Source organism: Pinus tabuliformis, chromosome 3_1 (genome assembly GCF_031772625.1).
Source record: "Pinus tabuliformis cultivar Carrire ecotype Pingquan chromosome 3_1, CPIR1, whole genome shotgun sequence".
Classification (NCBI taxonomy): Eukaryota; Viridiplantae; Streptophyta; class Pinopsida; order Pinales; family Pinaceae; genus Pinus; species Pinus tabuliformis.
Window position 1 is genome coordinate 225386787 of NC_142301.1, and position 72089 is coordinate 225458875.

The 72089-nt window shown below is 38.6% G+C and overlaps 1 protein-coding gene across 1 annotated transcript; it reads right to left on the reverse strand.

Annotated features, from left to right (window-relative positions):
• Positions 1 to 20834: 20834 nt before the first annotated feature.
• On the reverse strand, positions 20835 to 26598 carry LOC149186611 (uncharacterized). Its single transcript, XM_089411071.1, has 4 exons — positions 25985 to 26598; positions 24752 to 25856; positions 24288 to 24632; positions 20835 to 24210 (listed from the first exon to the last, which is right to left on the reverse strand). The coding sequence occupies exons 1-4, from the start codon at positions 26548 to 26550 to the stop codon at positions 21628 to 21630; spliced, it is 4599 nt and encodes a 1532-aa protein (XP_089267197.1). The 5' UTR covers positions 26551 to 26598; the 3' UTR covers positions 20835 to 21627.
• Between the last annotated feature and the right edge of the window lie 45491 nt (positions 26599 to 72089).

Sequence of the window (72089 nt, forward strand, 5' to 3'; positions counted from 1 at the left end):
AGGCGAGTAGGTAATCACAATGTGGTGAAGTTCTTTAAAAAGGCAGGCTCTGTACTAAAGGTCACGAGTTCAAATCCCCCGGACTAGCCCAGAGCTATGGAGAGGGCCGGGCGCAGTTCCCAAGGGTTATAGTATTACACAAGTTGCGAGGTTGCTCCAGTTAGTATTACGCAAGTTGCGAGGTTGCTCCAATTGCCAATTACTCGAATTGCTTTAGACTTATAAATTATGAATGATTTATTTTTATTAAGACAAGGTTTTTAATGTCATATAGATAAACCATAGTTTGAAAATAATGCATGATAGCTTTTGAAAACTTAAAGTGCATCTTTGACTGTAAGGTGCTTCTTTTCTGTAATTAATTAAAGCACGTGTTTATTTTATTGAGTTGGAGACCCTAGGCTTATCATTGTTTTTGGAATGTTGGTTGAGTGCATGTTTGTGTTTATCGACCAATATAGATTCATCTTAAGTACTAATCTAATATGAGTCTCATTTGAAGTACTAATCTAATATGAGTCTAGAGAGATTACCACCCAGGATAGATTCATCTTAAGTACTAGATTTATTTTTCATTATTTACATTGTATTTTTGAATGCTAAATAGAGTATATATAAGAGCAGATAAAAAATTTAACCATAAAAACTTAATTTTTTTTTCTATATATAAATATATATGAAGTTGATATCGACATAAATTAGTTAACATAGATTTTCAAATAGTTTATTTAAATCTCTTGTTGAAATGTTTTTGAAAAATATAAGATTTAATTCACACACTTTTTTATTTCTAATTACTTTAGATTATATATATATTTTTAATTATAGCCCACATTATTTTTCGATTTAGAACATAATTTTTATTTTTTATTTTTATTTTAAAGGGGTACAACAGACAGACAAACTTACACATCCCCTCATATTGGGTTGTAGAATGATCCTCTCGACTCAATGATTAACCTCTCATCTTTCATAAGCTTTATAATAAATCCTATGCACACTTAGATCCTAGGCCCTCAGCCTCATGTTTCTTTGTATTTCAAACGCCTGGCAAAGAGCAAATGTATGTTCAACATTGTGAAGCGAAGTTGATAAGTGAAGAGTGTGAGTAAGTGGATCTTACTGGTAGGGGTGGTGATACGACATATAAGGGAGATAAAACGAAGTGATAGGTCAGTATGGGTCGGTATCAGTGGATGCATGGTACTAGAAATATTCGACATGTTATGAAGTTATTATGAAATCAGGGAGAACATTAAGCACTTACCACAATATTAAAAGGTAATACGTCAACAAAAAGATATTTGGTACATAAATTACAACAAAAGAAGGGGGCATGCATTCTCTCTTATACAACATTTGCCTTTGTTGAATAGTCTTCTTCTCCACTGCCTTTCCTTTTTCAAATTTGTTGGCTTTGTTGACTGCAAGGGAGTTGAGTCTCTAGTCCAAGGGCAAAGTCGAGCTTTAATTTGTGCATGGATTTCATGAAACTAGTTAACTTAGTAGTATTGACAAGTGAATTTTTACCTCCATAATTGGGTTATCATGGTAAATATAATTGGTATTAACAAGCCAACTTTTAACTCCATAACTGGCTTATCAAGGTAAATATCTTATTCTCTGTTTGATTGATGGTTGGGTTATATTTGTAATGTGTTGTAGACAATGGCCTTTCTTAAAGAATCAAGAAAGAGGGCTTCATTATTTTAATTGAATGCCTACAAAAACCAAATTCTCATAGCTCTATTCCTTTCCTGCAAAAGGATAAATTCTTTGTTAGGCCAATAGGTGATTTTGTTCCCTCTGATTCTTCTCCAGACCTTTATGGCACCCTTGAGTAATGTTGGATTTCTTCTTGGTTACATGTTTGTGAAGGGATATTCATTGCCTCAACATGCTCATCAAAGTTTCTGGTTTTACTACTCAACCATGTTTCCAAGATTCCTCAATGCATGGAGTTTGGGAGCTATAACCAACAGGATGAATCCCATTGAAATTGTATCTAGGATCTTGAACTAACCTAAGGTTGTGCTAAAAGTATTCTTTTGTTTTGTCTTGAAATCTACCACCTAGGATCTTTGGGAATCTTACCACACTCATCATTCTCATCATCACTCCTACAAAAGGCGGATGTCATAAATACATCTAGGGAGTCTCCAAAATGTTCCTAACAATCATCATTCAAAAATTTATGGTTGCCATCCATTTCTGCAATAATCAAGATTCCAAACATTTGTTTTTTAAAAGTCAGTGGAAAAATAATAACATGTGCAATTTTAGACAATTAATTCTATTTAGGGAGATGACCTAAAGAGATTGTGGAGCATGAGAGAAAAACACTAGAGTATATTTAGCTATAATAGCAATAGTTCATGGACAATATTTATTTTTATTGCTCTTAAACAAAGTATGTGCTTATTTTTCATGAAAAAATTAAGTCTAATAATTTCCTTTTCGTTGTTGGAGTGAGTAGGAATTGATTTATATTTTTAGTATAAGGTTGGGCAACGTACATGTAAGACCGATGTGAAATATGTTAAATGTTTATTTCTGGAAATTTAGTATCAACTACTATATTGCAATGTCCCACACCACATTTGTTAGTTTGATTTCATTATTGTTGAAGTCAACAAGCTTATCAAATATGGATGTGCATGCAAGGTAAGTGTGAGAGCAGGTGTGGCAAATTTCCTTAAGTTTACCAAGGATTCCTTTATACACATAGTTTTGAACATATACAAGTAAATATCTAGAGGTAAAAGCAGATAACTCAGCGGGGGGGATTCTCACCCTATGGGATCCTCAAAAACTTGGAATTCTGGATGTTGAAGCTTCTAGGAATTATATATCGATGGTGATTCAACCTTTGGGGGATAAGTAGATTTACATGATCACTAATGTCTTCCTCAAAAACTAGAAGACAAACTAAAGCTGAATCTCACATCCCTAGAGGAACTGAGGGAGAGACATCCCGATATGCCCTGGATTTTGGCAGCGGATTTCAATATGATCAGATCTCTTACAGAGAAAAAAAGGAGGTACAAGAATACTAGGCCAGGACTCCATTGCCTTCCAGAACTTCATGAATAACATGGGGCTAGTGGACACCGAAACAAAAAATGGAATTTTTACTTGGAATAATAAGAGGGGAGGAGCTTCTCAAGTTGCCTCTAAATTACATAGATTCATAATCTCAGAGGAACTCCTTCTCACGTGCCTTGATATGTCAACTTTAATCCTTCCCTTCGGAGGCTCGGACCACTGGCATGTCCAAATGGAAGCTACTTTTATGGGTACACCAAGGAACAAACCCTTTAGGTTTGAAAATATCTCGCTCTCTCACCTTGACTTCACCAGCAATATTGATAAATGGTGGACGGAAGATATGCCCTTTCAAGGCACTAAAATGTTCATACTGCAGCAGAGACTCAAGAACATCAAATCTAGGCTTAAAGATTGGAATAAACAAGAGTTTGGAAATATTTTTAAAGCTAAAAAAGAAGTTGAGAAGAAAATCTAGGAGATTAATCAAATCAACATCTTAGAGGGTCTTACCGAGGAAAGGAAAATTCAGGCTAACTCTCTTCAGAAATATTGGGAAGAGTGGTGCATACAAGAAGAGATTTTATGGAGACAGAAATCGAGGGTGCAGTGGATTAGATGAGGATAAATAAACACAAAGCTTTTTCATAGATCAACCTTGGATCACAGATCTCATAACAAAATTTCCACACTAAAAGATTCTCAAGGGAAAGAGCTTGTCTCACACATAGAAAGAAAATCTGTCCTAGTTCAACACTTCCTTAGCATAGCGGAGGAGCATCTCGTTGACAGATCTCGGTTCATTAACAAATTCACAAAGTTCATTCCTAAGCTTGTAACCAGGGAAGACAACCAAAATCTTAACAGGTCAGTGTTTGAAGAGGATGCTAGTGAATTTATCAATGATATGCAAAATGGGAAAGCTCCTGGCCCTGATGGTTTCAATGTGGATTTCTTCAAAGCTTGTTGGAAAAAAATCAAACAAGATATCCTTTAGGTTGTGGAAGACTCTAGAAGATTCAAAGTTGTTTTGAAAGCTCTTAATGCCTCTTTCACAGCTTTGATTCCAAAGCATGAAAAATGTATGACACTAGACAGATTCATACCCATAGCCTTATGTAATGTGGTGTTCAAAATTATCTCCAAAGTGATTGCTAATAGACTAAAGCCTCTTCTTCCTGCTCTCGTTTCAGAGTAGCAAACTGGTTTTGTGGAAGAAAGACAGATTCTCAACAACATCATACAAGCTCACGAGGTGGTATAATCTCTTAAGAGAAAGAAGCAAGCTAGTATTATCATGCCATTGGACCTAGCGAAATATTATGATAAGCTAAGTTGGGCGTACATCAAGGAAGTGCTAAGAGCTTATGGATTTGACCACAACTAGATAAGATGGGTTATGGCCCTTGTATCCTTGGTCAATTTCTAAATTCTGCTTAATGGATCTCCCTCTAGAACCTTTATACCTTCTAGGGGTCTCAGACAAGGGGATCCGCTCTCCCCTTTCCTCTTTGTTCTAATGATGGAAGGACTAGGTAGAGCGATCAAAATGGAAAATGGTGAAGGAAGAATCCAGGGTCTGAAACTTACCTCGGATGGGGATGCCTCTACTCATCAACAATTTGTGGATGATACAATGTTGCAGGGAATTACTACAGTCAAGGAAGCTAGAGCTTTCAAACAACTCTTGAACGACTTTGCTTTGGCGGCTGGTACAGAGGTAAGCCTTGACAAATCAAAGGTTTTTCTTTTCAATACTGACATTGCCATTCAGACGAACCTCACCAGAATTATTGGGTTTCAAAGGGCTCAGTTACCTTCCAAGTAACTTGGAATGCCTCTTACTGACAAACCTCTGAGTAAGGGAGTGTGGGAACCGGTCACCAATCAAATTCAGGATTAGGTCAGGAAATGGACTTGTAGTTCTTTGAACTTGGCGGGGCGTCTTGTGCTTACAAAGGTTGTCCTGCAGGCTATACCCATTTTCATGTTTTCAACACTCCCTTCTCCCAAAGGTGTTATACAACAAATCAGGAGTATTCAACGAGCTTTTATTTGGGGAAAAGGGGAAGAGAAAAAGAAGTGGGTGTTGGTAGCTTGGGACAAGCTCTGCAAACCTAAGGCCCATTGAGGTTTGGGGCTTCATGACCCTGAAATCCTCAGCAGAGTTTTGGGAGCAAAATTTTGGTGGAGGTGGCTCAAGGAATCAACAACCCCTTGGGCAAAGCTTTGGAAGAAAAAATATGGAAATAATTGGCAGTTGACGGATCATATCAGAATGTCAAGGCTCATCAAGGGCTCCCAAATTTGGAACCTTGCTTGGGAGAATAGAGGCATTGTCCAGCAACACAGTTTCTGGGAGATCAGAGTTGGGAACCTTGCACGGTTTTGGGAGGATAACTAGCAGCAAGAACCAAATTTGTTTAGAGAAGAACTAACCGCTCTAAAAAATGGCACTGATAACAAATCTCTACTCATGGTAAGTGACTTCTGGGATCTGGTAAGGGACAATGGCAAATGGCGAATGTGGAAGAATCTTGGTTACAATGAAGAGAGTCCTTTGAAAGCATAGGTGAATTCCCTAGCTCTAGACTTGGAAAAGAGGAAGATTTTAGTGTCTTCCTCGTCTGAACAACTGAGATGGGGTCGAAACACCAAATGCACCTTTAATCTCAAATTAGCTAAACGCATGGACCTAGGTTTTGATTATCCAAACCCTAACCCGGTTTGGAATAACCTTAGGAGGAACCCGCAATGGATGAAAGTCAAGTTATTTATGTGGTTAGTTCACCAAAAGAAGATTCTCACTTGGGAGAATCCTTTGAAAAGGGGATTTGTTGGCCCATCCAAATGCCATCTATGTGGATTAAAGGAAGAAATGATGGAGCATTTACTAAACCACTGCCCCTTCACCTCTACCTTATGGGATTGGGCGGCGTCAATCTTCAGGCAAATTGACAGAGACAGACTCAGCATCACCAACACATTGAAGAATTGGAGGAAAGACCTCAGGTAGCGAAATCATTAAAAAAGATTGGACTCTAATTACAGGCTTTATTATCTGGGATGTCTGGAAAGAATGGAATAACAGGATTTTCAAGAACAAAACAAGCTTGACCCAGTATATCATTGGCCAAATTCTACGACAGATCAAAGATACAATAGGAGCCCTTATGTGGAAAATTCCTGAAGACCCCCCTTCGGCCAAGAGGCTTTCATTCTGAGGCAGTTGGGTCTCTATTCTCTGGTTCCCCTTGGTGCTGTTAAGGGTGTGAGCAAAACAACTGCTGGTAAATATATATGGCAGCCTCCTCCTCATGGTTTTTTGAAAATCAATATAGATGGGGCCTCTAAGGGCAACCTAGGGATGGCTAGATTTGGAGGTGTCATAAGAGATGAGTAGGGGAGCATAAAGGATATCTTCCACAGTCACTTGGGGACTGCCACTAATAACATGGCAGGGCTCATGGCCTTAGAACAGTGTCTGGAAATCCTGATTGAGTTAAATTTATACAACGCTATCATTGAAGCTGACTCAAAATTGGTCATTAATGTAGCCAAGAAAATGTGCAATGGAACGACACCTGGAAAAGTGTCGAAACATTGGAGGCTCTTGCATGTATTTTAGCACATTCACTCTCACTTGCGAACCCTGAGAACAATACATTTTGTTCATGTGAGAAGAAAAGCCAATATGTTAGCTGATCGTCTGGCGAATGAAGGCGTGATATGCAAGGAGAGTTATATCTGGTATGACTGGGATTCTATACCCTCTAGTAAATTGAGGGAAGATTGTCATAGACAGGCGGCCAAAGATATAGAGTAATTTTAGATCATGAATAATGAGCAGGAGGAAGATTAGCGTGAGTGGGAAAGAGAAGGAGTCCTAGATCCTGGTTGAAGTGTCGGAGCAAATCCTAACCGTAGATCCCACAGTCAATGCTTACGCCATATCATAAACAGTGTGCTTGGAGGATGGGATAAACAACGTGCTTATTGAAGGGCCGCACACCATAAAAACTGTTGGCCTTAGATATCGAATGGATATCAGGTTTCAAATTGATCGGAAGTTAAGGGGTTGAGTGGACCCAATATCTTTTTAGACCAAGGTTATAATATATATCGGGTTAGAGTGATTATCTACCGTCCGATTTAAGGTAAGATAGACAGTGGATCTCAGTAGATTGGAGAATTTTTCAGCCGTCCGATGGAAAGTTATATTGACGGTGGGGTTTGAGGGTTAAGTTTTGGGGAGATTGAGAGGTAAGATTTGAAGGAGAAGAATTGCGGAGAGATCGATAGTCTGTTCATTTAGGTTTCTCCCAGGGAGCTTTGGTGGGTTTTAATGTAAGGTTTTGGGTTCGAATGTCCCGGTTGTTTGTTGATCTTATACCGGTTTGTCTTTTGTTGGTCTTTACACTTGTAAAGACGTGTACCATATGTAATCTTTGTTCGGTTAATTGAAGGATCCACTCTTACTTGACCAAAAAAAACATATACAAGTAAACAAAATAAAATGAAATATATAAAAATAAAATGAAAAGTGTAATATTTTTAGTGTAATCATTAAATGAGGAACACAACTAGATTCCTGAAAAATGCAAAGTAGGCATTCAAAAGATTCTTTTTTATTTTATTTTTTTTAGCTGAAAGAACGTTACAATTATCTTTTTTGGCTTGTTGAATATACAAAGAGAAAATTTATCACTTCAACAACAATTTTACTTTTATCTGATACAAGAGTGGAGGCAGTCTTAGATTTTACTTGTTTCTTAGTAGTTGTTGCATACCTATATTACCTTCCTAGTTGTAAATTGTGTTTTATGAGGGCTTTACAGTTCAGAAAAAATGTTGGGCATGTTATGAGCACAATGGTGTGCAATCCTCTCAGCCTTGAGGTGAAAGCAACAAAGTTGTAAAGAAATTTGTGTTGAGATTGGGGTATGTAGAGTGCTCTATTGCTTCATTGATGGAATGTACATATTAGATCACCTTTGTATTGAATAATTCATTGTTGAACAAATTGTCCTTATAATTGCCCAAGATGCAATCATTGTGTTGTGAACTCTAGTCTTCTTATATTCAATTTGTCATCTTTTCAAATACCTAACATAAGATTGTTGTGACATTAAGGCTTAAGTGTCCATGTGCACCTTTGATATCATAAATTGGTGTTCATCTTTTTTTATTTTAGTTTTATATTTTAAATGTTTGTAGGAAATTATTTATAGCTAAATTAGAACTAGAAATAATAAATTATGAGAACTCCAAAATTGCAAAGCAATTGTTTGTTTAATGCATTTATCAAATGTACTTAATTTAAAAAAAAAAAATTATTATAATTGTAATGATAATTTTGAACAATTTTTATATTCATAAAAATATATTTTAATGTATAAATAATTAATTTATAAGTACAATTTTTTTCAATTTAAAAAACATATAAGAGTCTCTTGCACCTTTTGAGGCAATTGCTAGTATATCTTTATTTAATTTGAATTTTCATGTATTAGTCGATGTCACTATAGAGAGAGTCGTGTTGATTTGAATCGTTTCATATTGACCCAATTTTAATTTGATGGTAGGCTTCTAAATACATGGAAAATTATGACCAAATAATTGTGAAAAACACATGGAGAGGTATGCCCCGATCATTGTGGAAGCAATGGGAAAGGTTATATGTTAAAAAAAAAAACTCAATTATCACCATTCTGATTTAATTATAACCTATAAAAATATCATTGATTTCATCCTAATTTTAACAGTCACAAATATACCAGGTTTCCATTGGAAATATTGTCTATGATCGCTAAGTTGAAAAGCTACCATGAGATTTCAAGTCATGATTATTAAATCTTTATTGGATATTTTTTTTTAATATACAACGACTAATTTTGAGATATTTCAATGAAAAAGGTTTGCGTCTTATTTGTTTTTCCTAAAGGCATGTATAATTTAACATCACAATTCCGAGCACGTATTTATAAATTGGGTTTTAAAATTTATTTACTACCTTTGTTGTATTAAATGTTCCCTATTATACTTAAATTTCAGCGATACATTCCTTCAAAAGAATAATATTTCAGTTATATATTCCTTCAAAACTCTAGATACAAACACGTCATAAATCACGACAAAAGTTTGAAAATTTAGGAGTGTAACTTATTTAGTGAAGTTTAAGGGTGTCAACCAAGGACAAAAGAAATTCTACATGGAGGTGAGTACATTTGACCCATTCAAGCAGGAAAATCGATTTTTCTTGGCACAACTCATCCACTGGTATATACTTAGATCTCCATACGGTCTCAACATAACTCGTAACTAAATTCAATACAAAATTCATTAAGAATTTAACTGTAAATTTTTCATCAGCAGTTTGACCAATGATTCTTCATCTCCACCATTTAACACATGCATTAAATGTAATTTCACTAAATCTTCAATAAGATTTCTTTGCCCAATTCACACACATAGGAACTTAATTCTACCAATTCTAGATTTTAAGAATTCTTCAATGATCGTGCATATAGACACTTCATGCACAGAAGATATGAAACTTCATTTCATTAACAAAACCTATAAATACAAAAATACTCAAAAACACTTGTTTCTCTCTATGAGCCTCATGTCACATTCATTTGGCCATTAGCCTTGCCCATAGGTTTACAATGATTAAATACAAAATTAGAAGAAATGCATATTTTCCTACTCCATAAATCACTCCTTCATTTATTCCATAAAGTTCTCATGATTTATTCCCTAAGTTTTCATGATTTATTCCCTAAATCTCTCATGGGTTTCAAGGTAAATTACCTTTTGCCTTATGGAAAAAATCTTGCCTATCTACAACTTTTCTAAAACTATGACATTAATTATAAAACTCATAAAATATACCAACTAGGAAAAAAATGATTTACATAGAAGAATATAAATTCTTCTTAAAAATCAAGACCTCATTTTGAAGTCTTTTCACATCAAATACTTAATGGGTTGGAAGCTCTAATGCTCGTGCATCAGACTCCCAAGGTAGAAAAAAGTTCATGATCTCCTGATCATGTTTCATTAATTTCTGAATCCTCTAGGATCCCAAATTTTGACTGTTGTCGTTCATATGCTTCTTCTTTTGTCACCTTCAATATTCCTAGTTTCCAAACCTTGTGTTGTTGGTGTCCACTTGCTTTTCTAATGAAAATTCTTATAGTTAGCTTTTCTTTCTGTTGGTTGTCATTGTCCTCTTGTTATACCTTCTCTCAGTCATCTTGTTCATCACCATCCACAGCATGTCTATTTCCTCATCTAACATTGGCTTTGATTGTTGTAACTTGCTTGCATCACTCAATTGTTGTTTCATTTCCATTTGTATAAGAATCACATAATTCTTATTACCTCTAATTCAAAATATTTATGCTAACCATACCTTATAGTATCATTCACCTTAGTACCCTTCAAGGCAAATTCCTCCTCCACTTCGAGTTGTGCATGTTGGATATGCACCTTTGGATCTAATAGTTTCTCTTCCAAATAAGCTAATTCTTCTAAATCAGCAAACCAAACTTGAATTGTTTTATAAAATCTTTGCAACATTCATTACCTTTGTCCTTCACCAACCAATCTTCCAAGATCTTTACATGTTCTTCGAAGTCCAAATCTACTTCCTTTGGTAGAAGACTTCCATGGTCAATTCCATTGCTTGGAATCTCCTTGAGTATTCCTTCATGTTCATCATTTCTCTTTGTACCTCCTTCACAAGTATTGCATTTAAGTGTTTCTATTCATCATGGCTTAGAACAAGTAAGAGTTATGTCCTCCTTCACCTTCATCACTTGTAACATAATTTGCATTCCACTCTTCCTCTAACTTTGTAGCAGTTGTATGTAATTTCCCACCATCTTCCATACATGTATCCAGAGAAAATTCATTAGTTTTAAAAATGTGAGAATCTTGGATCTCATCCACTGCTCCATCCTCGTTCTCTTCAAGCAATGGCCCTTTCTCTAGTTCACAAAAGTGCACTCTTTTGCATAGAAAATTTTTGGGGGCGAATGTTCGCCCTTTGGCGAAATTAAGGGGTTTTAAATTTTTAGTGGGCAAATATTTTGTATCGTAGTACATTTTTACAAATCACCTCAAATTGCCCACCTTATTTTAAGGGACAACCTTCTATTCGCCCATTTTCAAGAATATGTTTTATTTAAGTGAATCCTATGGGCCAAAGGCCCAAATACCATATTTATAAAAGAGGTATGGTAAATTAATAAAAATATAAATAAATGAGAGGTATGGTAAATAAATAAATCATTTTTTATATTTACTCCATAAGTCACCTTATATACATGAAAGGGTGTAAACAAATAAAAATATAAGTAAAGTGGAGGTATGGTAAATAAATAAAACGTCTTTTTATACTTAAAAGGTATGGCAAATAAATAAAAATATAAATAGACTAGACGGATGGTAAATAAATAAAACCTCTTTTTATATTTAGTCCATAACTCTCGTTCTATTTATGAAGGCTCAAAAAAGAGGTTTTATTTAAGTGAATCCAATGGGCCAAATACCATATTTGTAAAAGAGGTATGGTAAATTAATAAAAATATAAATAAATGAGAGGTATGGTAAACAAATAAAACATTTTTTTATATTTACTCCATAAGTCACCTTATATTTACGAACACTCAAAAAATGTGTTATATTTAGGTGAAACCTATTGGCAAAATACTATGGGACAAATACATTGTTATTAATACCATGAAAAAAACATTATTAACCCTAATATTAGTATTAATAAAAATAAAAATGGCATATGGTATTGATCCATGGTATTCACCAAAATGGCACATGGTATTGACCCGTGGTATTCACCTGGAATGTAGCCTATTTAAATGGGGGAATTAAACCAGCATAGATCCATCTTTTCTCTGGATCTACTAACCCCCGAGAGGTATCAAATATCCTGATATGCAAACTAGCATAGAGTGAAAAAATATTTGACCCGACCAAGAGTAAAAATGGATGTTGTAATTTAATGTATGCTAAACATTTTAGCTTGGTTAAAATAAAAAATAAAATAAAAATCAACTATTAATTTTTATAAATTACTAATAGTAATTTTTAAGCTCCAAGTTTATGATAACCCATGGTATTGACCCATGGTAATACCATGGTATTCATGTGAGCATAAGACTATTTAAAGGGGAAATTCTATCATCTTAGATCCATCTTAATTCTGGGTCTACCAAGTGCTCAGAGGGACAAATAGATTTCATCCCCCTAAGAGTGGTAGATGTGTAGTTAAGATGGATATAGGTTGGTTTTTATGATAATGAAGATACTAAATAGACTTAGGAAATTATATTGTAAAAACATCTTAAGGTGAATGGTTAAAGCATAGACATTGGAGAAGTATATTTGTATACTTCTGTTTTAAACTGAAACAAATCCAGGGCTAAAAGGAATGGATTGATTGCATTAGTCATCCTTCTATAACTTTCCAAAATATGTTGGAGTCAACAGATTATAATTTGGGTATTTGGGTAATTTTTCTAATTGCAAACATGAACATACTTGTATATTGGCAGGGTGGTTATGAGGTCCCTAGAAGTGATGAATTTGATTTTTTCTTGGTTTTATATATAGTATTAGGTTTTTTCTCATGCTTTCTGTGAATGGAACGGGTGAATTTTATCATACACCCATTAGGTTATCGATATGTAATTTCGGTAATTTTGATTTCGAAAGATATTTTAAAGAAATGCAATGATTTCATTTGTGTATTCAATAAACACAAGATTTTATAATTGAGTAAAATATTCGCCATGCCTGGTGAGAGATTCGCCAAAAAATTATATATACATATCATATTATTGATAAAATCGCCTTCCATTTTTCCTATATACCATGGAGATTCGCCCATTTATTATACATGTAAATTTAGGGGGGGTTCTTAAAATTCTCCCTGCCTTTTTGTCCTGGTACTCAACTGCTTTGAGTTCCCTTTCTTTCAACCAAGTTCTTATCATGTGCCTCATCTTCTTGCGCAAATTTCTTGCAAACAATTCCTTAACCGACTATTTAACTTTCTTAGAATTGAAAATCCATCCGCATTTTTGGTCTTCCTCATGTTTTTGTAGCTACTCCATAAGTACATTCAGTTGTTCTTTAATCTCAGAGAGTTCCCTCTCAAACTCGTCATCACTTAGCTTTATCTTTATGTCATTTGCGTTGACGTATTTTTTCATTCTCTTATGGATTTCACTTGAACTTTTGTAATGACCCTCTGTGGTTATTCTTCTCTTTATCTTTGTGAGCTTCTCCATGCTCAACAGTGAACTGCAACCAAGCCTCTCCTCTGTAGAAAGTTTCCTCTTCTTGCTACTCAATACCTCATCAATATTTTTCACTAGCTTGACCTTTCGATATTTTCTCTCCTTAGAACCCGCTCGAGCATTCCTCTACTCCTTTGGTTGTTGCACTTACTTGATTTACTTGTTTTGAAAACTTCTACTTGTTCCGTGCTGCCTCTACTACAAGGTTCTTCTGCCACAATTCTTCACTTTTTGTCTCTATCACAACTTCCAAGTTATGATCCACTATCAATCTCCTTCAACTGTTACCTACAAACATCAATTCCTCCGCACAAATCAATTTGGAAATATAAATACCAATTTACTTATTGCATTGCTGCAATTCTCCAATCTCCTTGTGTTGCATGACTCTGATCAACTATCCTTTTGTAATATCTCAAACACAAAAATTTCTAACAGATATGATACACTCTAGATGTTCTAAAAAATTTTGCAGTAAAAACACCGAACACAAAACAGATTTGAAAATGCAGCCTTTATTTATATTAATAACTAAATAAATAGTACATGTCATACAATAAATTTCAAGCCCTTGCAATGGCACATATGATCGCTTATCAAAGAGAAGACAAATGCATTGAAGCAAAATTGTGGACCCTGGATGGATACACTAGACAAAATATCACCCACGGGGTTTTTGTCTCTGGGATCAAAGTGGAACTGGCCACGCCAAGTTCTTGAGAAAAACATAGCAAGATAGATAAACCCGAATGATCCAAATGCTTAACTTCTATCCCATTTTATAGGCTTGATGGACTCTCTAAAGACCTTATTTTATTATTTTCCCTCGAAAACCAAAGCCAAATACCATGGGCTGACACCATGAGAAAATACTATGGTAAATACCATGAACATATTCCGTCCATTTTGACTAGATTAAGAAATGGAATATTACAAATCCTCCTACCCAAAGATTTCTTGCCCTCAAGAAATTCACTGCTATCCTTAACAAAATTATTGATACCAGGATCCCATACAACCCAATGTGTTATTCCATGCCTCCATGCTACATGATCTTGAATGGATCCTTTGATACCAGGATCCCAAATGATCCTCCAACCAATCCTTCCTCTGATAGATTCTTCTAGATCCCAAACAATCCGCTGGCCAATACTGGCCTCAATGTTTCCTGGATCCCAATGCCACCTAAATCTTGGGACCCGTGAGTTATGGTACAATACCAATCTCGGCCCTCCATCACTGCCCGTGCCAAAGGGCCAAAGCTGCAATATGCCCTTGGATGTGAGTGTCCTCCTAGGAATCAACCCATCAATAGAGTACCAACTCATAAATTCTCGCCAATCCATGCCTTGGGAAGGTTGAATAACTGCAAATCTACTATGTTGATGTTGCTTGATGCTCAACTCATGTTGCTCCACTCGGTCACCCAACATGATGCATTTGGAGAACATTTGTAGTGTTGCAAGCCTTATCTATGTACTCCGGTAGAGGGCTACTCTGGAACTCCCAACTGTACTCGTCTTACTGTCTTGTGAGGGACTTGAGTTGTTCCTCAACACTAGACAATTGGGTCATTGATTCGACACATATCCTTATAAGCTCCTCAATTTTTCCATTCTCCTGTAAGATAGTGTCTCAAACTATCTAGACTCTCTGCTTCAACATCATAAGATCTGTCTTGAAACGCATGATCCTTTCCCGAAAATCCTCCACTATAAATTCTCGTGCCTTGTTGAATGTCTCTATATATGTCTACACTAGATGCCCCATGACCACAACTTTAACTTGAACCTTTAATTGACCCTCTAGAAATGGCTCATCCTGCATAGTATATTTGTCATGCTGCCTCGCATGATCATGCTAATCATGTTGGTTTATTATTACTGTCTCCTCATTTGATTTTCCTCGCATGTCTTCTTCCTGGCCTTCTCCACATGGGGGGATAAGTTGTCCACCCTCTCTGATTGCTAAACATGGATGTATTAGTGGATTTTTATCTATACCTGATTTCCCATACTCCTTATGGATGTTATCCTGGATATCTATAGACTCAACAACCTTATCACCAGGAGGAATTCCCTCCTTCCTTTCCTCATGTACTTTGTCAAACTAATTTATTATCATCGACTTGTCCTGCAAGTTTCTCTGAAAAACATGTTGTTGTTTTCACCATTTGTAATTGACTGCTTGGATCCTTCATAGGTTCTCTTTTGAAAACTGGTGATTCTGACTATGAGTAAATCCCCATGATCTACCCTTGTTGCCTCCTTAAAACCTGGACATGAATAGTTAAGGGTCCAAGGTCCCTTGCAAATAAAGCATAGTCCTCTCCTCCTCAGTTCATTCTTGCTGTAGATTTTGTTCTTGCTTCCTCCATAAATCCTTCTCAACTTCTTTCTAGTCAACATCCTTCTAAGTAATTTTATGTTTTGCCTAACCAACTTCTTGACTAGATCATAGGCAACTGGTGATCCTTATGGTTCCTTCCTCCAAATGGTCAACAATTTGATTCTTAATATCTTGCAAATGTCAGCATTTCCTCCTAAGAATAGAGACACAATATTTTGCATGCTTGTTTTGACATGGTTTGAATGAGCTGATGTAACACTGGTGTAAATATTTGGAGCAATTGAAAGATCAACTCATTACATTCCAGATTCAGCGTGAATGTGCCAACGCTGAATTCTGCCATGAGTTTTAAAATTTTACACCGTTTTTGAAAGGTAGGAAGCATGATGTTATTCAATCCCTAAAGGGATTGAATAACATCAGCTGCAGTATATCTCTCATGAGATCATTGTTGTAGTGCAGTAGTGGTGATGATAGAGCTATGACTCTGCTGAGACAAGAAGAAACTGTAAGCTTGACCTTTTCACAATGATGTTCCCAAGTTTCTGTTGTATCAATGCAAGCATGGATGGCTTGAGAGCCCAACTGAGTTTCTTCCATTCTCGCTTCCCCACCTTAGACAGACATGTGTCTAATTGTTCCAACTTATAAAGATCTATGTCTGACTTTGTTCTCTACAATTTGGATCCAAGTTCAAAGAGACAATTTCTTCTTACATCTTCCTTCCAGATATCCTTTGACCGTTGAAGGATAGCATGGATCTTCCGAGAGAAAGATTTGTTGTTCTACGCTTGCTTATGCTCTAGAAGTTGTTACCATTTTTTAACCATCGAAGTATTGCAACCCAGAGGATTACTATGTTAATTCCTGAGGCGTTTCCAAAAATACCTGAGGCGTTTCCAAAAATAAAATGATGAAATTATGGCTTTGATCTCATACTTAGCCTTCCTTCTTTCTCCTCAGCTTTCTTCACTTACCCCACAACATCCAGCTCACATTAAAGTGAGATGACTCCGCCGATGATGCAAGTAGATGACTCGGTGGCAAGCGGTTGGTCAACTCGCTGCAACCGGTGGCCCTCGAACAATGTTCGACCCTCTTCTGTGCCACAAGAACTGCAGAGACCGTGTTCAATCCTCGCTGATCGTGAATGCTGTGAAGTGAGCGGGGTTGATTAACCAATCAGCTGATGCTTGATTTTCCTTAAATGACCAGAACGTTGTTATGGATGATGTTGATTCCCCCTTATAGCGTCTTTAATTGGCAGTCTACGTCCCTTTGCAAACTAGATCTATCCTTTATGTTGGCGTGCTCCCATAAATTATAGAGAACCTCGTTCTTTTGTCTACGTGAGGAGGGAACGTTGATTCTGGAACTCAGCGATTCTGGGATCGTCCTTGAGGGCGCTTTCAGATAGATCTCATGTCTCCCTTCAAGCGTTGGGTACCTAAAGGAACCTTCCAGACTTCTGCTCCTCGGATGACTATATATATGTTACGCTTCCTATAAAAGCTTATGCATGGTCATCGCCCTTTATTGCCTCTGAAAACATTGCCCACATTGATCGTGAGACTATTTGGCCCTGATGACCCCTACATGGTCCTCGTGTGGCCTAACGACTGGTAACTTCTGCTGTATGGTAGTTTGCCCCACCAACAAATCTTGGCGATGCAGGTTTGCAGATATTCAACAATGGAAAAATGTTGTATACAAACTTGATCCTGCTCGTCTCAATCGCATGATCCTGAAATGCCCAATTAGAACTCAGATTTGATAAGGGTTCGATGGCCTTGGATGATCAGATCTTGTACAATAGTCTTAGAACCAATCCATAATCATTTCCACGAACCAAATAAGATAACTAATCGACTAGCGAGGGTGGTATTTGGTACCACCAAAGTTGGGTAAATGTTGGTTAGGGTGCAGAGAAATCTCACCAAAGTTACGGCAAGAAAAAATTCATGTATCAACTATAACCCTCAGGCTAGCAGGATGCACAACTTTGATACCACTGGAATATCCCAAACACCAAAATATCTTATAGATCTGGTACACTCTAGATGTTCTAAAAAAATTTGTAGTAAAAGCACCAAACATAAAACAAATATGAAAATGTAGCCTTTATTTATATTAATAACTAAAGAAATAGTAATGCCATATAATAAATTTCAAGCCCTTGCAATGGCACATATGGCTGCTTATCAAAGAGAAGACAAATGAACTGAAACACAATTGTAGACCACAGATGGATCCACCAAACAAAATAACACTCGCAGGGTTTTCGTCCTTGGGATCAAACTGGAACTAGCCACGCCAAGTTCTCAAGAAAACATAGCAAGATAGATAAACCGAATGATCCAAATGCTTAACTTCTATCCCCTTTTATAGGCTTGATGGACTCTGTAAAGACCTTATTTTATTATTTTCCCTCGAAAACCGAAGGCAAATACCATGGGCTGGCACCATGAGAAAATACCATGAACAGATTCCGTCCATTTTGACCAGATCAAGAAAGGGAATATTACACATTTCTTCCAATCTCAAAGAGCATAATCATCTTTGACTCTCTTCTCTAAAGAGCTAACCAGCTTTGATACCACTTGATAGCAGGAAAATCAAATTTTCCATTCACAACTCATCCAATGGTCTATACTTAGATCTCCATACGATCTCAACATAACCCATAACTAAATTAAATACAAAATTCACAAAAACTTTAACTGCAAATCTCTCATCAACAGTTTGACCAATGATTAGAAGAAAAGTAGATTTTCCTACTTTATAAATCACACATTGATTAATTCCATAAAGCTCTTATGATTTATTCCCTAAAGATTTCATGATTTATTCCTTAAATCTCTCATGATTTTCAAGGTAAATTAGTTTTTCCCTTATGGACAAAATCTCATCTATCCATAACTTTGCTAAAACTATTACTCATCACTTTTCTAAAACTATTACTCATCAGTTATAAAACTCATAAAATATACCAATTTGGAAAACACAATTTATTTACATAAAAAATATAAATTATTCTCAAAAATCAAGTCCCCATTTTGAAGTTTATTCACAAGAAGACTTCATGGTTTCAAAGCTCTAATACTCCTGCACCACATGTTAATTTGATTATGTAGCTAGGATTTTGCACAGAAGACATACAAGAATGTAAAAACAAAAACAATACAACTCTATCAATCAGGATTTGTTGCATGGCTCTGTATGAACATTGTCGGGAACAACAATGTAATAGTGACGAGGTGGTGAAAGCATCGATTGCATAGCAAGGCATCGATTCGAAGGCAATGAAAGTATGTACGTCAATGAACATTCACCACATTGTGTACAGTGGAGCTATTCCCCACAATGTGTACAATGAAATTATCCCCAACCTCAACTACACCAACCTCCACTTCACCATTGATCAACATTATCACCTTGAAATACTAATAAAAAAATGCAATAGAGCATTTTAAAAATAAGTGTTACTTATTATAACTTTTTTTTGCCAAATTATTTATTTAGAAATGAATTTTCATATCTCACGAACAACCCAATAATATTGAACTTTGGTGAATTTTCACATCTTACATATAGTGAAATAATGTTGAACTTGAGTGAACTTCACTAAAGCTATTACCCCTCAATACATTATGAATGTATAAAAAGAATTAATTTATAATTAAAAACATATATAAAACACATTTAAATTTTTTTAATATATTTACCAATGAATAATGAGATGAAAACATTATGAATTAAAGTTAGCTTAGAGTCATTTTAATTTCAGATCTATCAAGTGTCAATATAAATAAAATCTGTTTAGATTCATTTTAATCACATTAATGAAGTGTAAAGACTAGATGCAAACCTTTCCTCAAATTTTATACTCAAAAAGTTTTGCATTTTGAGAGATTTGATCCCTCTCAACTTTGATAAATCCAAAATTAAAAATAAATTTAAAATTTATTTTAATTTAACAATGATAAAATTTTTATAAACATAATATTCTTTTATTTTCTATATTTTCCTTTTTAAAATTAAATTTTACTCTATTATTATTTAAATAATAAAATAAAACACATACATAATACTTTACTTCCATATCGGCCTGGAGTATGCCGTAAAACTGCTTCTGCTTGGCTAAGAGCTCGTCTTCCTCGGACGTAAGGAAACAGGTTAACGGCCCAAGACCCAGAGGCATCTGGCAGGAGTGAGAGCCTGCTCCCGATTACGGACCACCAGCAGGGTTATGCCAGGTGGCGTGGTTTTCCTATTTAACAGTGATGAGTCAAACCCAGCATTCGCGGATAGCAACCAGAGATGGCTGTCCTCACTGTTGGTTTGACACCTGAGTTGATAGGTTTTACCACCTTCGAAAAAAAAAATAAAAAATACTTTACTTCCATAAACATACTTGCATAAACATATAACTATCCGATCAATAACCATATAAACAGTAATACACATCCCAAGCCCAAAAGGCAAGTTGAAACTGTCCCAGGAAATACACAGAAACTGGCACGTCCCAACTGTCTCAACTAATAAGCGACCCAAAAAGAACTCCAGTTAAAACCACAGGCCACTAAATATTGGCCAAAAGCAAGACTCGGGATTGCCAATGTCCAGCAGCATCACTTTAAATTTCCAACTATAAATTTTTTAATCTGTCCCGAATTCCACTTAAAACTCTGCGCAGCCCTGTCTTGATCCAAAACATATCAATTCATAAAAAAGTTCGTAATCGAAATTGACACATAAATTTTTATGAGTGGGAAGTTCCTGAGAGTGCAAAATTCGTAAGAGACACTTTTGCAATAAAAAAAGGGTTCCCATCAAATTGTTAAATATAACCCTGACATTGAACTGGAACTGAAAAAGAATGACAATGGAATGAACGCTTTTCTTTTTTTTTAAAGGAAAAAAAAAACTATATATATTATATGAGGAATATAAAGTAATTGAGATACATTGACAGATCAGGTCTGTATTCCTAAAGAGTAAAAATACCTATGTTCTATAGAGAAATAACATAAAGTCTATGAAATCAAATTGGTAATATCTGTATACAAGAGGCTTTGAATATGTTGACTATTTTGCAAGTAGGATCATTTAAAAATCTGGTAAGGCAAAGTCCTTGATCTGATAAGTCACATCATCTGTAACTATCTCAAGATGCCATAAACCAGAAGAGGATAAGAGACCATTTTTTGAAAGTGCGTCAGCTGTAGAGTTTTTGTCCCTACTGATGTGCTGAATAGAGCATTTCTCCATACAGGTCCAATAGAAGTGTACCCTGTCTCTCCATCCAGTCAGATGCTGGACTGAAATGGAATTTTTCCTGTTAATTGAATCTACCCATAGCTTGGAATCACCAAAGATTGCCACCTTCTGAATATCTAGGAAAATACAAAATTTTAAAAGACCTGAGAGGGCAATGGCTTCAGTCAGATTGTTTGAACCCTGTCCACCGAGCCAGAATGCATAGAAATGAGATTTTTCAGATATCATAATGTGAAATCCGCATCCACATTGGCCCTTCTGAGCTGCCCCGTCGAAAAAAGCTGTCGGTAGATGAAGATGAACAGACAAAGATCCGGCTAGGGTTTTATGTAAGATCTTATTATACTTCTGTGAGAACGATTCTAAATGAGCAGAGATTAAATCAAAAACTTTAGCAGAAGAGAAGTGAGAGTTGTTAAAGATACCGTTGTTGCGCCATTTCCAGATAAACCATATGATTATGATGCATATTGCTTTTCATTAAACTGAACCATCATAAAGTAAATTTCCGAAATTCCACACATCATATTTTTAATAATGATAAAAACATTTTTGCATTTTTTTCACTTATTCAAATAGCTTGCCCTTATTCAAATTTACATGAAAAGCTTTGTTACGATGGGCTAGTTTACTCAGTCTGACCAGAATTAGAACCAATTTTAAACATCTCACACAGAGATTGCAGAAACTGGAGACAACCGCTTCTGTTTAGTTGCTTTTCATATTTTAATCCATCCTTCAACTTTTCGCTCAACTGCTCAAGTACAACGTCACTCCACTGAAGTTTGGGGCACGCCTGAACGGCAAGAATCTTTAATGACATCAAATGTTCCACATCTGGCAGCTCTAGTATCTCGCTGCATCCATCAACATCCAGTTCTGTAAGATTTGTAAGATTCCCTAGCCCGGGTATGCTCTGGAGCTTCTGGCATCCACAAACATCCAACTTCTTCAAAGAAGTCAAATGCTCCACACCTGTCAGCGCTCGTATCTCACGGCATCCACTAACATATAATTCGGTGAGCCGTGTGAGCTGCCCTAACCCTGTTAAGCTCTGGAGCTTCTCGCATCCCCCAACATCCAACTTCTCCAGAGCAGTCAAATGTTCCACGCCTGGCAGCTCTCCTATGTCACGGCATCCACTAACGTGTAGTTCTGTGAGCCGTGTGAGCTGCCCCAACCCTGCTATGCTATGGAGCTTCTGGCATCCCCCAACATCCAATTTCTCCAGAGAAGTCAAATGTTCCAGGCCTGGCAGCTCTTGTATCTCACGGCATCCACTAACGTGTAGTTCTGTGAGCCGTGTGAGCTGCCTCAACCCTGCTATGCTATGGAGCTTCTCGCATCCCCCAACATCCAATTTCTCCAGAGAAGTCAAATGCTCCAGGCCTGGCAGCTCTTGTATCTCACGGCATCCGCGAACGTGTAGTTCTGTGAGCTGTGTGAGCTGCCTCAACTCTGGGACTGTCTGGAGTTTCTCGTGTCCCCCAACAACCAACTTCTTCAGAGAAGCCAAATGTTCCACACCTGCCAACTCAACTATCTCACGGCATCCACGAACGTTTAATGAAGTGAGCTGTCTGAGCTGCTCCAAACCTGGTATGCCCCGGAGCTTCTCACACTCCTCAACATCCAAAGTCTCCAGAGAAGCCAAATGTTCCACGCCTGGCAACTCTCGTATCTCACAGCATCCTTTAACATTTAGTTCTGTGAGCTTTGCGAGCTGCTCCAACCCTGATATGCTCTGGAGCTTCTGGCATTTGCTAATTGTCAACGTCTCCAAAGAAACCAATTGTTCCACACCTGGCAGTTCTCGTATCTCAGGGCATCTAGAAACGCTTAATACTGTAAGCTTTGTGAGCTGCCCCAACCCTGATATGCTCTGGAGCTTCTGGCATCGCCAAACATACAACCTCTGCAAAGAAACCAATTGTTCCACACCTGGCAGCTCTCGTATCTCAGAGCATCCATCAACATCTAGTTTTATGAGCTTTGCGAGTTGCCCCAACCCTGGTATGCCCCGGAGCTTCTCACACTCCTGAACATCCAAAGTCTCCAGAGAAGCCAAATGTTCCACGCCTGGCAACTCTCGTATCTCACAGCATTCTTCAACATCTAGTTCTGTGAGCTTTGCGAGCTGCTCCAACCCTGATATGCTCTGGAGCTTCTGGCATCCCCAAACATACAACTTCTGCAAAGAAGTTAAATGTTCCACTGACAACTTACGTATCTCAGGGGAGCTGCCAACGTATAGTTGTTGAAGGCTGGGACAAACACCCCGATCAAAAAATACCTCCCTTATTTCTGTGCCTGACAGCTGTAACGACTTGAGCCCTAACATGCATCTGTTATTGGAGGAGTTCAAATTATTCGATGCACTCTCCCCTTCTAATAATAAGAGTGTTTCTCTAACTCCTTCAACCTCCTTTCTAAATGGATGTTCCCGCAACAGACAATTGCGTACTGTTAAACTTCTCAGATTATTCATCTTGAAAATTTCTTTTGGTAAGGATTCTAGTCCGCAATCCTCTATGACCAGCTCTGTCAACTGAGCCAATAGTCCAATGGAATCCGGCAAGGACTTCAATTGCGGCGAAGAACTGAGCGATAATCTCTTCAAGCTATTCAGGTCACCAAGACCATCTGGCAGCACTTGCAACAAATCGCTACCTAATTCCAGCACTTCCAAATTGCAGAGGTCTCCAATAATGCTGGGCAATTCTTTTAACTTCGATCCAGTCAAATATAATTTTTGCAAGGACAATTGACGTGTGACTTGGGGAGGCACTTCTTTCACCTGCATACAATATGAAAGATCTAAGCTTTTAAGCTTGGTAATATTTCCAAGTGCTTCGCTGGAGATGGTCAAATTAGAGCAACTTTTCAATGATAGATGTTTGAGTTGAGTTAAATTCCCAAATGAATTTGGAAGCATCTGCAAATTAGAAGCACCTTCCAAATCGATATACTGAAGGTTTCTTAGTTCCCCAAAGGAATCTGGCAGCGACCTGAGTCTTGAAAAGCTTTTGAGAACTAAGTATTTCAAAGACCGCAAATGACAAAATTCGGTGGGCAATCTTGCGACTGTGGGTGGTGATTTGGAGTTCTGCCATATGGCAATCCTTTCCAGGTGCTTCAGCTGCTCTATAGACTTTGGAATGTCTGAAAGTGGGGCCCGGATATTTAATTCTCGCAGTTGGAGAGGCATCCCCTGCAATAAGAGATCTATGATTGTGGTCTACAAAATGAAATTATAGGAAAGCAAAAATCACACAAATATTTGCCTACCTGAGATTGATGTGACCACAGTATGTTCAATTCGCTCCCCTCCACTTCTAAAACGCGTAGATTCTCCATGAGAAGCCAGGAAGGCAGGGAAGAGTGGGGACATCCATACCAGCGTAGCCATATCAGATTGGGCAATTGCACCCTCCTCAATATGTCATCTACATAACCTCCTTTGGCTACAAGAAGTTTCAGATTTTTAAGCCTCATTTCTAAGCTTCTGGACGAGGATAGGTGTCTCATTTCTAAGCTTTTGGACTCGTGGAAGTAGAAAAAAGGGTATTTTTCATTCCGGAACATTTCATAGGAATAACTAACCATTTTGATTCCAAGGACTTTGGTTATGACCTGTTCATTGTTTAGAAGAACAAAGCAAACAGATCTAGTTTAATTGAAAGCAAAGCTTTAAACATCAAAATTTAATTGAACGCAAGACAAATAATCGAATGGTTGGTTGAAGTGCTTACAGTTGATGGTTGCTCCAACAAATCATCAATGATCTTGATCGCCAAATCCGAATCCCAAAGCCGAAGGGGCTTCGATCCTTTCTCAGCAATCTTTCTTCCCATGTCCCTGATATGATCATGCATTTTTATTTCATTATTTTCGTTCAACTCCAACAAACACTTGTCTTGCAGATTTCGAACTCCCACCTCGCCCCATATTCTTTTTGCCTTATCTCCATCTTCTCCGAGAAAAAAACAAGCAATATCTAAGAATATTTCCTTCAACTCTTTACTGAGAGACTTATAACTAATTTTTAATCTATCATATATCTCACTAGATGATATATCAAGTTTATCCAATATCTCTTGCCAGTAATTTTCATTTTGTCCAAAAACCATTGCCCCAAATACTTTTAAGGATAATGGCAGTCCACCGCACGCCTTTACGAATCGATCTACCAGATCTGCAAAATCTGGTACTGGATCTGGCTGATGGAAGGCATAACAGCAAAAGAGCTCTTTGGAGTGCAGTGTATTCATCCCCTTTAGACTGTAAATGGATGACTCAAGGACCCCTGATGTTTTTAGGACGTGCTTGTCACGAGAGGTAACCAAAATCAAGCTATCTGGTTTCAGGATTTTCTTAACTGGCAAAAATGCTTCCAATTGATCCACATGATCTACATCATCTAATACTATAAGAACATGACAAGATGAGAGATACCTTTTCAGTATCCCTATGCCTTCATCACGGTTTTGAATTTTGATATCTTTACTTGGCATTAGGTCCCCCAGGAGCTTATTCTGCAAGTATGCTAGAGACATAGTACGTGCATTTTCTCTCACATCAAATACAAAAGAGGAACTATTATAATCTGACCTTCTGAGGTTAAAGAATTGTTTGGCTAGGGTGGTTTTCCCAAGTCCACCCGCACCCACAATGCCCACAACCTTGGCCTCCCCAAGCTCCCTTTCCTGCCACTGAGAGAGCACAGTCTTTTCAAGATCTTCTAATCTGATATCTAGCCCGGTTGGATATTTTGCCACATCCAACAATGTCTTTGGAACCTTCTTCAGAACAGCCTCCACAACCTTTTCCAATAGCTCGCCTTCATCGTCTTCGGCCCTGAATGGAGTAAAATAAGCAAGTCAGAAACGGCTAGGTAAGTACATCAGGCAGCCTATATCATCAATCAACAAATGAATATTAACACGGATTGCAAGGGACAGTAGGAGCTTGGAGATGCATCTCACTCATATACGAAACCGCTCAGATCGGCCACATAGGAAAGTGCGTTTCTCCAATTCTGAATGGTATCAGAGCTATAGCGTGGCTTCTGTTTACCAGTTTCGGGGTCATGTGTTGTTTTCTGTTCATGTTGCCGCAGGGCTTCAGCGAAGGCTCCGTCTTTGACCGTCCAGCGGACCATAGAAGGATCGACCTTGTAGAACACTGGAATAATAAAAGCCCCCGAATTCTTCATGAGAAAAAGTTCATCCAAACACCATTTAGATTGCGCATACGTTGGAGATAAAATTGCAACGTGGACAGAGGCACCACGGATAGCGTTTTCTATCTGACAAGAAATATTGTGACCCTCTTCCAATTCCTTCTTGTCCAAAAACACGCTCAATCCTTGATCACGAAGGCCTCTGTAAAGATGGCTGGCAAAGCTCTTTTTTACGTCAGGCCCGCGATGATTGATAGAGATTTGGTAATTGGGACAACAAGTAGAGGAAGAAGTGGAGGCCGTGCAGGAAGAAGCAGCAGCAGCAGAAGCATGGTCACAGTCGAGGGAGCCCATAGTTAGGTTTTCCATTGACACAGGATTATGGAAATTTTAGGATCTATCAACGAATTGATTTAGATGATTGGAACAAAGGCAGTGTGAAATTCTGAAGGGGAAACTGCAAAAAAAAACTTTCAAAAGATGGTGTATTAGCGGCTAAAGGTGCACTTTACCACTGATGTGAAATTTCGGGGAAGCCACAACACCTTCTGTCACGCTCACTCACAGAAGGCATCTCCACTGGTTAGGTGAATGATATAATACGCAACTACCATTCCAAATGGGTCTCACCTACTATTAATTGACCTGTGAGAAGTATCCATCCAATACTATCCACGAAGCTCACTTTCATAGTTGATATTCATTATCTTTTTGTTTTATGGCAGACCAAGTATATTTGATTATTAAAAACTTTGATTTGAACATAAGGATTTCATAAATTTTAAAACCATTTGTATATGATTAGGATTAAGATTTTAACGAAACACCATATCATAATTAAAGTTTCTTTTTCGAATGAATATCTATTTATTAAACCATTATTGGTAACAAAGTTTAGTTTTTTATATCTATGTATGGATGTAATAATTAAATATAATGCAAAAATGGGTGATACTGGTAGAAATTGGGAATTTGGTTGAGAGTTAAAGTTATTTGATTTTTGAGTATTTGTAAGGATCTTAGTGAAATTTTAAATTATTATATTAAATATATATAGTTTATAAAATTTTAAAATTGAATATTTGTTTTTAATTTTATTTGATTTCATAGAAAGTGTGTTTAAGGAAATAAAATTATTTATTTTTATAGGTTTGTTTTTCAAGAATGTCACCCAACAAAAATACAAGAATATAATAATGAATGGGTAAGATAATTTTTCATTAACAAGAGTAAAATAATGGGTTGCTGAGATACTTTTTCATTTTCAAGGTGAATAATATTTTAGTGGTTGTATGCAATGAAGAGATGTAAAAATCTTAAATGCTACATATATTTTATATTGAAATACTTTGCTTTTTTTGGCTGGTTATTATTTGTAATAAAATGGGTAGATGGTATAAAGAAATATTACTTTAAAAAATGGCATTGCAATGGTAAAAACATAAAATATTGTTTAAAATATGTGTGTCAAAGCCTTATTCAAATATGTTGGGTTACTCAAAATTTTGTTACTTGTGATCTCCTTTTTTTAGTTTCCTCGGTTAGGGCTAATTTGCTTACTTCTCCTTGTTTAAATTTTTTGTTTTAAATTAATTTATGTTTTTATATATTTTAATTTTAACACAACAACATCCCCACCACTACTCTGAAATAAGAACCACCATGACAAAGAGGAGAAGTTAGAGGCATTAGGAGTGCATGTGCACGTAATTGAAACTGTTGCAATATGATAGAAAGGACCCATGAGGAAGGAACTGGAAGGGGTATAAAGAATGGCACTGCAAGGGGAAGAGGCATTCGTGAAGAGAGCATTTGTATGTAGTGAGGGGATAACAATAGAGAGAACGTAAGACAACAGAGAAAGAAGCTGAGGGAAAAATGAAAAAAAGGAAAAAAATCCTCAGGGAGAGGTTCATAGAAGCATTTGTTGTGCTATAGAGGAGGAAAGAAATCCTAATCAAGAGGAAAAGAGCACATCACTTTGTGTCACTACCAGAAGGCAAGGAGTATAGTAACCATTCAGTTACCATTGGGAGGTTGAATAATATCTTCCAGGTGAGGAAAATAGTCTCTGGATTCCATATAAGACTGGAGGGTGAAGATGGTATTCTTTGGATTCCCTTGACAGCTTGGGTGGAGGCCTACTTCTTGGATTCCATAAAGGAGAGTTCTTTATCCCTCCTTTGCTTGTTTCTAGCTTTTACAATGGATTATAGATTCCTAGGATCGATTGGAACCACTGTGTTAAGGATTCGTTGAGGGTGGAGGTATTATGCCTCTAAATCCCCTCATTCAGTTTAGGGTGGAGGTGGTGAGCCTCTGGATTCCCTGTTCTAGCCTGTATTGGTAGAGCCATAATTCTTATTGGAGTAGCTACAGGGTGGAGGTGGTGGACCTATAGAGTCCCTATGAGATATTGACAAAATGATGTAGCTGGTGGGCGGAGGTGGATAGTTCTCTAGATTCCCTATTCCAATTGGCAGAAATGGTTTAATCCATTAAGCATTTATCCTTAAGCTCTAGAATCTAGCTCAGGGGTGACTAATGCAAGAAGGACTTGGTCATAGTGTGTCTAAGGTTGGGTAGAGAGTTGAAGACCCAATATTAGTTTTTTGGACCAATTTATCAAAGATAAGTGTTTGCTTATGACTCTCATGTTCTAAATGCTTTATGCTTGTGTAATGTACTGAGTTATCATAGCTTGCAATGTCAAGGAATGAGACATCCATGTATGAACAAGCATTTTTGTTTTAAAGGCATGGATATGGATGATCCTGATTTATGAAGGAATAAAGTGATATACATATATGAACAGAAACCAAAATATACAACGAAAACAGAACTTCAATTCATTAGTAACAAAGTACTGAAAATTGTTTACACGCGGAATGCAAATAAACTAGCTTAGGTGATGGTAGCTTATCTCTAAGAAGAAATGTGGCAGCTACATGCCTTTTGAACTATGTTATAATGAGGCTTGAAGACCTATTTATTATTGAGGAACAATGGAAAACCCTAAACATCCAAAACCCTAACCCTAGGAGATGAAGCACCAAAAGTCTGTGAGCCTCGTTGGGTTGACTTGGTACATCAACTTCCCGGGGTCGTAACTTTGGCATACGATACCTCGTTAGAAATATATGTCCAAGGACTAAAACTTTTAAATAAACTTTTGACTAAATACCATTGCTATAGGTTAATCAATTTTCCTATTTTCCAAAAAATGACTTCGGAAATTCAGGACCCAAAAAATTGCCAAAACTAGTAAATTGTGCTACAATTGAGGAAACTAAAAGAAACAATCAAGTGGAATAGATGGGTGGCCACAAATATCCACTTGGATCATTCATCCCCCGTTAGAAAGCAACGATCCCCACTGCGTTGAGTGCCTCTATGAGATGGGGAAACTTCTGTTGAACTTGGTCCTTGGTGAGCCACTTCCCTTAGTGTAGGAATTGGCCAACTTTGACAACCCGACACAGTTGTATTTTCAATTGGTGAGTGTTCTTGATCTACATGTCCATGATCCAATCAGTTGTGTCCAGTTCTATACAGTCTGGGTTTATCTTTGTTGATGTGAGTTGTTTTACAATGTCTAATGTGTCCAATAATGGTGGAAAGTATGGCTAAAGGTGGTCCACATTGAACATTGGGTGTAGGCCAAGGAATGGGGGAATTTTGAGCTCAAAAGCATTGTCTCCCACAATATTGGTGATGGTTTAAGGCCCATATTAGAGTGGTATGAGCTTCCGATGGGCTCCGATAAGGGGTTATTTCTGCAAATCCAACCAAACTTTGTTTCCCACCTGAAACTTGTGTGGCACTGGATGTTGATCATGTCACTGCTTGTACTTGGCATTAGACTTCTCCAAGATGTCATGAACCTACTGGAGGATGTGTTGGATGCATTCAATAAACATGGTTTCTTTATCAACCTATAACTATACATGTGTGGATTTTGTTTGTGTAATTGCATGAGGCATGACGACATCCGTCAAACATAATGGTTGAAATCCTAGACCCACTTGAAAGGGACTACGACCAATTGAGCTATTTGTTGGGAAAAATAATAAGGGGGGGGGGAGGGGTGGGGAGTGGGGTGGGTGAATCAGTATTATAAAAACTCACTATAATAATTTTCTTTTCTAAAATATGTACACAACTTTACTGAACCCAACTCGCGTATGTACATCATAGTTGTAAAAGAAACTAGTGCATGCTTAGTAAACTTGTAAAACAAGTAATTCTTTATTTGTTAAACTTAAACCAGAATGTAAGAGATTTATCAGGCATTTGATAAGCAGTAAGCAAGTGCAATAAGAACATAATAAATTATCACACAAAAGAAACACACATGAACACCAGGATTTAAGGTGGAAACTCAATGTGGGAGAAAACCACCATTGTTGTCATCTCAGTCTTCAAACTTATTAATATAAAAAATTTCTTACATTCTTATACTAGTGCAGACTCATGCATGTATGCAAGAACCCACCTACTGATGGCTACAACCTTCACTCATTCTCCAACTCCTACTGGAAGGGAGCTCCAACCCCCTCATCTGATTACCATCTACTGCTGGTAGGAAGATGCGACTTCCTCACTAAAGGCTCCAACCCTCAGCAAAATTCGTGGACCATGTTTCTTAAATTTTCACACTGGATCTACCTGCTTTAATACATCACAACTTGTATATCAACTGAAGAAAACACCAACATAATTCAAATAGAACAATGAGATCATTGTAACTAGAACACATAACTGAACTCAGAATACTACATCAACACACAGAATCAACTACAACCCTAATCATTCATATGTCAACATGTATATGTTACTTCACTTAAGGCAACCTGCGTATATACGCGCTTTTCTGTAGAGCAAATTGCGTACAGATCTCAATATACTAAAAACTTGTAATTTTGAATCAGACAAAAAGTTGACTAGAGTTATTCTGAAATATTTTGTTAGCTTAAATAACCCTCATACAATTAGCAGCATCAATAAGATTTTCAACCGATCAACATGTAACCAAATTCAACTTCATCATTCAATCAGTTCTACTTCAGACATTATCAATCAACCTGGATCAACATGAGGACATTATTGACAGAAAACAAAGATCCATCAACACTGATAAGGTTGATCAGTCATTTATGAACAAAAACCCTTCCTTTATGTACACGAATTTGAAGAAATGAACCCGCGTGTATACGCGACTTAACCAAGACAAACCTATGTACATATCTACGAATTTTGACCTAAAATTGTGCAACTCTTTAGAACTTCAGAAAGACCCAGACCATAATATTCAGAGATAAAAACATACGGCAATACTTAGATCTAGTCAATCCATGAGCAGATAATACAATGGAAAGTCATTTCAGGTCTCATGATCCTGATCCATCATTATCTTCATCGGTGCATAATTATTCCAGATCTATGTTTCAACTATGGCCCTTACAATTCAAATATACTTCAGATTCAAGTATTCATCAAAAACCCTTTCACATGGACACTTAGCACTTTGATCTTCACCTGCTTATATAGTTAGAGCCTTAGCCAATACCATGAGTCAAAACTACACTAGTGCCGGTGGTAATCTTGGACAGGATCAAGTAACTATTATTGTGCTCAATATTGTGGGCTAATACCATGGTAAGGACCCTTGGTATTCTTAAATAAGTGCTCCAGCATGTACACAACTTTGCTTCTTTGTACCTGCGTGTATACACAACTTGGCCTTAACAAACCCGCGTATAGATCTTCAAATATTCACCTTTATAAAACTTCTGATTCTGATCTGTAAACCTTTGTCCCATCATTATGTTATTTTGTTCCATCACTCTGTCATCCCTAAACTGACCTTTGGATTCATCTAGTTAACATATACTTGTTTTATTACAATTGAGTTGCCATCAAGGACAACACATGCATCATAATGCCAACAAACTCCCCCTTTGGACTTGATGGCAACCATGTTGGTGTTTATCATCTCAACCTGTATAAACATGTTAGTTACGTCAAATAACCATTATTCAAACACCAAGATACTCTCCCCCTTTGACATCAAGGGAAAAGGGTAGACAAAATCTCCCCCTTTGGATATTATTTGTACTATATTATCCATGCTCCCCTTGAGCACACACTGAATCTTCAAAAAGATTTTCAAATGAAGAAAATGACTCTTAACTCAACTGAGTATGAACTTCCTATCACCAAGGAATCATACTTACATCAATCACCCAACCAAGTGTGGATACATATTTGACTCAACCACCCAACCAAGTGGGATTACATTTTTGACACTACCACCCAACTTAGTGGGATTACATATTTGACATGACCTCAAAAGTCCATACATGACTGAATATGACAATTATTACATCATAAGTCTCCACATGACCTTTACATCAAATGACATATATGACACTAATAATTGAGACCAAAAGATCTTAATAGTAGCATAATTCAGCAACCATAATGCCAAGAAAATCCATTATATTCTGCAAGGCTAATGCTCCCCTTGAACCTGTGTTACTTGTTCATTGTCAACAAATCATTCATCAAAGCATATTCATCAATTAGATAAATATCAATGAGAAAAACATAGCTCTATACCATAACAGCAAACTGTACCCATCAACACTAGACCAAGAAAAATCAAATCATAAATGGCAGTAGGATGTCAGAGGTTGATCTTGAGTCTGTCCCACTGTTTTTCTATCAGCGAAAAGCATACGCGATTATCTACAAAGAAACTTGTATATATATATATGCGACTATACTTCATGAAACCCACGTACGGAAAGAAACCTTTTGAATTTTCACCTGTAGATTGAGCATATTAGATTAATAGCAAAATGAGGCAAAGATAACTCCCAGATTCTGTCTTAGATATTCAAATTCTTCTCTGGGAACATGTTTAGTAAATATATTGGCAACTTGTTCTTTGGAGGGAACATACTCCAATTTAACGTTTTGCTCAAGCACTTGTTCTCATAGAAAATGATACTTAATTGGAATATGCTTGGTCTTGGAGTGCATAGCATGATTTATGAAATACTAATAGCACTTGTATTATCACATAGGATGGAGATGGGTGAAGAACTTTTGATTTGTAATCTTGTAATGTTTACATCATCCAGAGAAGTTGTGTGCAACAAGATCAACAACCACATGCTCTGCTTCCGTTGTAGATAAGGCAATGGAACTTTGTTTCTTATTGAACCAATATACCAAGCAGAGTCCCATGTAAAATGCACCTCCACTAATGCTTTTCCGGTCATCAACATTTCCAGCCCAATTTGCAGCTATGTATGCATGAAGGGTAAGATCTGCATCTTAGGATACCATAGCCCAAAGTCTTGGGTTCCTTGGAGATATTTGAATATTCTCTTTACTGCCTGAAGATGTGACTCCTTTTTATTGGCTTGGAAATGTCCAACAATCCCAACTTCATACATGATTTTTGGTATGGTACCTATTAGATAAAACAAACTTCCAATCATAGACTTGTACTCTGGTTGGTTTATTGTGGGAGAATCATCATTAGAACTGAGGCTACATCCTGTCATCATGGGAGTACATACAAGTTTGCAATTTTCCATCCCATACTTATTCAGAATCTACTTGAGATATTTTGTTTGTGAGAGAAAGATGCCATATTTTTCTTGTTGCACTTTTAGACCAAGAAAATAGATTAGTTCCCCAGGTAAAGACATTTCAAATTCTTGTTGCATAACAAAAGTGAAGTTTTGACTCATAGATTCTTCATTACTGCCAAAGATGATATCATCAACATAAACAACAATAATTAACAGTTTATCATCCTCAATTTTCATGCACAAGTTGTTCTCTATGAATCCTTTTGTGAAGCCTTGTTGTTGAAGATATTTGTCAAGACAATAATACCATTCCCATGGAGCTTGCTTTAGCCCATATAAAGCCTTTTTGAGTTTGCATATAAGGTTTTCATTATTCCCAAAATGAATCCTTCGGAGCAGAATTTGGTACTCAAATACCGTGGCTGCCTGCACAAGTACATCCAGGAAGAAATAGAATTTCTAAACATCTCCTTGCTTGGAACGACATACCAATATGCCATCAAGATCGAGCAAAAGTTTAAATAGAAGAAGCGAGACTTTGGATCTGTGAATCCCAAGCAAGGGAAAGGTGCCCCCAAATCGTAGAACAGAGGACAAAGCCAAGGAGAGGTGGCCCAAGATAACCCGCCAAAGCTACAAGCAAAGAACATCACCGTGAAACCAAAAAAGGACATGGGAAAGTGGTGTGAGTTCCATAAGAGCTCCGCTCATAACACAAGTGAGTGTCGGGCCAAGCAGTCACTGGTGGCTGAACTAAAGGTTTCAGAATCAGATGCATGTTCTGACTCTGAGTCAGAACCTGACAAGGGGAATGACAGAGGGATGCAGATTATTGATGCGGAGCGCAATGCCACCATTGCCACCATGAAGATCCAGAAGGAGGAACCCAAAGATCCAGAGGAGGAGGAGCGTCTTTTTCACTCCCAGATGTGGGTAAAGGGTTCCCCGCTAGAGTTCATTATCGACGGCAAGATCCAAAAGAACCTCATTTCAGCAGAGGTCATGAAGTGGCTGGGCTTACTAACCATAGCACATCCACAACCGTACACCATCGGGTGGCTTCACCAAGGACGGGATCTTCGCGTGAGCCAACAGTGTCGCCTTCCATACAACATCAAGCCCTTCACGGATGAGGTATTGTGTGACATTGCTCCCCTTGATGTTTGTGATGTATTATTAGGACAACCATACTTGTGGAAGCGACATGTTGTGTATGAATCAAGGCCCTGTGCTGTTATTGTTACTTTGGGAAATAAGTTGTATAGGATACCAGAGGTAGCACCACCTACCACCATCTCTTTGGTTACTCCAAAACAATGCAGTAAGCTCATTTCCAAAACCGTGATTTTTTTTCCTGATGATACGCCATCAAGGAAAGAAGAAGACGGTGGCCATGACCTCCAGACAGGGCCCCTCTGCAGGACAACTACAAATTGACAAAGTCATGGAGGAGTACGAGGACATCTTCACCTCCCCGCAAGGGTTCCTCTGCACTATCAGGTCAAGCAATCCATCGATCTGACCCAAGGTGTGTTTCTACCCAATGGACCAATCTATCGCCACTTCATTATGGAGAACGATGAAATCAAGAGGCAGATTCAGGAGCTGCTGCAGAAAGGTCACATCCGTACAAGTTCATCGCCCTGTGGGAGCTTGATTGTGTTGGTACATAAGAAGGATGGGACTTGGAGACTCTATATTAACTATCGGGCGTTGAACAAGATCACTGTCTGTAATAGGTACCCGATCCCACGGATTGATGACCTCCTGGACCAATTGAAGGGGGAAAAATATTTCAGCAAGGTCGGTTTGAAGTCAAGATATCACCAGGTACCAATCAAACCCTCCAATGTGTGGAAGACTACCTTCAAATCCAAGGAGGGCCCTTTCGAATGGTTGGTTATGCCTTTCGGATTGATGAATGCTCCTACAACCTTCATGAGGCTAATAGATGACATCTTGTGGCGATTCACCAACTCATTTGTAGTGGTATACTTGAATGACATCCTGATCTTCAGGCAGAGTTGGGAAGAGCACCTCCACCACATCTGACAGGTTCTCCAAACACTACGGCAACACAAGTAATGTGCCAATTTTGAGAAATGCACTTTTGGCATGACCCAGGTTCAGTATCTAGGATACATTATTGATGAACGGGGTACATGTGGATCCAGCCAAGATCCAAGTCATTCGGGATTGGTCATCTCCAACAACTCTTACAGAGCTCTGCAGCTTTCTAGGTCTTGCCAATTTCTACCGCAGGTTCGTGTTGGGATTTTCTCATATCACTTGGCCCTTGAGTCACCAAGGGAGGAGTGAAAGCAAAATTCTTTTGGTTTGAATCTCAATAGAAGGCATTCATAGAGTTGAAAGATCGCCTCTGCTCGGCACCAGTGCTTGCATTGCCAAACTTGCAACAACCATTTGAGGTCGGGACAAATGCCTCTGACTATGCTATTGAGGCAGTACTTACTCAAGACGGGTATCTAGTGGCATATCACAGTGAGACACTTTCAGACATAGTCCGGAAGTATCCCACTTATGACAAAGAGATCTATTCCATTGTGCAGGCATGCTGACAATGGAAGCATTACATTTTGGAGAAGGAAACGGTCATCCACACAGACCATTGACCCTTGCAGTTCATACAGACCCAAAGGAAATTACAGAATGATTGCCATCAGAAGTGGTCCACATACCTGCAAAAGTTCCATTTGAATATCAAGTATAAGAAGGGAAACACCAATAATGTTTCAGATTGCCTCAGTCGACCACCGATCATGGCATTAACCACCGTGATCAACTCTTGTGGGCATGATACTTCTGATTGGCCACTTTTCTACAAAAGCAACCCAGAATTCGGCCACACATACTAGACACTCTTGGAGGGTTAGCATGTTCCATATTTTCACCTCCCGAATGCCCTGCTATGCCACTTTTATGTTCCTTCAAGCGAGCGTGGCAAGATGATTTGGGAAACACACTATAGTCGGGCTGCTGGGCATTTTAGGGTCGAGAAAATGGTGGCAATACTGCAGAAGTATTTCTATGGGAAGTACATCAGATCATGCACTACCTGCGCCATTGCCAAATTGACCATCAAGAAGCAAGGCCTCTATACCATGTTTCCTACCCCTAATCGACCTTGGGAATCCATCTCTATGTATTACATGTCAGGCCTTCCTTCTACTAAGCATGGAAATGACTGTGTTTTTTTGGTCGTCGACAGGTTCTCGAAGATGGCCATTATGGAGGCCTACAAGAAGAATATCACAGAAAAAGCCACTACTAAACTCTTCTTTGAACGAGTGTGGGTACACTTTTGGATCCCACAGTTTATCATCTCAGATCGGGACAGTAGGTTCCTCAATACATTTTGTTCTAGTCTCTGGTCGATGCTAGACACCAAACTCACTAAGTCCAAAACCTTCCATCCTCAAACTGATGGCCAGAAAGAGGTTGTCAACAAGATGATCATACATATTCTGCACATATACAACTCAAAGCATCCATGCACATGGGATGAGAGCCTCCCCTATGTTCAACACAGCTACAACTGGGCTCTCCACAGCTCGACTGGCCCTAGCCCTTTTCAGGTGGGCTTGGGATTCTAGCCACTATGTCCCATTGATGTGGCCATGCCAATTGCAGCTACTCATGCAGATTTGTCTCATGTCCAGTTCGAAATAGATAAGGCAAACAACTTCATTGAGCACATCCAATATATTCACCAGTAGGTCCACGACATTCTGGGGAAATCAAATGCCAAGTATAAGCAGCGACATGATCAACATCGAGTGCCACACAAGTTTTAGGTGGGCGACAAAGTCTAGTTCCATTTGCAAAAGGAACGCCTTACCGGAGCCTATCAAAAGCTCATACCACTCTAATATGGTCCTTACATCATTACCAAGGATGTGGGAGACAATGCATTTGAGCTCAAAATTCCCCTATTCCTTGGCCTGCACCCAGTGTTCAATGTGGACTGCCATCAGCCATACTTTCCACCATTACTGGACACATCCGACATTGTAGAACAACTCACACCCACATAATTAAATCCAGATTGCATGGAACAAGCTGCAATTGATCAGATCATGGACACACAAATCAAGCACACTCACCAGCAGAATATCCAACTGTATCGAGTTGTCAAAGTAGGTCAACTCCTTCACCAGGGCAAGTGGCTCACCAGGGATCAAGTTCAACAAAAGTTTCCTCATCTCATGGAGGAACTCAATGCAATGGGCACCATTGCTTCCTAAGGAGGGAGGAATGATCCAGGTGGATATTGGTGGCCACCCACCAAGTCCACTTGGACCCCCACCATTGTTTCTTTTAGCTTCTCAGTTTCCTTAATTGTAGCACAATTTACTATTTATAGCAATTTTTCGGGTCCTGAACTTCTGGATATGTTTTGAAGCCCTAAACATGTTGGGTTGTGTTATATTCTTTCCACGACTAGCCAACATAGTTAACCAGGGGGTTAGAGGGGGGGTTGGAGCCCCCCTTCGTTGCGCCGATTGTGTAGCGGGGGGGGGTTTGAGGTGTACCCATAACCCCATTTTATAGGGTTCGGGGCAGCGCCCTGGAAAATTTTGGTTTTGGACCCTATGTTAGGTTGGGCGGACCCACCTATGGTTTTGTGCATGATTTTCACACATGTTTTTTGGACGCGATGGTTTTCGATCCATGGTATTGGACGTGATGGTTTTCAGTCCATGGTATTGGATTCTTCGGCATGTATAAATATGTATTATAACATTGAAAGGAACATAATGAAAAATCAAGCTCGTAGTCCCAGTTTTGGGATCCAGGGGAAACCTCTGTGTGTATGTGTTTTATGTGTTATGCTATCGCATTGTTTGTTTTTTTTCTTTTAGAATTCGTATGCAGGTAATTTTTGTACGTGGTTAAAACCTACAAAATGGCATTTTTGGGGAAAACTAGGAGCAACAAGGGTTCATGGACTAATTTTTTTCTTCCCAAAGTTTTAGTTCTTAGATAGATCTTTCTAATGAGATATTGTGCACGTCAAACGGAGATCGTATGCCAAAGTTACAACCCCAGGAAGTTGATGTACCAATTTACCCAAACAGGGCCCACAGTTTGGCGTTTCATCTTCTAGGGTTATGTTTTTGGACGTTTAGGGTTTTCCATTGTTTCTCAACAATAAATAGGCCTTCTCCACTTCTCCACTTCTACCACAGGTTCGTGTTGGGATTTTCTCATATCACTTGGCCCTTGAGTCAAGTCACCAAGGGAGGAGCCAAAGAAAAATTCTTTTGGTATGAATCTCAATAGAAGGCATTCACAGAGTTGAAAGATCGCCTCTGCACGGCACCAGTGCTCGCATTACCAGACTTGCAACAACCATTTGAGGTCAAGACAAATGCCTATGACTACGATATTGGAGCAGTCCTTACTCAACATGGGCATCTAGTGGCATATCATAGTGAGACACTTTTAGACACAGTCCAGAAGTATCCCACATATGAAAAAGAGATGTATTCCATTGTGCAAGCCTGCCGACAATGGAAGCATTACATTTTAGGGAAGGAAATGGTCATCCACACAGACCACCGAACCCTGCAGTTCATACACACCCAAGGGAAATTGCAGAATGATCTCCATTAGAAGTGGTCCACATATCTGCAACAATTCCATTTGAATATCAAGTATAAGAAGGGAAACACCAATAATGTTGCAGATTTCCTCATTCGACCACCGATCATTGCATTAACCATTGTGCTTAACTCTTGTGGGCACGAGACTTCTGATTAGCCACTTCTCTACAAAAGCAACCTAGAATTTGACCACACATACCAAACACTCTTGGAGGGTTAGCATGTTCCATATTTTCACCTCTAGGATGCCCTCTTATGCCACATGGGTCACCTTTGTGTTCCTTCAAGCGAGCGTGCCAAGATGATTTGGGAAGCACACTACAGTTGGGCTGCTAGGAATTTCAAGGTCAAGAAAATAGTGGCAGTACTGGAGAAGTATTTCTATTGGACGAATCTTCGATAGGATGTCGGGAAGTACATCAGATCATGCACTGCCTGCACCATTTCCAAACCGACCATCAAGAAGCAAGGCCTCTATGCCCCGCTGCCTACCCCTAGTCGACCTTGGGAATCCATCTCCATGGATTACATGTCAAGCCTTCCTTCCACTAAGCTCGACAGGTTCTCGAAGATGGCCATTATGGAGGCCTGTAAGAAGATTATCACAGCAGAAGCCACTGCTAAACTCTTATTTGAACGAGTGTGGGTACACTTTGGGATCCCACAGTTTATCATCTCAGATCGGGACAGTAGGTTCCTCAGTACATTTTGGTCCAATCTCTAGTCGATGCTAGACACCAAACTCATTAAGTCCACAACCTTCCATCCTTAAATTGATGGCCAAAGAGAGGGTGTCAACAGGATGATCGTACACATTCTGCACATGTACAACTCAAAGCATCCACGCACATGGGACGAGAGCCTCCCCTATCTTCAGGTTCCAGAAGGAGGAACCTGAAGATCTAGAGGAGGAGCGCCTCTTCCACTCCCAGATGTGGGTAAAGGGCTCCCCGCTACAGTTCATTTTCGATAGAGGGAGCCAAAAGAACCTCATTTTGGTAGAGGTCTTGAAGCGGCTTGGCTTACCGACCACTGCACATCCACATCCATACACCATTGGGTGGCTTCACCAAGGACAAGTTCTTCGTGTGAGCCAGCAATGTCGCCTTCCATACAACATCAAGCCCTTCACGGATGAGGTATTATGTGACATTGCTCCCCTTGAAGTCTGTGATGTATTATTAGGACAACCATAATTGTGGAAGTGACATGTTGTGTATGAATCAAGGCCTCGTGCTATTATTGTTACTTTGGGAAATAAGTTGTACAAGATACCAAAGGTAGCATCGCCTACCGCCATCTCTTTGGTTACTGCAAAACAATGCAGTAAGCTCATTTCCCAAACCAGGAAATTTGTTTTCCTGATGATATGCCCTCAAGGAAAGAAGAAGACAGTGGCCACGACCTCCAGACAGGGCCCCTCCGCACGACAACTACAGATGGACAAGGTCGTGGAGGAGTACGAGGACATCTTCACCTCCCCTGCAGGGGTTCCTTTGCACTGTCAGGTCAAGCACTCCATTGATCTGACCCCAGGTGCGCCACTGCCCAATGGACTAATCTATCAGCGCTCCGTTCTAGAGAACGATGAAATCAAGACGCAGATTCAGGAGCTGTTGTAGAAAGGTCACATCCGTCTGAGTTCATCACCCTGTGGGAGCCCGATCGTGTTGGTACAATAGAAGGATGGGACTTGGAGACTCTGTATTGACTATTGGGCGTTGAACAAGATCACTGTTCGTAATAGGTACCCGATCCCACGGATTGATGACCTCTTGGACCAACTGAAGGGTGAAAAATATTTCAGCAAGATCGATTTGAAGTCAGGATATCACCAGGTACCAATCAAACCCTCTGATGTGTGTAAGACTGCCTTCAAAGCTAAGGAGGGGCTTTTTGAATGGTAGGTTATGCCTTTCAGATTGAAAAATTCTCCGGCAACCTTCATGAGGCTAATGGATGACATCTTGAGGCCATTCACCAACTCATTTTTAGTGGTATACTTGGATGAAATCCTGATCTTCAGCCAGAGTTTTGAAGAGCACCTCCACCACATCCGACAGGTTCTCCAAACACTGCGGAAACACAACTTATGTGCCAATTTGGAGAAATGCACTTTTGGCATGACTAAGGTTTATTATCTAGGATACATTATTGATGAACAGGGGGTGCATGTGGATCCAGCCAAGATCCAAGTCATTCAGGATTTTCCATCTCCAACCACTCTGACAGAGCTCCGCAACTTTCTAGGTCTTGATAACTTCTACCGCAAGTTCGTGTAGGGATTTTCTCATATCACTTGGCCCTTGAGTCAAGTCACCAAGGGAGGAGCCAAAGCAAAATTATTTTGGTATGAATCTCAACAGAAGGCATTCACAGAGTTGAAAGATCGCCTCTGCACATCACCAGTGCTCGCATTACCAGACTTACAACAACCATTTGAGGTCGAGATAGATGCCTATGACTATGCTACTGGGGCAATCCTTACTCAACATGGGCATCTAGTGCAATATCATAGTGAGACACTTTCAGACACAGTCTGGAAGTATCCCACATATGACAAAGAGATGTATTCCATTGTGTAGGCCTATCAGCAATGGAAGCATTACATTTTGGGGAAGGAAACGGTCATCCACATAGACCACCGAACCCTACAGTTCATACACACCTAAGGGAAATTGCAGAATGATCGCCATCAGAAGTGGTCCACATACCTACAACAGTTCCATTTGAATATCAATTATTAGAAGGGAAACACCAATAATGTTGCAGATTGCCTTAGTCGACCATCGATCATGGCGTTAACCACCGTGCTCAACTCTTGTGGGCATGAGACTTCTGATTGGCCACTTCTCTACAAAAGCAACCCAGAATTCAGCCACACATACCAAACACCCTTGGAGGGTCAGCATGTTCCATATTTTCATCTCCAGGATGCCTTGCTATGCCACCTGGGTCACCTTTGTGTTCCTTCAAGCGAGCGTGCCAAGATTATTTGGGAAGCACACCACAATCGGTTTGTTGGGCATTTCAGGGTCGACAAAACGGTGGCAGTACTACAGAATTATTTCTATTGGTTGAATCTTTGACAGGATGTCGGGAAGTACATCAGATCATGCACTGCATGCACCATTGCCAAACTGACCATCAAGAAGCAAGGCCTCTATACCCCGCTGCCTACCCCTAGTCGACCTTGGGAATCCATCTCCATGGATTACATGTCAAGCCTTACTTCCACTAAGCAAGGAAACCACTGTGTTTTTGTGGTCATCGACAAGTTCTCAAAGATGGCCATTATGGCGGCCTGCAAGAAGAATATCACAATAGAAGCCACTGCTAAACTCTTATTTGAACGAGTGTGGGAACACTTTGGGATCCCACAGTCTATCATCTCAGATCGGGAGAGCAGGTTCCTTAGTACATTTTGGTCCAGTCTCTGGTCGATGTTGGACACCAAACTCACTAAGTCCATAACCTTCCATCCTTAAACTGATGGCCAGACAGAGGGTGTCAACAGGATGATTGTACACATTCTACGGATGTACAACTCAAATCATCCATGCACATGGGACGAGAGCCAAGATCCAAGTCATTCGGGATTGGCCATCTCCAACCACTATAACAGAGCTCCACAACTTTCTAGGTCTTGCCAATTTCTACCACAGGTTCGTGTTGGGATTTTCTCATATCACTTGGCCCTTGAGTCACCAAGGGACAAGCGAAAGCAAAATTCATTTGGTTCGAATCTCAACATAAGGCATTCACAGAGTTGAAAGATCGCCTCTGCTCGGCACTAGCTCTCACATTACCATACTTGTAACAACCATTTGAGGTCGGGACAGATGCCTCTGACCATGCTATTGGGGCAGTCCTTACTCAACACGGGCATCTAGTGGCATATCACATTGAGACACTTTCAGACACATTCCGGAAGTATCCCACTTATGAAAAAGCAATCTATTCCATTGTGCAGGCATGCCGACAATGGAAGCATTACATTTTGGGGAAGGAAACGATCATCCACACAGACCACCGACCCCTGCAATTCATACAGACCCAAGGGAAATTGCAAAATGATCACCATCAAAAGTGGTCCACATACCTGCAACAATTCCATTTGAATATTAAGTATAAGAAGGGAAACACCAATAATGTTGCAAATTGCCTCAGTCGACCACCGATCATGGCGTTAACCACCGTGATCAACTCTTGTGGGCGCGAGACCTCTGATTGGTAACTTCTCTACAAAAGCAACCCAGAATTCGACTATGCATACCAGACACTCTTGGAGGGTTAGCATGTTCCATATTTTCACCTCCAAGATGCCCTGTTATGCCACTTGCGTCACCTTTGTGTTCCTTCAAGTGAGAGTGCCAAGATGATTTGGGAAGCACACTACAGCCGGGCTGTTGGGCATTTCGGGGTCGAGAAAATGGTGGCAGTACTGCAGCAGTATTTCTATTGGCCGAACCTTCGACAGGATGTCAGGAAGTACATCAGATCATGCACTACCTGTGCCATTGCCAAACTGACCATCAAGAAGCAAGGCCTCTATACCCCGTTTCCTACCCCTAGTCAACCTTGGGAATCCATCTCCATGGATTACATGTCGGGCCTTCCTTCTACTAAGCATGGAAACGACTATGTTTTTGTGGCCATCGACAGGTTCTCGAAGATGGCCATTATGGAGGCCTACAAGAAGAATATCACAACAAAAGCCACTACTAAACTCTTCTTTGAATGATTGTGGGTACACTTTGGGATCCCACAGTCTATCATCTCATATCGGGACAATAGGTTCCTCAGTACATTTTGGTCTAGTCTCTAGTCGATGCTGGACACCAAACTCACTTAGTCCACAACCTTCCATCCTCAAACTGATGGCCAGAAAGAGGTTGTCAACAAGATGATCGTACACATTCTGCACATGTACAACTCAAAGAATCCACGCACATGGGATGAGATCCTCCCCTATGTTCAACAGATCTACAACTGGGCTCTCCACAGCTCGACTGGCCCCAACCCTTTTTAGGTGGGCTTGGGATTCTAGCCACTATGTCCCATTGATGTGGCCTTGCCAATTATAGCTACTCACCCTGATTCGACTCATGTCCAATCTGAAACAGATAAGGCAAACAACTTCATTGAGCACATCCAACATATTCGCCAGTAGGTCCACAACATTCTGGAGAAATCAAATGCCAAGTATAAGCAGCAACATGATCAAGATCGGATGCCACACAAGTTTTAGGTGGGCAACAAAGCCTAGTTGCATTTGCAAAAGGATCGCCTTACCAGAGCCTATCGGAAGCTCAAACCACTCTGATATGGTCCTTACACCATTACCAAGGCTGTGGGAGACAATTCATTTGAGCTCAACATCCCCCTATTCCTTGGCCTGCACCTAGTGTTCAATGTGGACTACCTTCGGCCATACTTTCCACCATTACTAGACACATCTGACATTGCAAAACAACTCACACCCACAGAATTAAATCCAAATTGCATGGAACAAGCTGCAATTGATCGGATCATGGACACACAGATCAAGCACACTCGCTAGCAGAATATCCAATTGTATCGAGTTGTCAAAGCAGGTTAACTCCTTCACCAGGGCAAGTGGCTTACTAGGGACCAAGTTCAACAGAAATTTCCTCATCTCATGGAGGAACTCAACGCAATGGGTACAATTGCTTCCTAAGGAGGGAGGAATGATATAGGTGGATATTGGTGGCCACCCGCCAAGTCCACTTGGACCCCCACCATTGTTTCTTTCAACTTTTCAATTTCCTTAATTGTAGCACAATTTACTATTTTTAGCAGTTTTTCGTGTCTTGAACTTCTGAATCCGTTTTGAGGCCCTAAACGGAATTTTTGGGGAGAAATAGTAGCAACATGGGTCCATGGACCGATTTTTTTCTTCCCAAAGTTGTAGTTCTCAGGTAGATCTTTCTAACAAGATATTGTGCAAATCAAACGAAGATCGTATGCCAAAGTTATGACCCCGGGAAGTTGATGTACCAATTTACCCAAACGGGGCCCACAGTTTGGCGTTTCATCTTCTAGGGTTAGGTTTTTGGATGTTTATGGTTTTCCATTGTTTCTAAACAATAAATAGGCCTTCGAGCCTCATTGTAACAGAGTTCAGAGGCATTTAGTGCCACATATCTTCTCAAAGATAAGCTACCATTGCCCTAGCTAGTTTATTTCCATTTCTGTTTGTAAGCATATTTCAGTATTTTACAATAATGAAATTAAGTATTATTTATGTTGCATCTCTATATGTATGGTTATATCTATAATTTTTTGTGTTCTTGTTTAAATCCGAATCAACGCTCTTTTGTGTAGAGAAACCTGCATACAAATCTCAATGTACTAAAAACTTGTCATTCTTAATCAGACACAAAGTTTACCAGAGTTATTGATGAAATATTATGTTAGCTTATAGAACCCTCATACAATTAGCAGCATCAATAATCTTTTCAAGCAATCAACATGTAACCAAATTCAACTTCATCATTCAATCAGTTCTACTTCAGACATTATCGCTCAACCCAGATCAACATGAGGACATCATTGATAGACAACAGAGATACAACAACACTGATCAAGTTGATCGGTCATTTATGAACATAAACCCTTCCTTTAGGTACGTGACTTTGAAGAAACGAACCTGCATGTATACGTGAATTAACCGAGATGAACCTGCATACAGATCTACAAATTTTGACCTAAAATTGCCCAATTCTTCAGAACTTCAGAAATACCGAGATCATAATATTCAGAGATAAAAACATGTGTCAATACTTAGATCTAGTCATTCCATGAGAAGATCATACAATGGAAAGTGTTTTCAGGACTCATGATGTTGGTCCATCATTGTATTCATTGGTGCATAATTATTTCCAATCTATGTGTCAATTATGGCCCTTACAATGAAGATATAATTCATATTGAAGTGTTCATCAAAAACCCTTTCACATGCACACTTAGCACTTTATTCTTCACCTCCTTATATAGTTAGAGCCTTAGCCAATACCATGATTCAAAAGTACACTAGTGCCGATGGTAATCTTACACGAGATCAAGTAACCATTAATGCACTCAATATTGTGGGCTAATACCATGTTAGGACCCTTGGTATTCTTAAATTAGTGCGCCAGCATGTACGTGACTTTGCTTCTTTGTACCTGCGTGTATACGTGACTTGGTCTTGATGAACCCGTGTATAGATCTTCGAATATTCAACTTTATCAAACTTATGATTATGATCTGTAAACCTTTGTCCCACCCTTCTATTATTCTGTTATTCTGTTCCATCACTCTGTCACCTCTGAACTGACCTGTGGATTCATCTAGTTACCATACACTTGTTTTGTTAAAAGTGAGTTTCCATCAACGACAACACATGCATCATAATGCCAACAATATGGAGAGCTTTGTTATAGTTGTGTTGCACATAGGGAAGGCTCTCATCCTAGGTCTGTGGATGCTTGGAGTTATACATGTGGAGTATGTGTACTATCATCCTATTGCCGACCTCTGTTTGACCATCAGTCTGGGAATGGAATGTAGTCAACTTGGTGGGCTTGGTGTTCAATAGTGTCTAGAGGCTCGACCAAAATGTGAATATGAACATGCTATCCTAATCTGATATAATGGTCTGCGGGATCCCACAATGCACCCACACTCGTTCAAAGAAGAGCTTGGCAGTATCCTCCATTGTGATACTCTTCTTGCATGCCTCCAATACAGTCATCTTAGAAAATTTGTCCACGACCACAAATACAAAATCATTACCATGCTTGGTAGAAGGGAGTCCACATAGATAGTCCATAGAGATGGATTCCCAAGGCTTGGTGGTAGTAGGTAGAGGAGTGTATATGCCTTTCTTCTCGATGGTTGGCTTGATAATGACACAAGTAGTGCAGGATTTGATATATTTTCCAACATCCTGTCAGATTTTTGGCCAATAAAAGTACCTATATAGTACGACCATAGTTTTCTCCAAACCAAAATGTCCTATAACCTGACTGAAGTTCGCCCACAAAATCAACTTGGCACGCTCGCCTAAAGGAACACAAAGGTGATGCAGGTAGCATAATAATGCATCCTGGAGGTGGAAATTAGGAACTTACTTGCCATCCACTAGCACCTAGTATGTGGTGGTGAACTCTGGATTATTTTTATACAGTTGCAGCCATCTAGAGGTCTTGTGGCCACAAGAGTTGAGAACAATAGTCAGGGATGCAAATGGGGGCCCATTGAGGCAATCTACAACATGATTGGTGCTACCATTTTTGTATTTTAATGCTCAAGTGGAATTGTTGCAAATATTTAGACCACTTCTGATGGTGATCATTCTGAAACTTCCCTTGTGTCTGTATAAACTGAAGAGGTTGGTGATTAGCGTGGATGACCATCTCCTTCCCCAGAATGTAATGTTTCCATTTTTGACAAGCCTGCACAATAGAATACATCTATTTATCATAGGTGGGGTACTTCTGAATTGTACCAAAAAGTGTCTGGATGCCCGTGTTGGGTGAGGACTACACCAATAACATAGTCAAAGGCATCTTTCTCAATTTCAAATGGTTGTTGCAACTCTGGAAATGTGAGTATAGGTGCAAAAAATAGGTAGTGCTTCAGCTCAACAAATGCCTTTTATTGGGACTTGGACTATGAAAACTTTTCTTTCACTCCACCCTTGGCAATCTAACTCAAACACCAAGTGATATGGGATAATCCCAATGTGAACCTCCGATAAAATTTTGCAAGGCCTAAAAAGATGAAAATTTATGTTAGAGTGGTCAGGGTTGGCCAATCTCGAATGACTTGGATCTTAGCTGGATCCACATGCATGCCTTGCTCATCTATGATGTGACACAGATATTGGACCTGACTCATGCCAAAGGAAAATTTATCCAAGTTGGCACATAGTTTGTGTTTCCGCAGGGTTTGAAGAACATGTCGAATGTTTTACAAGTGCTCTTCCAAACTCTTGATAAAAATGAGGATGCGGCTACCCTGACAGCCGCGAGAGTTCCGGGGAAAATAGGTGGGGTGGATTTTCCACCTCGGTCAGGGCCGTCCAGATAAACAACCACGAATGAGTTAGTGAAGGGTTGCAAGATGTCTTTCATCAACCTCATAAAAGTAGTAGGGGAATTTTTCAACCTGAAGGGTATGACCAACCATTAGAAAATGCCTTCATTGGATTTGAAGGTATTCTTCCATACATTTGTGGTCTCTATTGAAACTTGGTGATGGTCATACTTCAGATCATTCTTTCTAAAATACATGCCCCCCTTTGTTGTCGTAGTGTGGTCCATTTTATGTACTTGTCTTCATAGCTTCCTACGAGGTAATATTGTGTTATGAAACCAGCTCAAGAAAAGATAGATCAACGCCTTAGAATTCAGCCTCTTCGAGGGGGCAACCTCCTTTACATTACATAAATGAACAATTCTTGGATGATACAAATGAAAAGGCCTCCTTTCTATATATAGGAGTCTAAGGGGTCATAACATAATCAGAGCCGACATAACATTAATAATGTAAGGGAACAATAATAACAATAGTGGGATTCTATGGGGCACAATAGTAACAATATGGGCACTACATGGGTACATCAATATAATAAGTGGGTTGTACTAATAACAATAAGGGGTTACACTAGTAGTATAAGGGCCTAACATGCCCCTCTCCTTTAAAAAGCATTGTCCTCAATGCTTGAGTAGTTCTTGATGCTTCTGTATAAAATTATTGTCCTCCCATGTGGCATCTTTAGCGGGTAAGTTCTTCCACTTGATGAGATACTTTGAAATTGATCAATTTCGTAACTGTCGGGTTCTTGTTTATGTGACTGCTCCAGGTTCCAGTATGATTTTTCCTTCCTTTTGAATTTCTGGTAATATTGTTTGAATTGGGATCTTTTGCAAATTTTGAATAAGTGGCCATACTTCTTCATCCTTTTTCCATTCATCCCTTGCTTCGTTTATCCAATCTGGTTGGATAATAGAAATAGCACAAAACAATGCTTCCACATCCTCATCTTTGAAGAGTCTTCCCATTCGGTAAGGTCGCCATTTTTTAAGGGCATGTAGTATTGCCAACATTTCCTTCTCATTAATAGCTTGCTTGAGATGTAGCAGTAAAAATACCCAATCACCTACATCAAAACATTTTTCACTGCAATGTTGATCTACCTGTTGTTTCATTTGATTTTGCACCAAAGTGGCGTTATCCTTTAAAAGTTGGAGAACTTGTTGTTGATGCTTGATGTGATATTTCACTGCTTGAACCTTTTTCTTCTTGATATGTACTTCTATCTCTAGAGTTTGAGGAGTGGTAATTTCTTCCAATCCTTTACAAGATATGGTCGGATTCATTTCTTGATGCTTAATGTAATCTTTCACTTCTTGAACATTTTTCTTCTTGATATGTCCTTCTATCTTGATAGTTTGAGGAGTGGTAATTTCGACTAATGAATTACAAGATATGGTTGGATTCATTTCTTCTTTCTCGATTTGATCTTTCACTTCTTGCACCTTTTTCTTCTTGATATGTCCTTCTATCTTGAGAGTTTGAGAAGTGGTAATTCTTGCCAATGCTTTACAAGATATCGTCTGATTCATTTCTTCTTTCTCTGGGGTGGGGTCCTGGCGCATATCTTCTTCTTTTGATGTTTCTTGATCCTTTTCTTCCTCCTCTTCATATTCTATGTAAAATAATTTCTTCTCAGCACACTTATGACCTTTAATGCATTTGCTATCACAATTGTCACAAAGCCCTTTTTCTCTTTTTTCTTCTAATTGTTGTGGTGTAACCCTTGTAGGTTGTGGAAGGCTAAGAGAAACAACACTTCCATCTTTATAGTTGTGAGGGGTATGCTTCCTGGTTTCCATAATTTTGCCTTCCACTATGTCACAAAGCCCTTTTACTCTTTCCAATTGTTGTGGTGTTGCTCTAAAGAAGGTGTTGCTCGTATCCTCATAATGTGCTATCATTTCCTCCGTGAATATTGACCACGTAACAAGTTTTTTACGAGAACAAAGCCCTTCATACCATAAAAATTGATCCAGTTCTAAATATGAATATGCAATACATACCTTTTGTAATAGTTGCACCTCATGTAGATCGAAATATTTCTCCATCTGTAGTATCCAATTTACCGGATCCTTGCCATCAAACTTCCTCATCTCGCTTTTTCTTGATTTTAGGAGCTCGATCTTGAAACAACTGTAACTATGTACTTTCAGATCTTTAAGTTCTGAAATTACGGCCTGCAGTAGCCCTCTGTGTCCTCTTTCCAATGCTACAAGTCTGACCCAATTTGGATTCTCCAAGGAAGAGTTATGTGAAATCTCCCATAGTCACTTGATTATAGACTAGTTCAGTAGAGCGAACTTGTACGACGTGCCACGAGTCACTGTTTCGACCTTTGGATCTGAAAAATGCATACAAGAAACTACAGTTCGTCCTCTTTCTGTACCTTTTTACGAAATTTCAATCCGATCCCCAGAGAGAAAGTTATGACTATTTTCCCCAGGTCACCTGTTTGGAATGTAATTCAGGAGTCTTCAAAATGACCAACTTCCTCAGATCATATCTCCGAAAATATAGCGCGAAAAGATCTGAAATTCGAAGCTAAGGTTCAACGCGATTTCTTCTCAAATGGGTTTTTTTTCAACTTCTGAAACATCGCAGAAAAAAAGTTATAGCGAAAATTCCACGATGACCTGTTTGGAGCAGTGAAACCCTAGAATCCAAAGCTCTGGTACCAAATGTTATGAAACCAGCTCAAGAAAAGATAGAAAAGATAGATCAACGCCTTAGAATTCAGCCTCTTCGAGGGGGTAACCTCCTTTACATTACATAAATGAACAATTCTTGGATGATACAAATGAAAAGACCTCCTTTCTATATAGGATTCTAAGGGGTCATAACATAATCAAAGCCGACATAACATTAATAATGTAAGGGCACAATAATAACAATACTGGGCTTCTATGGGGAACAATAGTAACAATATGGGCACTACATGGGTACATCAATATAATAAGTGGGTTGTACTAATAACAATAAGGGGTTACACTAGTAGTATAAGGGCCTAACATATTGTTCCTTAACAACATCTTCAAAAGAGTTCCAAGAGGGGGTGGTTGTAAATAGAGAGGGTTCCTCGACCCTTTTCTCATAGTATTTTTTCCACCATTCCTTGACATAGGTAGCAACCTTAAGCAGTGCTAAAGTAATATTCTTCCTATCGGAGAAACAATGGACCGAAAGGTATCCTTCCAACAAAATCGACCATTTATCTACAATGTTTTCATCTATTTGATCTTCAAGTATAAGGGTATCAAAGTTTACTTGTACCTTGAAGTGGGTGGAACCTCCAAAGTGACTATTGGGTGAAGATGTGTCACTGATGGGCATCTGCCAAAGGATCCGAGCAAAGTTGTCCATCATTGATCCAAGTGGATATTGGTGGCCACCTGCCAAGTCCACTTGGACCCCCACCATTGTTTCTTTCAGCTTTCCAGTTTCCTTAATTGTAGCACAGTTTACTATTTTTAGCAGTTTTTCGGATCCTGAACTTTCGGAGTTGTTTTGAGGCCCTAAATGACATTTTTTCCCAAAGTTGTAGTTCTCGGATAGATATTTCTAACGAGATATTGTGCACGTGAAATGGAGATCGTATGCCAAAGTTACGACCCTAGGAAGTTGTAGCAATTTACCCAAACGGGGCCCACAGTTTGGTGTTTCATCTTCTAGGGTTAGGGTTTTGGATGTTTAGGGTTTTTCATTGTTTCTCAACAATTAATAGGCCTTTGAGCCTCATTGTAACATAGCTCACAGGCTTGTAATCGACACATCTCTTCTCACAGATAAGCTACCATCGCCCTAGCTAGTTTATTTCCTTTGTTGTTTGTAAGCATATTTCAGTATTTTACATTAATGAAATGAAGTATTATTTACGTTGCATCTCTATGTTTATGGTTATCTGTATAATTTGTTGCGTTCCTGTTTAAATCCGGATCAGTGGTATCAGAGCGGTCTGCTTTTTCTCTGTTTTTCTTTGCATGTCCCCAACAAGGTTGGGATATAAGGAGTTAGGGCTTGAACTGGTCGAACCTTTGCAAGACCAGCCTCACAAATCCCGACGACCTCCCATGGAAGATGAGAAGAAAGACGAGGGGGCAGGAGATCCTATCAAAATCTTGCTCAAAGAAGCCCTCGAGCGACAAAGGAGCACAATGATGGATAGCTTTGCGCAGATCCTTCAGCGGCTGCCTAGAGGCGACGCATCGGCTTCCAACAGCTACTCTGGAAACGCCACACTGTGTGAGGTACAAGTTAATTTTGAAATCCCCATCTTCGAGGGTCAAATAGATGCAGATGTCGTAGATAAATGGTTAAATCTACTAGATGGGTATTTTTCTGTTCATGAATTTTCGAGTCAGGAAAAGATTGTTTTCGCTCTTCTCAAAGCAGCCCCCCACGTCAAGGACTAGTGGGAAACCTACTGCGAGCAGAAGGATGAAAGCACAGACTCACTATTTTCAGCCGCACCCACTTGGGATTCATTCCTGGATGCCATCAAGAAGCAGTACTACCCTATCAAAAGCTACGAGGACAAATACATAAAGTGGACCATGCTGCAACAGGGAAGGGACCAAGATGTGCTAGAGTTCACCAACATTTTTCATACCCTTCACACACAGTTGGGTATCAAATATTTTGATCTGCATCTAGTACTCAAATACTAGGGTTGCCTACAAAGATACATCTAAGAAGAGATGGAGTTCCTGAACATCTCCTCGCTCGACACAGCATACCGATACGCTGTCAAAATCGAGCAAAATTTCAAACAGAAGAAGCGAAACTTTGGATCTGCAAATCCGAAGCCCAAAGGACAAAGCCAAGGCGGGATGACCCAAGACAACCCGTCAAAGCCGCAAGAAAAGAACAACACCACGAAGCCGAAGAAGGACACAGGAAAGTGGTGTGAGTTCCATGAGAGTCCCACTCATAACACAAGTGAGTGTCGGACCAAGCACTCACTGGTGGCTGAGTTGAAGGCTTCTAAATCAGATGCATGTTCCGATCCTCAGCCAGAACCTGACAAGGGGAATGGCAAAGGGAAGCAGATCATTGATGCGGATCCCAGCACCACTATTGACATTGCCAAGATCCAGAAAAATGAGCCCAAAAATCCAGAGGAAGGGGAACGTCTTTTCCACTCACAGATGTGGATGAAGGGTTCGCTGCTGCAATGCATTGTCGACAGTGGCAACCAAAAGAACCTCATTTCAGCAGAGGTCATGAAGCTGTTGGGCCTACCGACTACACCACACCTGCAGCCGTACAGTATCGGGTGGCTTCATGAAGGAAAAGATCTCAAAGTTCGCCAGTAGTGCCACCTTCCCTACAACATCAAGCTCTTCACAGACGAGGTATTGTGCGATGTTACACCTCTGGATGTTTGTGATGTATTATTAGGCCAGCCATACTTGTGGAGGTGACATGCTGTGTATGAGTTAAGGCCTAGTGCTGTCATTATTTCTTTGGATAATTCATTATACAGGATACCGAAGGTAGCCCCACCTACCGCCACCTCTTTGATCTCTACTAAGAAAGGCAGCAAGCTCATCTCCCAAACTAGGAAATTCATTTTCTGTCTGATTCGCTCCCAAAGTAAGGGGAAGATCATCACCACATCCATGACCCCCGTGAAGGGTTCCTCCACGCAGCAGCAGCAACAAAGGAATATGGTCATGACAGAACACAGGAACAACTTCTCCTCACCCACAGGGGTACCACACAAGATTCAGGTGGGCAACAAAGTCTGGTTGCATCTGCAGAAAGAATGCCTTACAAGAGCCCATCAAAAGCTCCGACCACACCGACATGGTCCTTACACCATTACTAAGGGTGTGGGAAACAATGCTTTGGAGCACAAAATTACTCCATTCCTTTGTCTGCACCAAGTGTTCAATGTGTACCGCCCTTGACCATGCTTCCCACCATTACTAGACACATCCGAGATTGCAGAACAACTCACCAGGGACCAAGTTCAGTAGATGGAGGAACTCAATGCAATGGGGACCATTACTTCCTAAGGGGGGATGAATGATCCAGGTGGATGTTGGTGGACACCCACCTATCCCATTTGGACCCCCACAACTATCTCTTTCAGTCTTTTCAGTTTCCTAAATTGTAGCACAATTTACTATTTTTAGCAGTTTTTCAGGTCTTGAACTTTCGGAGCCATTTTGAGGCCCTAATCGATGTTTTTTGGGAAATCTGGGGGCACCATCGGTGGACCGATGTTGCCCTTCCCAAAGTTGTAGTGCTCAGAGAGATCTTTCTAACGAGCTATTGTACGTGTCAAACGGAGATCATATGCCAAAGTTACGACCCTGGGAAAATGATGTACCAATTTACCTAAATAGGGCCCACAATTTGGCATTTCATCTTCTAGGGTTAGGTTTTGGCATGTGAAGGGTTTTCCATTGTTTCTCAACAATAAATAGGTCTTCGAGCCTCATTATAACACAGTTCAGAGGCATGTAGTTGCCACATCTCTTCTCGGAGATAAGCTACCATCGCCCTGGCTGGTTTATTTCTAATATTGTTTGTAAACATATTTCAATATTTTACATTAATGAAATGAAGTATTATTTCCGTTGCATCTCTATGTTTATGGTTATCTCTGTAATTTGTTGCGTTCCTGTTTAAATCTGGATCAGTATGTCTATTGGAAAATTTGGCTATCAAGGAACAAGGTTATATTCAAAAAGTCCAGGCCCCAAGCTTGGTTAATAGCCATGATATCCCTTTCAGCATGTATGGAACTACATAGACCGGAAATAGACCCTTCCTTGGATAAGCTTGAATCCGCTTGGTTGTCTCCTTGGGTTAGATCCCCGGCCTCTCAGCTCCCAGGTAGATGTGTTCCCTCTCGAGCCTGGTGGATCCTGTAGTTGTCCTTGGAAGGTCTGGTGGAATGGATCAGATCCATGAATCAATGTACCCTTCAATTCAATGGCACGTCAGAAGGAAATTCTGGGATGGCAGGAGGGGGAGGGATTCTCATTAATCCTGAAGGAATCATTGAAGATAGATATGCTTGGGGCCTTGGAAGGAAGAAAAATAATAAGCTGGAGCTTATGGCTTGTTCCTATGCCTCACATTGGCTCAAAAGAAGGGCATTAAAAAATTACAGGTCTTAGGGGACTCCATGGTAATCATTAGGGATATGATCTATACGTCATCAACAAAAAACATTATCTTAAACCAAATTATCATGCAATCCCAAGGGCTGATCCAATCCTTTGATTTAGTTACCTTTTCCATATTCTTAGAGGGAATAACCAAGAAGCTGACAAACAGGAAAACTAGGCCTGCCAGTTGAGAGAAGAAAGGAGTATTGTGAATGAGGTCGATGACACAACTAGCATCCCCTAATTGTTTTGATGAGCTTCAAGTTCTGGGTTGAGGATGTTATTATTGTTCTAGCTAAGAAGTTATAAAATATCAGAAATGTGGACTTCAAATTTTGTCTCTAAAGTTTGCTTATTGGTTTCTCTTCCCCCCCTTCCCCTCCCCCCATTTTCCCTCTTTCCTATTTAACCCTCTCGTCCCTATCCTCCGCCATTCTCCTATCCCTCTTCTTATTGTGCTCCTCTTCTATTTCGTCCCAACTCCCCTCCTTTCTTTCATGTTCCCCTCTCCCATCCCCTTCATTCCCCTGCACCTTGGGCCCTATCGCATCACTCCGCATCACTCCATGCAAGTTTTGGCCAATCATGGAGCCTCGTGGCATGGGCCTCTTATGCTTGCGGTCGTGATGTGTCTGTGTTTGTCACCCCTGTACAACACGTGTGCATGGAATATTTCAATGCGTGTGTATCCAGATCCCATGCTCTGGATCATGGTGCAAAGGTCGGCGCACCATCTAGAATTAATTGCAAGATAATGGGGAATTTGGAGCAGAAATTAATTCTCGTGCTCAGAAACGCCCTAATCACTCGTGGGAGGAAGCTTAGGATGGGAATGAAGGACCAGGAATAGAGCTGGGAAATAATGGTGGACTTCTGGGAATTTATGGAGGTACATCAAGATTATAGCTCCAACAGTTCCTCCCCATGGTATTGCATCATCACACAGTCTTGCATTTTATATTTAAGGAATAATGGTATGTTCAGTTTTTATGGTTTAAGGTTATTTTCTACTCAGGTGGCCTCTTCGAAGGCCTGACAGCTAAAGTTGAGGTATGTGAGAGTCAGTGGTTGGGTCTGGGTTGTAGGACAAAATCTCAAGGTGTTTGGTGTGCCTGAGTTTTCGAGTGGTAATCTTCAGGGGGCTGCCTGTCTGAGTGCAGTTGCTTGGGTGAGGGTTGTTGGGCTGGGTGTTGTTAGTGTGCTTGATTAGGAGGGGGTTTTGGAACAGTTACTCGTGGATAATTAGTGCGTTGATCCCCAAAGGTATGTCTGTCTAAGTGCGGACGCAATTGAGAAAGTTGTGTGCGTGAGTGTTGATAATATGTTTGATTGGGAGGGGGTTCTGGAACAGAACCTTGGTGCTTCTTTGGAGGCCAGTGTGGAGGACGGTTTGGAGGCTAGAAGGTCCCTAGAGCGGTGGGTCAAGGGTATCCCTGAGTCGGGAGGGCGCGATAGAGGGGTCTGTGGCATTCTGGAGAAGTTGGTTAAAGGCAGTGTGAAGATGGATACGAGTGTGCAAACTGCGAAGGATAGCTCCTTGTCAGGCGCATGTGGTCGTCGCAGGCTGAGGGCAGGCGGGCCACGACCTAGAAATTCTCTGGTTGGAGGTAGAAATTGGCAAACTTGAATCAATTGTGTGGAGGACCAATTGGAGTTACGAGAAGGATTAGTTGTGCTGCAGCATAGCATCCACCAACAAAATTAAGAGAAACTGACTATGTAGGACAGACAGTTGGAAAAGAAGGAACGTATTTGCCAACTCAAGGATGAGGTAGACGCACTGCGACAACAAATTGAGCAGTTGAAGCTCAAGGTGGAGGAGAGCAGCAATAGTAATGATGAATACTCCACCAAGCTGGATTTGTATAGGAGCAATGAAGAAGTTTTTACTGGCCTAGATCTGAACAGTCCAGTACCATTGGATGTTTAGTCTCTCTAGTTTTAATTACCGTTTTTGAATGACACAATTCAAATGCAAATATTTATTGTTACAGTTTTGTTGAATATATATTTATAGGATCTCTAGAATGAGGAATTTTTGTAAATACCACAATGAATACTCTTATAGAAGGAATGCTGAACAAATGATGTATCAACAACCCTCAATAGGCTTCACAATACCTTGTAAAGTCTCGGTTTTGCTCCCGAACGGGCGCATTTTGTATATATATATATATACCTTGGTATAAAATTTTGGAGGTGCCTAAATTGTAAATCGACACAAAATTTTCCTTAATCAAAGGATGTTATCAAAATATACATGGTTATAAACCAAATTCTCTGCAAGTGCTTAGCATCCAAGTCCATAGCAACTATTTGCTAATCAAAGAACAATTATATTCTAACAATAGGCTCTATCATTACAATTACGTTACATATGCTCTCTTTGAAGCTTCTTATCCAAAAAATACACTTTAGATTTCTCTCTTGTGAATGCAAAGTGCAACAAAATTGCAAAAAATGAAAAAAAACCATAGAGACTATTGGAGGTAACCATAGAGTTGGCAAGGCCATAAATGCACAACTATTGTTGGAGTTGTATAAAAATAGTTTCCGTAAGCGATCGATGTTGGAGTTGACATCAAAAAACACAAGATAGTGAGCAAGGACCACTAATCTGAAATAACCACCAGAGACATTGGGGTTCCCTTTTAAAATCACAATTTGTCACTGAAACTCAAGTTGTGTTGTTTATTCTATTACATTTTCCTTAGAACACATTATTCCACTTGTAAATAGTTGTGAAGGTTTGCTTAATTGGTTGCTTCCCAATTAATGTTTTTACAAATAATAATTGGTCGAGCCCTTCCTAATGTTTTTATAAATAGTGTTCATTGGTGAACTTGTTTAAAATTTTACTAATTTTTAGATCACATGATTGAGATTCCTATTACTTTTGAGATTAAATATTTCTTTTTTTTTTTTAATTATTTTATTAAATTAAAAACATCATTTACAAATTCAATAGTGCAAAATAAATAAAAAATACACCCTTAAGGCTAAATATAAGGATATTTATTGTCTTTGACTTGTAATATTTGTTTTTTTATAAACCAAATGTTTGATTCCTTGCCTCAAAGATTATTTCAAACTTAGGAATATACACAATTATATTTACATAGAGTATTGCTATCAATAATTAACAAAGCTAGAAAGGAGACAACGGGGATAATCAACGTATTAATAGACTTAGTGGTATCAACAAGTTAAAATCAATGGTGAAGATAGTTTATGCCAATGGACAAATTAGTTATCATTTGTTTTGGAACATGGTGTCGGATGGATTAAGCTTATTCAACCATCTTTTGGTAGAGAATTTTGTTAGAAAAAATAAAAAAGTGTGGGACATTATTTGTCTTATTTTAAAGAGGTGGGTCAAATTGTTGTGTGGAGGTGGGTCTTTTGTCTTACAAATTAAAGGTTTCATACACCAATTTGGTGTTTAGCGACATTAAAATTAAATAATAATAATAATAATAATAGTGACGAATCACAAAAAATTATCACGAATCTCTCAATTCATTTCGAAAATGTAGTTTCACCAACTTTAACAAAGTTTTGTGTAAATTCCAAAATACATCTCACCAACAAATTAGATTTCTAACCTGATGCTTTTAGAACCATATTTCATTAACCATCAGCCATTTCAATTTGAGATTTTTTTTTAATATTAAAGTTTTAAATTTTAATATATTATTCTTTATTATAAATAATTAAACCTTATCTAAAAGTCATGTTAATTAATATGTTGTTTATTAATTTTGTTATAATAATTAAATACATAATTTTTCTTTCTTAAAAGATATGGTTAATTTACTATTTCAAAGTGCACACAGTATCTGGAAACTAAAAAGTCTATTACACCGTTATTAAAACCTTCTTACACCTTTTAATTTTTTTCAATAAAATGTTACAACTATTTCATAAATATATATAATATTAATATTAATATTAATAATTATTTACTCAAACTGTTTACTCATTTTTATATCTAAAACATTTTTTTTTTTACTTTAAAAAAATATTAAGTGGTCAGTCTTAAATAATTTCATTACTCATTTTATTATTATGTTTAGCTTTATTTTAACTTTTAAAATATATAATGCTTATTTTCCTTTCTCTCTCACATATAATTTATGTTTAAATAATATGTTATTATTAATTTTGAAGTACATAAACTGTTATAATAAATCAAAGACAAGTATAGGTGTAATTTCATTTCTATTTATTTTTAATAGAATAAATTGTAATTGATTTCAAGTAAAGTTAATTTCATTTTTGGATTGAAATTAATTTTATAAAATTTATTTAAAAAATTATATATTAAATAAAATATTATATAAATAAGAAATTATTTTTCAAAATTTCAAATATAAATTTATGTTTTATTATTAATATATATTTTTTTAATAGTGGGAAAATCTATCATAATTTAGTTCTCAAACTAGCAGTGAGGACAATCATCTCTAGCAGCTATTAGCAAATGTAGACTCACTCTCACCTTTGTTCAAGGGAAACCATGCCACCTGGAATGACCTGTTGGTGATCAGTAAGGGAGCATGCTTTCACTCCTGCCAGATGTGTGTGAGTCTTGGGCTGTAAACCTATTTCCTTACCTCTTAGGAACATCGGCTCTTAGCTAAGAAAAAACAATTATATATGGTTTTACAAAATGTTAAATAAATTAAACTAACTTATAAGATAAAAAATTTAAAATATGTTATCAGATATCCATTCCATACTTGTCACTAAATACCCTTAACTGCTATGATTATTTAGTATTAGCTACAATTTTCATAATGGTTTTACATGGTGAGTCGTGATAAAAACTACATGGAAAAATGTCGTTTTGTAGATTGTTTTTGGATATATAGTTTGTTCATTATCTAGAGGGTACAAACTTGTTTTTATGTTTTGTTTTCTACTAGATTTAGATATGTTCAAGATAAAAGTTTGTTTCTTTTTGCATCTCCTTTTTGGAATATTGGATATATCGTTTTATAGATCTATATTTTTAGTTTGTTGTCAATCATTTATAGTTGATCTTCATGTTTTGTTGCACTCCCTAGTGAGCATACTCTTTGTATGTATCTTTGATTTAGTAATGAATAGCAAAATATTGTTGCCAAAAAAAAACCCCACCTTTAACCCAAAAAATAAACCAACCTTAACAAAAAAAAAACCACCCTGTTTTATAACAATCAACAAGTACGCGCTTTCAATAACACAACTACCACCATTATAAAGTACATGGTGCATCGAAATTCTCCATGTCCCATTTTTCCAAAGTTTTCATTATGCAATCACATTATGACTATTACTAGATATAGTAAACTGGTCTTTCTATTTATGATTCAGCTAAAATTCTAGATAGCCTTTCTTTTCTAAAGCATGTTTTTTTGTAAAATTATTACTTATCAACTGTATCTTTCACTTTTAACTGTTGGGTGTGGAGCCTAATTATATTCTTCATTCAAAGGTCTTTGTTTCAATGAGATGTATACCCTAGGAAGAATGTACACCCCTCCACACGAGCGGGGGTGCGGGGGGGACTTGTCCCCCCCGCGGGGTTAAGTGGGGACCTCCCCCCAGCTCGGGGGTCCGAGGGCCAGCGAGCCCCTGACAGCGGTTCAGGGGCAGCATCCCCGAAGTTAAAAATAAACGAAAAATTGTCTTGTAAAATATTGTAATTTCATAGTCAATCTAGGTCATTTATTAGGAGGATGATCTTATAGTAGAAATTATGTTAGTTTAGGGTTTTTTTCCCTAGAACGAAACCCTAAGTTTATATGAGGGAATTGTATTACAGTTGTGGATTATTAGTCTGAGTGAGAGAGAGAGAAAGAGGGAGGAGTCTGTGTGAGAGCGAAGAAGAAATTACAATGGATTTGTTGTAGGTTGTATCTCTTCATTTTGTTGGATATTATAAAAGGTAGGATTGTCTGGTTCTCTGTGGACATACCACAAATTGGGTGAACCCCGTATATTTGTGTCTCTCTTGTTTTATGTGTTTTTGTATTTGTGTTTCCAGAATATTTTATGTGTTCCATTACTCTGTAATATATAATTTTCTAACATAAACACAATTGTCAAACTAATTACTACTAACAAGTACAATCATAAACATATGTAAATTAATGCCCTAAAATTATTGAAGACATGTATGTCTTTGGGTAATTTTCCTGATTGAACTTGCCTTATTTTCAATTTCATGGAAGGCTATCTGTCTCTATTTCTCATGGAGCAAAAACTTAGAAAACTAAATTATGTAGATTTGTAAATATGTATGCTTATGAAATTTTCTCAAAGATGAGAAATAATTTTGTTGGAATAGACCTCTCTTCTACTTCTGAATTTCCATAACAAGCCTTAGTTATATGTGTTGTAAATGCCTTTTGGTTGTAATAATCCCATAGCAACCCCAAGGTTCACTAGTTCTCATTCATGGCAATTTTTGTCTGTGCAGTTTCCAAAGATAGTTCCTTTGAATGCTGGTAATATTTTTAGTGTTGAGGATAATAGCCATGTATGCAAATGGGAAGCTATCATTCGTAGAACATTGAATAGGAGAAACAAAGCTAAATTGAATTGTAAATGCTATAGTGCTCCTGCTGCGCCATCGAGGGTAAAGGCATATGATGCTTCTGACACCATTGGAGATGAAATACTATGTCTTGAAAAAAGATGTGGCTAGCAAAGAAGATGTTAATTTGTTGTCTGAAAGCACTCAAAAATATACCATCAGAGATTGGTTAGATTCTAGTAATCTATATAGCTTAAGGAGAGTCTCCAACTTCTCAAGGAGAGTAGGATAAACCTTGCCAGAAGAGTTAATTGATTAAGTAGTACAAGATTTAAAATCTAGTGTCAATTTAAAGAGGAGCTACAACAATTCTGGAAGAATTGGAATGAAATAGTTGGAGCCTTTGTAGGATGTCTTCGCTTTTAAAATGGAAAGTTGGCTTTATGAACATTAACTATACTGCATAGGGCTTCCCTATAATAATTGGTTCACTTGGTCCAATTATCATTATGGTTAGGATGGGGTTCATGCACAATTGGATTGTATTAACTATATTGTTGGCTATTAAAACAAGGAAATATATTTTCACTGTCTACTTTATGATTTTTCCTGTATGCATTGTATTGCCTTATAATTTTCATTTCATGCTATCAGGTCTAGCAATTTCCATCCCCGGTTCTAGTTATCATCATTGACTAAATCTATTGCATAGATTTTGGGCCTCTTAGGTAAAACGACACACAAAACCCTGAGAATCAAAATTGAACCAGTGGTGATCCTTTATAGAGGTAGATCCATGCCCACATGGGCTTTTCTATTTGATAATAAAAACATGATCTCTCATTGCCACAGTCACAAGAACCAAGCTTCCCTCAACCCCTGCAGTACTCTCTACAATGACATGGCTTGAGAGGGAAAAAATATACTTTACCTAAAAGGAAATTTTTATTTAACAAAATTTTTTCCTTTCATAGTAGAAGATACAATGATACACCATACTGTGTTATATTATGTGATACTTCAACCTGTGCACGACAGTGAATGTCCTTGTCAATTACGCTGCCCTACAAGTCTTTGTGTCCATGTCACGACATGGTTGTAAATTATATAGGACAACTGTACATCTTCATCATCTCAAAAACCCAGTGGAGCTTATCCATCTAGTATTTGTGACCGCAAAACAATAATAGTGGATGAAATGTGAACATTTGGAGAGCACAATCAACACTCGCCAACTTTTCCAATATGACAAAGGTTGCATTGACATGGTTCTCTTTGCAAAGAGAAGCTACAAATGTTTCATAAGCATGTCTCATGGCAGAATTCTCCAGCCTCTCAACCATTTCTATGATTTCATTCAACAAATTGGGATCATCATTACTTACAATAGCAAATGATAATGTTTCGTTAGAATTACTGCAACATTTAGCGAATCTCTCTGACAAGACCCTATGGATTGTTTCAGAGTCCTTAGAACATTGACAAGCGTGTCACAGGTTGAATTGCTATGTCGAAACCCTAGTTGTGCTTTCGTCCATTGGAAAATCTCAAAGCCAAACTAAGGGAACTCATTGTATACAATACTCCTTTACCATTCGTGGAGTTACATGAACACCTAATTGAGTAAGGGTTTCTTCCATGTTCATGTTTCCCTTTTCAAGGATTTTTCATATTTCCCTTACAACATCCACCGCCTTCCATCATTCTTTTGCTAGTGTTTCATCAATGTTGTTAAAACATTGTAAAGTGTCTTCTCCTTTTCACCACTTAGGGCTTGTGATTCATGGTTTTTTTCCTACCTTCAGACTACTAATTTTCCTCGGGGATTTCATGGGTGGTGGATGCATTTGTTAGAAAATTATATATTATAGAGCAATGGAACACATAGAATATTGCATAAATATAAACACAGAAAATGCATAAACCAGAGAGACACAGATATACGTGGTTCACCCAGTTTGGGCTACGTCCACCCCGAACAGCCAGTCCTTCCTTTCTATTATCCAACAAAATGAAGAGACACAACCTACAGCAGATCCATTGTAATATCCTTTGTTTTCTCTCACAGTCTCATCTCTCTGTTTCTTGCTCAGAGAATACACATCTATTACACAGCCTCAATACAATGCCCTCATACAAATAGAGGGGTTTCCTTCTAGGGTAAAAAACCCTAAACTAAACATAAGTTCTACCGTCAGATCATTCGCCTAATGAACGACCCAGATTGACTAGAAATTACTATACTTTTACAAGGCAATTTTACATCTATTTTTAGCTTCGGGGGCATTGCCCCCGAAACCCCCCGCCAGGGGGGGCTCCCCAAAGGTCACAGCCGCCCCCCCTAGACCCCCCCTGCAGCGAATATTTTACGAGCGGCGTTGCCGCCCCATTTCGAACTAGGGTCCAATGCGGCAATACCTTTGAATACAAAAGATAATCAGGCTCCACACCCAACAATCTCCCACTTGGAGACTGATTATAGCAACTCCACCGCTGCTTCATTTGCTGGACAATGACTCCTCTTTAGACCTGGTTGTTTCTCATCTTCTTCATCATACTTGAAGACCAATTGAAACTGAGCAAATTCTCAGTTTCTCCCTGGTTACAACTTTTGTTAGCATATCTACAGGATTTTGGCTAGTGTGTATCTTTTCTAGCTTCAACTCTCCATCTTCCAACACTGATCGTATGAAATGTTACTTGAGCTGTATGTGTTTAGTCCTGGAATGAAATGTTGAGTTCTTTGCAAGATGAATGACACTTTGGATATCACTATATAACGTGCTCATATCATGCTCCTTACCCAATTCACCCATAAACCTTTGTAACCAAATCATTTCTTTACTAGCCTCTGTAGCAGCAACATACTCTGCTTCTGTTGTTGAAAGTGCAACAACACTTTGGATTTTTGAAACCCAACTGACAGTTGTTCCACCTACAGAAAATGCATATCCTGTAGTGCTCCTCCTGTTATCTCTGTCACCAGACATATCTGCATCAACATATCCCTGTAGAGAAATGTTTGAACCACCAAAGCATAATGCTTGATTTGTGGTACCTTTCAAATATCTAAGAATCCATTTCACTACCATCCAATGTTCCTTTCCTAGATTGTTCATGTACCTGCTTACAACTCCCACTGCATGTGCAATATCAGGCCTTGTGCAGACCATTGCATACATTAAGCTTCCAACTGCTGATGCGTATGGAACTTTAGACATATAATCCATGTCTTCTTGGGTCTTTGGGCACATTTCCTTACTAAGTTTGAAATGGCTAGCAAAAGGTGTACTAATTGGTTTTGAATTGTGCATATTAAATCTTTTCAACACCTTTTGTATGTACTCATTATGAGACAATGTTAATTTGCGATTTTTCCTGTCTCTAGTTATTCTCATACCAAGGATTTGTTTTGCAGCTCCCAAATCCTTCATTGCAAATGAATTTGCCAATTTTCTTTTGAGCACATTTATTTCCTGCATGTTAGACCCTGCAACAAGCATGTCATCTACATACAATAACAATATAATATAGCTGCCATCATTTTGCCTTTTCAGATAAACACAATGATTAGAGTGACATCTAGTATAACCTTGTTCAGACATAAACTTGTCCAGACATAAACTTGTCAAATTTTAGATACCACTGCCTTGGAGCCTGTTTTAAGCCATACAAGCTCTTCTTCAACCTACACACTAATTTCTCCTTCCCTTTCACCTCATATCCTTGTGGCTGCTGCATATATATCTCTTCCTCCAAATCCCCATGGAGAAAGGCTATCTTTACATCTAAGTGCTCAAGATGAAAATCTTCAACTGCTACTAGACTTAAAATAATTCTGATTGAAGTCATTTTAACAACAGGAGAAAATATTTCATCAAAATCAATACCTTTCTTCTGTGCAAACCCCTTCACCACAAGTCTAGCTTTGTACCTTTGTTTTCCTCCATCTTCTTCCTTCAGCCTGTAAACCCATTTATTCTTCAATGTAGTTTTTCCTGCAGGAAACCTGACTAAGTCCCAAGTCTGGTTATGCATTAAGGAGTCCATCTCTTCATTCATGGCTAGCTCCCACTTCTTCCTGCTTTCAACCTGCATTGCTTCTTCATAAAATTTGGGTTCACCAGAATCAGTCAACAATAAATAATATAATGAAGGAGAGTATCGTTCAGGGGGTATAGTTATCCTGGTAGATCTTCTAACACCACTTTCAGATGTTTGGGGTGCCTGTTGTTGTTGTTGTGGTTGTTGAATATTATTATTTTCAGGCACCTTTACTTTTTCAGTGATATCATCAAGAACTATGTATTCCTTGTTTTCTTTTTCCTGTTTCTTTTCTTGCAAGTGATTCTTGTACAAGACCTTTTCATTGAATATTACATCTCTGCTCCTAATGATTTTGTGATTTTCGTAATCATATAAGCGATAACCAAAATCATTAACACCATATCCAATAAAGGTACATTTCTTTGACTTTGCCTCAAGCTTTGTTCTATTTTCTTTATTAATATGGACAAAGGCCTCACAACCAAAAGGATTTAAAAAGAAGTAGTTTACCTTTTTTCTTGTCCATGCTTCCTCTGGAACACCACCATCCAAGGAACTTGAAGGCCCTCTGTTTATTAGATAAACAACAATATCTATAGCATCTGCCCAAAATTGTAAAGGCAATCCTGCATGCAATCTCATGCACCTTGCACACTCCATGATTGTTCTGTTCATCCTTTATGACACACCATTTCTTGTGGTGTTCTTGGAACTGTCTTCTCTCTGTGAATTCCATACTCTGAACAGTACCTATCAAACTCTTTACTGCAATATTCACCTCCATTGTCTGATCTGAGACACTTCAATTTCTTTCCTGTCTCAATCTCAACCAAATCTTTCCATTTCTTGAAAGTATCAAATACATCAGATTTATTCTTGATACAATAAATCCAAGTTTTTCTAGTTGCATCATCAATAAAAGTAACATAATAACGAGAGCCACCAAGATGATACCTGAGCAGGTCCCCATACATCTGTATGCACAAGCTCTAATTTTTCGCTCTTCTTTTCTTTTCCAACTCTGAGAAATATGACTCTCTTCTGTTTTCCATAAATGCAATTCTCACAAAAGTCCAAATCAACATTCTTCAAACCCGAAAACAAATTCCTTGAGTGAAGGATCTTCATCCCCTTCTCACTCATGTGTCCGAGCCTATGATGCCATAATGCTGCATCTTCTCCTTTGGAAGTTAAAGCATTAACAGAGTTAGAAATACCATTGCATAAATACAATGTACCAACCTTTTCGCCTTTTGCTATTACCAGGGCTCCTTTGGTGACCTTCCAAGCTTTATCTGTGAAAGTTTTCACACAACCTTCACCGCTTAGCTGCCCTGTTGAAATCAGATTTTTCTTCAGATCTGGAACATGCCTTACCTCCTTTAGTAGCCATTGGTTTCCATTCTGCTGTTTTATAAGAACCTTAACCATTCCAAAAATTTTACAGGGTTTATCATCACCCAAACGGACTTGTCCAAAATCTCCTTGAACATAGTCATGAAAGTATTTCTTATCAGGTGTGGCATGGAATGAGGCCCCTGAATCTACCACCCAGGAATCAGTAATATTTTCGAAAGAAAGAATCAAAGCATCTTGTAACACCTCACCTGTCACATTTGCTTCATGATTTTTTTCTTGTTGTGCATCTTCTTCTTTTCCCTTCCGAGATCTACAGTCTTTCTTTAGGTGTCCTTTATTTCCACATTTCTAGCACACTATCCCTGATCTAGACTTGGATCTACCTTTCCTTGATTTACTGTGATATCCTGAGCTCTTTCCTCTTTCCATTTTTCTTCCCCTAGACTCTGCACTCAAAGCATTACCCGATGTCTAACCAGAGCTTTTCCATCGCATTTTCTCACTAAGGATAGCACCAAAAACATCATCAAACTTTAAAGTACTAGATCCAGACACAGAGTTACTAATGGCCATTACTAAACCATTCCAACTTTCTGGCAATGAGCACAAGAATAACAGAGCTCTAACATCATCATCAAAGTTTACCCCTACAGAACTTAACTGACTTGTAACAATATTAAAATAATTTAAATGGTCTGCAACAGATCCACCTTCTGACATCTTTATATTAAATAACTGTTTCATAAGAAATACCTTGTTTGAGGCCGAGGGTTTTTCATATAGTTTCACCAACGCCTTAATCAAACCCTCTGTCGTTGTTTCCTTCGAAATGTTGAAGGCAACCAACGCTGCGAGGCACAACCGTACTGTTCTGAGTGCCTTTCTATCGAGAAGGTTCCATTCTTCATCTGTCATACCCGTCAGCATCTTTGTTTTTCCACCCAATGGTAGGTACAGATCTTTCTGATACAGATAATCTTCCATCTGCATCTTCCACAGCGAGAAGTTTTGGCCGTTAAATTTCTCGACCCTAAACTTACCATCTTCCGCCATTTCTCCCACTCGAACTAGGAACCCTTCTCTCCTGCGAGTTTGTCAGCCAAATAGACCTTCGGCTCTGATACCAGTTGTTAGAAAATTATATATTACAGAGCAATGGAACACATAGAATATCGCATAAATATAAACATAGAAAACGCATAAACCAGAAAGACACAGATATACGTGGTTCACCCAGTTTGGGCTACGTTCACCTCGAACAGCCAGTCCTTCCTTTCTATTATCCAGCAAAATGAAGAGACACAACCTACAGCAGATCCGCTGTAATATCCTCTGTTTTCTCTCACAGTCTCACCTCTCTGTTTCTCGCTCAGAGAATACACATCTATTACACAGCCTCAATACAATGCCCTCATACAAAGAGAGGGGTTTCCTTCTAGGGCAAAAACCCCTAAACTAAACGTAAGTTCTACCGTCAGATCATCCGCCTAATGAACGGCCGAAATTGACTAGAAATTACTATACTTTTACAAGGCAATTTTACATCTGTTTTTAGCTTCGGGGGTGCTGCCCCCGAAACCCCCCTTTAGGGGGGGGCTTCCCATTTCGAACTGGGGTCCAATGCAGTGATACCTTTGAATACAGAAGATAATCAGGCTCCACACCCAACAACATTTGTTGGGTAAAATTTATGGCTCAAACTAGGTTCTTGGAAACAAGGAAAGCTCTTACCATCTTGGAAGGTTTTGATTCTAGATTTTGTTTACCATTCAGTGATGCATAACTCCATTGTCAATTGCGCTACTAGATTGTTGATATTGCTTGCGAGACATAGACTAGCCCTGCATGACACACACAAGCCTTTTGGGTGTAGAATAGTGAGGGGGGGAATTCATTAAGATGGAGCATGGCCAACACCCAGCATGCCTTGATAGATCCAACGATGGAAAACAAAAGTAATAGTGATAATTGTTTGGTCGAATCAATGGTGGAAAATGAAAGGGTAGACAATTGTCAGTGGCGAACATATTAAAAAAGAAACACCTTCGGTGTAAGAATAACAATAACAATATATATATATATATATATATATATATATATATATATATATATATGAAATTAATGATTAATGTATGTGTTAAAATAATTTTTCAAAATTTATAAGTTAAATAATGAAATAAAATTATGATGAATACTTAAATATGTTGAAATTGTAAAAATAATGTAGATGAAAAATATTTTTTTAAGAAATATTGAAACTATACATATCTTTAATATAATTTATTTTAATCAAATTTGTAAAAGCATTAATTTGTATAATTTATTATTCTAGAAAAAAAATTAAAATATATATAAAAAGTTACTTCTACATTATTAAATTGTAATACCCCTCAATGAAATGCAAATATTAAATTTACTTTTACTGAAGTAATTTAGAAAACTATGGGCCATGAAAAAGGCCTGGCATGAATAATAATAAACATGAATGTTTATTTTATGCTTAATTTTATTAATTAAAATTAGTTGTGGTCTGCCAAAAAATTACTGAAGAGAAAAGATGTTAAGCGAGAGTTTCACTGAGCAGACACTTAAAAGACAATTATTCCTCTCCCTAGAGATAAATTATCTCAATTAGGGAAAAGGGAGCCAAGAAGGCGAGAAGGAAAAATCCCAAGGCAACCTAGAGACTGGGAACTTGGTTGGAGGAGGTCCAAGAGAGGAAATGGAAACGATTCCTTAGATTGGATGTTGTTGAGGAAGGGAAGGACGTTGCCAGAAAAAGGGATTCTTGAGATGGTTGGCCATTGGAATTCCCTGTTAGACCTGTAAGGTCTGTGACAAACCTAGACAGACTTGGTGTGCTTAGATAGCTCTAGCAGGACCTATTCCAGTCCCTGTCAAAATTCCTTAAAAAAATGGGGTTGGATGAGACTTTCATTAGATGGATCAATATTTGTTTTGCTTCTCCTTGGATTTCTCAGCTGGTTAATGGCAGGGTGGCAGGCATCTTCAAAGCTTTGAGGTGCCTTAATCAAGGGTGCTCCCTCTCCCCTTTCTTATATATCATCATGGTTGATGCCCTGAGTTGGAAATTGGAACAAGAAAGAGCTACCCTCAACCTCCCGGGCATAAGATACAAGGAAGGTGTTATCACTGAAAAAATTTCAAAGAAAAAGGGTAAGGTAAGGAAGAATTGGTCTAGGTCATTTTCGTGTTCCTTTCATGCATAAGAAGCACTTGGAAAGCTTAGGGTCAGCATACATCTGAGTTCTTTGAAGGCTCAAGCGAGGCAATTCTCCATTTCAACTCAAGCAAGACAGTTAGCACTCAAGAAGAAGAATGTGGCTTTGAGGAAGTCAAAAAGAAATTGATGTCTTTCAATCTTAAGATTTCCCAACTCAAGGAAAGGGCAAGAAAACATGCAATTGAAAGGGCAAATTTCAAAAGAGTAAAAGCTAGTTGGGAAGATGGGAAAGTTCCAAGATATGAAGTAGTGAGCAGTCATGATCAATACTTCACTCAAGATATGTCAGAAAGATAAATGGAAAATTAAAAACTAAAATCCGGATGCTGAAAGGATAGGTTGAGGACTTGAAGATTCAATTGAATGAACCAGAGGATCAACCTCAACTTAAATGAACCTGATAGTAAGTGAAGAAATTTTGACACAATTTTGATGTGAAAATTACTTTTTGAAGATTGAAGGTTATTTTTGGATGAACAATGTCAATTTTGTTTGACCCCTTAGCATATGGAGAATTCATTAAAAAATTCCAAGAAGGATAAAAACTGTGTTTTTAACTCACATAGTAGTTTCGTAGCGTGCTACGAAACTACTGAAGGTGACATATAATGCACAGCAGTTTCGTAGCGCGCTACAAAACTGCTGAAACTGCCAGTTTTGTTTTTTGAATCAATTCTGAAATGAAAAAGGGAACCATTATGAAAGTATGCTACTATTGAAGACACAAAAGGGCCACCTCAGAAGTTTTGAATATTAAGCAAAGGAAAATTCAAAGAATGAGAAGCATATAGTAACTCCAAACTCTGCGCTACTAAAACAGTAGTCATTTCGTAGCTTGGACAGTTGTCATGTTTCAACCAACACCTAAGGGGTTTTGTCTTAGCACGAGTATTTTAGCAGGGTCTATGGTTAATTTAATGCATGTCATGTGATTAAAAGAGACAACATGGTCAGCAGAAGGATTCAAAGACAAGCATAAGAATGAAACTCTAAAAAGGAGGAACTTTGTCTCCTTGTTTTTAGCAGTCAACTTCCAAGGGGATTCTTGAACAATTGAAAACTCGTCTCTGAAAAGTGAAAGAGGTTTTTATTCCTGACATAATGAGCTACAAAAACCTCTTTCATTTTCTTCAAATTCATTATTACCTAGGAGAAATGGATGACCAAACTTGCGCTACGAAACTGCTGTAGGTGCAGTTTTTCACAAACATATTTCTCCTATTTTACACCTGTTTTTCAAAGACATATTCTGGGCGGTAGGAAAGGTATTTC

Excerpts from the sequence above, each read along its gene's own strand:
- LOC149186611 (XM_089411071.1), bottom strand. The coding sequence starts at position 26,550 with ATGGAAAACCTAACTATGGGCTCCCTCGACTGTGACCATGCTTCTGCT. Across the intron at positions 25,857-25,984 it reads CTGAGCGGTTTCGTATATGA|GGCCGAAGACGATGAAGGCG; the intron begins GTGAGATGCATC and ends TACTCCATTCAG. Across the intron at positions 24,211-24,287 it reads TGTGGTCACATCAATCTCAG|GGGATGCCTCTCCAACTGCG; the intron begins GTAGGCAAATAT and ends CTCTTATTGCAG.